The sequence below is a fragment of the Andrographis paniculata genome, unplaced genomic scaffold, assembly GCF_009805555.1.
Source record: "Andrographis paniculata isolate CXL003 unplaced genomic scaffold, ASM980555v1 Contig22END, whole genome shotgun sequence".
NCBI lineage: Eukaryota > Viridiplantae > Streptophyta > Magnoliopsida > Lamiales > Acanthaceae > Andrographis > Andrographis paniculata.
Genome location: NW_026137513.1, coordinates 3,610,211 through 3,680,334, shown reverse-complemented (window position 1 = coordinate 3,680,334; position 70,124 = coordinate 3,610,211). Strand labels below are relative to the sequence as shown.

Genomic DNA, 70,124 nt, shown 5'->3' with positions numbered 1-70,124 from the left:
AGCCATTGAAATTCATGGTCGTCATCATCATCATCCTCCATAGTTCTCTATGAATCAGTCACACGGCCATCTCTTCAGTCCAAATCACTGAATATAAAGCAAATTTTTTGCTTCCCCAAAACGCACACTGCTTTTCCGCATTCAATTCTGCTTTTCATTTTCATTTTTATTTTTATTTTTAGAAAAAAGGAATTTGGGGAAATCTGCATTAAATTACTGTTCATTAATGTGTAGCCTATAAAGCTTGAAGAATTTGGGGGCTTCCATGTTTGGTTGTCCTCATCTGAGCCTGAGGCCTGTGTTTGTGTTGGCCATTTCTATCATGTTTGTATCCATTCTGGCAAAATACCTTATGGATATCCATGGATTGTAGCTCAGATATGCTGTTAGTTTTTGCTTCCTATTCCCTTTCCCTTTCCCTTTCCCTTTTTCTTAATCCTAATCTTATTGAGAGCAACAGGACTTTGAGTGGATGTCCAGATCTCTAGAACAGATTCAGATTTCAGATTAATCTGTAAATTCGAGCAGTTGGGGATTTTAGGTTTATGGAGGTTTTATGTTGAGGAGATATGGATGGAGGTGCGTATCTTCTTCTTCTGTGGGAATTAGTTGGATTGCTGGTGTTGGCAGCCATGGATGTTTCTTATTCAACTCTGTCTCCTACTGGTGTGAATGATGAAGGTGAATTTAGCTTTCTTCTTCTTCGTCTTCGTCTTCCTCTTCTACTGGTTTGATTTATTTATTACATTTTTTTGCTTCAGTTATTGCTTTGTTTGCTATCAAAAAAGCCTTGAATGATCCTCAGAACGTGATGGAGAATTGGGATGTCACTTCTGTGGATCCTTGCAGTTGGAGAATGGTCACTTGTTCTCCCGACGGTCATGTCTCTACTCTGTAAGTTCTCCATTTTTACCTGCAACTTTGATTCATTCATATATATATATATGAGTGTATGTATATGTGTTTTTTGCTTCTTACCAGAGGGCTACCCAGTCTGAGCTTGTCTGGAACTTTATCACCAGGAATAGGGAATCTCACAAACCTGCAATCTGTGTAACAATTCTTGCCCTAATTCCATCCCTGCTGCTTTAGTTACATGAAAATTATGTGTTCTTCGCAAAATCTCTGCAGGATGCTACAGAACAATGAGATTTCCGGTATGATTCCGGACACCATTGGGAAATTAACAAAGCTCGAGACACTCGATCTGTCTCACAACAAACTCACCGGCGAGATTCCGAGTTCCGTCGGCGATTTGAAGAGCTTGAATTATCTGTAAGTCCGATTAGGTTTAGAACATCGTCGCATCGACATTTATGCGTCTCGACGACGGACTGTAACTCAACGCGGCCGTGTTGTTTTTTCTTTTTGTTGAATCTTTGAACACAGCCTTCTGAACAACAACAGCCTCGTCGGACAGATTCCCAATTCGCTGACGAAAGTCGAAAGCCTCAAACTTCTGTACGTTGTCTTGATCGGATTGGTACAACGCTGGAAATATTCTGTAATTCAAATCCATTTTTTCTCCAAATCGCCTTGTTCCTCATTGCTTGTCATTACTTGCAGAGACGTTTCGTTCAATAATCTCAGCGGCTCTGTTCCTAAAATTTTTGCCAAAACGTTCAAGTAAGTTCATCGTGTTCTTCAGATCAATGTCGAATCGATCCGATCTTGTTTCGATTATTACAAAATTCGACTGATCAATCGATTTTCCTAATGCAGGATAGTCGGGAACCTTCTGATCTGCGGCGCAAATCAGAACAATTGTTCGACCGATTTGCCCGAGCCAATGTTCCCGCAGAACGGCAGCAAAGGTCTCTTTCCACAGCTGTTTTCGTTGTCTACGGCAATTTTCGATGCAAAACATTGAATTGAATTCTCGTTGGGTTTCGATTTGCAGGTCATTCGGAAGGGAAGCATCGCCCGGCGATTGTTGTTGGGGTCAGCATTGGATCAGTCTTTCTAGTCATCTTCGGCGTCGGATTGCTTCTTTGGTGGCAATACCGGCACAATCGCCTCATCTTCTTCGACATTAACGGTCAGGATTTTCATTGAATCAAATCGCATATTTTCGATGGTTGTGGCGATCACAACGATCTAACGAATTTGTTTTCGACAGAGCAATACGATCCCGAGGTACGACTAGGCCATTTGAGGAGATACACATTCAAAGAGCTACGAGCTGCGACCGGTCATTTCAACCCGAAGAACGTGTTAGGTAAAGGCGGATTCAGCGTCGTCTACAAGGGGCGATTGAACGATGGCACCGTTATCGCCGTTAAACGTTTAAAAGACTACAACGCCGTCGGCAGCGAGATTCAGTTCCAAACCGAGGTCGAGCTGATCAGCTTAGCCGTCCACAAGAACCTCCTCCGGCTTTGGGGCTTCTGCTCGACGCAAGATGAGAGACTCCTCGTCTACCCGTACATGCCTAACGGCAGCGTCGCCTCTCGACTCAAAGGTCGTTCGATTTTACAACCACCCGGATCGTATTCGAAATTGATCGTCTTAATTAATTACCGTTTATGCGATGCAGATTGCGTGCACGGAAGACCGGTGCTGGACTGGTCGAGACGGAAGAATATTGCCCTGGGGACAGCGAGGGGACTCGTCTACTTGCACGAGCAATGTGACCCGAAGATAATTCACCGCGACGTGAAGGCGGCGAACATTTTGCTAGACGAGGAATTCGAAGCTGTCGTCGGGGATTTCGGGTTGGCGAAGCTGCTCGATCCGCAAGTCTCGCACGTCACGACGGCGATCCGCGGCACCGTCGGCCACATCGCCCCCGAGTACCTATCGACGGGCCAATCGTCGGAGAAGACCGACGTGTTCGGGTTCGGGATTTTGCTCCTCGAGCTGATCACAGGGCAGAAAGCTGTCGACTTCGGACGAGGCGCGAGCCAGAAGGGAGTGATACTTGATTGGGTAAGTGTACAGCGCTCGTCTTCGATTCAACGACATTTTTTGTAAAATCTGATGTTTGCGATGATGCTGGAGATTTTTCAGGTGAAGAAGCTGCATTCGGAGGGGAAGTTGGGGCAGATGGTCGACAGGGATTTGCGTGGCGATTTCGATCGAGTCGAGCTGGAGGAGATGGTGAAGGTGGCGCTGCTGTGCACGAACTTTAGCGCGGCGCACCGGCCGAAGATGTCGGAGGTTTTGAGGATGCTCGAGGGCGACGGATTGGCGGAGAAATGGGAGCAGCTGCAGAAGATCGAGCCGCAGAGGCATAAGGGGGTCGAGTATCCGTTCCAGAGGTACTCGGACTTTATCGAGGATTCGATTGTGGTGGTCGAGGCCATGGAGCTCTCCGGCCCGCGGTAGCACGCTATTCCGGCGGCGGTGCGCCGCGGGTGTTGGGCGGAGGTGGGAATTGAATGGTTCTTCTAAGTGTGTCCATAGTTTTGTGTAAAGAAAAGGGAAGGGATGAGTGTAAAAGCTGTTCGTTCTTATTGTTTGGAAATTGCATTAGAGAGAGGGGTTATCCACAGTGTCTGCACCTTAGTCAGATTATTTTATTTATATTTATAGTAATTCATTACATGATAATAGTTTTGTTACTTTTGTCGTTTTTAACTTTTTACGACTTAGATTTTGCGTTTAAATAAAAAATATACATGTTTTCCCATCTTTTCTAAAGCGCTTTCAATTTTTTAATACATTAAAAAATAATAATATTTTAATTTTTATCTTTTTATTTTTTTATAAAATAATTATACGTATAATTCATATTTGTAAAAGTTTAATAGTATTTTAGTATATATTTATATTATTTATTCTAAAATAAAAAATAAATATTTTAAAGTAAAATAAATGAAAAGGATAAAATGAGTAATTTGAATTAGAACGTTGATATTAAATTTAAATCAAATTGTTTTCAAATCCAAATAAACATAAGTTTGTTTATTGTTTTATTTATTTATTATTATTTTTCTTTTATGTAATTTTTATTATGTTTTAAAAATGAATTAGATTGAAGTTGGATTATTAATATATAACCCGTCTATAGGACCATTATAGATAGGCCCATTAATACATAAAGTCCATATAAAGTCATCTCTAATTCTTTTACGAGTATGTTGTATAATAGTCCTTATAGCTTAATATGAATATATAAATTATTTAGTATTTTATTTATTGTGTAAATTTTTTTTTTTATTTGTAAATACTAAAAAATATCTAAATTAAATTAAATATAGTGTATTTTGGAAGAAAATAAAATTTCAATAAAATAAATATATGATATTTAATTATGCACATTTGTTACTTTTTGTATAATAAATATCAACCATTAATGTAAAAATCTGTTTAAATTGAAAAATATCGTACAAATATTACGTGTATAAATAGAGCCATAATAAATTTGGCAACCATAAATTAATCTTGTCAATAAAGGAATATCGTCCAAAAAGGCAATGATATAAAGATCTTGGCGAGAAAAGAAGATGCACAATCAAATCCGTAAATAATGGAAAACATCTGACTGAAAAGGAAAGATTATAAAGTCTTCTTGTTGGCCAATCAGGACGTGCCACGTGGCATCATTAAAAAAGGAAGCCGATGTCACCCCTCTCCTATAAATATGAGTCATGGCCAGTTCATTTGACACATCAAAGTTACATCGAGGATTCAAGCAAATGGGTAAGTCTCTAGACTCTTTCTGTATTATTCTTTATGTTCTTTGTGTCCTTCGAAGCGTTTTTTGTCGAAAGTCACCGATTTGGATAAATGATCCAATATTGGTTGACGAATCGATGGAGTTAACGTTCTTCGTCGTATGTCCAAGCCGGAGGAAGGATCAAAGCTCCAAAGCCGTTGAGGAGTTCGTCAAAGCCAAGGGAAGGTCCTAAAGTTCCTCTCAAAGCTTCAAGATGTTCATCGCGTTCTTCAACAAAGCAATCAACTAGGCTCTCTTCGATCCAAAAATTAAAGGAACATGCCGCAAAAAGTGTTATGGAGCACTAAATCCACATCTTCAAGGATCAAAGTTCCAAAAGTCGTTGAAGAATCCATCAAAATCAAGGAAGAACATCCAAAGTTCATCCCAAAGCTTCAAGATGTTCATCGCGTTCTTCGCCAAAGCATCAACTAGGGTCTCTTCGATACAAAAGTCAAAAGGACACGCCACCAAAAGTGTTATGGAATACCAAATTGATCTCCTCAATGATCAAAGCCGTAGATTGTCTAAAGAAGACAACAAATCAAAAGCCGATAATCAAATCGTCCACACGGAGACCAAAACTCTCCAAAAGCGGCAAAGACAAAGCAAAGACAAAGCCGCATATCTTCCAAAGAAGATATCAAATCCAAAGCCGACGATCAAATTGCCCCACACGGAGACCGAAGCTCTCTAAAAGGCAGAAAAGGCAAACCAAAGATCAAAGTCACGGATCGTCTAAAGAATATATCAAATCCAAAGTTGATGATCAAATCGCCCGCACGGAGACCGAAGCTCTCGAAAAGGCGGAAAAGGCAAACCAAAGATCAAAGCTGCGGATCGTCCAAAGAAGACATCAAATCCAAAGTCGATGATCAAATCGCCCACACGGAGACCAAAGTCCTCCAAAAGGCGGCAAAACCAAATCAAAGATCAAAGCCTCGGATCCTCAAAAGAGGACATCAAATCCAAAGCCGACGATCAAATCGCCTGCCCGGAGACCAAAGTCCTGGCAAAATCAAACCGAAGACTAAATTTCTTCGGATCAAAGAAGCCATCGAAAACCAAGTTGGAAAACAAATCGATCTGAAAGGAGAATCAAACTTTAAATCCAAATCAAATATAATTTGTACAAATTTTATGTCTATTAAAAATAACATAATTTTCTATCCACGATATTAATAAAAATATGTATAATATATCTTTTCGTCTAAAATTTAAAAATAATTACTCAAATTTTCATTTTATAATTTTTTTATTTTTATTTTTACTTTTAAAAATTAAGGTAAAAGTTTGTCATAAAATTTATTAAATGAATAATTAAAAATTATTTCTTTTTTTTTTTTAAAAAAAATACTTTAAGATATTCTATTATTTTTACTTGTATACAATTTGCATAACTAGGTATATATGTTTACAATTAAACATCAATTTTAAACGAATACGATATTTTATGTTTATTTTAATTTAACATAAAAAAATAAAAAATAGTATATTTTGTACATTTTACTAAAAAAATAAAAATGTATCATACAATAAAAAATAGAAAATTATATCCTTGTTATGAGATCGATAAAGTATTATTATAATTTAACTATTCCCTCCGTCCCATTGAAATGTTACCATTTTCCTTTTTCGTCCGTTCCAAAACAAGGTAACCATTTCCTAATTTAGTAATTGTACTACTTACTTCACATAATATATACCATTTCAACTTACAATATATTACACAAATATCATTACTTTTATATTACACCATACTAATAAGGGTATTTTTGTCTTTTATACTACAATTCAATATAATACTTGGAAAATGTCTTGCCATATACCGAGAAATTATCCATAAAAACTTCAATACATGAGTCCAAGAGATCACTGAAGATATGGTACATACATCGCTGGAAGGTGGCCGGAGCGTTGCAAAGCCCAAGCGGCATCCTCCTATAGACGAAGGTCCCATATGGACAAGTAAATGTTGTCTTCTCACAGTCCTCCGATTTGATGGGAATTTGATGGTAGCCTGAGTAGCCATCGAGGAAACAGTAGTATTCGTGACCTGCGAGCTTCTCAAGGCATTGATCAAGAAATGGAAGCGGGAAATGATCATTCTTTGTGGCTGAATTCAATTATCTGTAGTCGATACAGACCCTCCATCCAGTGACAGGTCTTGTCATGAAGACCTCCCCGTCGTCGCTTGTCTGTTCGACGAATCCTCCTTTTTTGGGAACCACCTGGGTTGGGCTAACCCACTAGCTATTACTGATAGGGTATATGATTCCTGCATCGAACAATTTGATCACCTCCTTCTTGACTACTTCTTGCATATTCTCGTTCAAACGCCGCTGAGGCTGTCTACATGGCTTTGCATCAGCTTCCAGCCTTATATGGTGCATACACACCGCTGGACTGATTCCCTTGATGTCTGAGATTTTCCATGCAAACGCCGCTTGTTTCCTTTTGAGAAGTGAGATGAGCTGAGCCTCTTGGTCCGGAAATAGTAAGGCGGAGATTATCAGCGGGTAACTCTCCTCTGAGCCAAGGAATATATATTTGAGGTGCTCAGGTAATTTCTTCAGCTCATCCTTATTGTTGGCCTCGCTCGCTAGTTCCCTCGTCGCTTGTTCAATGGATTCAGTAGGCGCTTGAGTCTCGTCGCTTGCCTCAACTGAATCCTTTTTATCCTCCATTTCGAGCGATCCATTATCTGCAATTCCTTCCAGATTTTTAAGTGTAATATGGTTCTCAAAAGTTATTATTTCATTTAACTCATTAATAAAATCACAATTTTCTTCCTGAGGTTGGCGCAGTGCTGAGTTCATGGAAAATGTGACTTTATCGCCTCCAAAACTCAATGAGATTTTTCCTTCCGCAACATTTATTGTAGGTTGAGCGGTGGCTAGGAAAGGTCTCCCTAATATGATTGGAATGTCGCGGTCTTCGCTCATTTTCATAATAATGAAATCTGCAGGGAAAATAAATTTTTTCACTTGCACGAGTACATCACTAATGATTCCTTTAGGCAATCTTATTGATTTATCGGCAAGCTGAATTACAGTTCTGCATGCTTCTAACTCATAAAACCCTAATTTAGAGAAAAGCGAAAAGGGCATAAGATTGATACTTGCACCTAAATCACATAATGCCCTAATCGGCTCTAAATTTCCTATTGTACAAATAATGATAAAACTCCCAGGATCGTTGAGTTTCTTCGGGAGGTCCTCCTTAAATACGGCGTTGCATACACTTTCCAGCTGCACCGCTGCCGCTTCATCAGGAAATGCCCGCTTGCGATTGATTATATCTTTGATAAAGTTAGCGTAATGTGGCATCTGAGACAAAGCATCAGCAAACGGTATAGTAATTTGAAGACTAAGGAAAGTATGTACAAACTTATCAAACTCCTTGGAGTTGTCCTTTTTCCCAAATCGTGTGGGAAAGGGGGCTCGAGCCAAAGGCTGAGCGGAACCCCTCTCCTTTGGTTCAGACTCCTGAACGGCTGGTATCGCTCGAGGTTGGGATGGACCTTGCTCCTTAGATGGAATCTGTTTTATTTCATCCTGCACAGGCACATTAGCAACAATAGAGGAAGGAGATTGATCAATACCTCTGTCTGGCAGCGGTGGCGATTGCATCCGTTTTCCTCCTCTGGTCTCGATGGCCTTCGCTTGGTTCGGGACAATCTCGACTGTCCCAGGCAATGTTCCTTTCTGCTTCAGCTTCAGAGCTTCAGCAATCTGCACGACTTGAACTTCCAGCATTTTGATCGAAGCAGATGTGTTTCTTTGGAACTCCTGCTTCGCTCACTCTGTTTTCCTCCAGACTCAGCGGTGTTTGTGCCGCTGTGGGAGGTTGAACGAATGCAGGTGCCTGCTGCGGGAAATGGGGGGGTTTGATAGTATTGTTGTTGATATGGATAATATCCCCTTTGATGATATTGTTGCGCAGCGAACTGTTGTGGCTTCTGAAATTGTTGCTGAGGACGCGGTCCAGCGGGGCCTTGAACCTGCCCCTTTTGGAATTGCTGGAATTGAGAGGTATTTCTGCCAGCCATATAAAAGACCTCCGCCGGGTTCTGAGCTTCATCATTTGAGCACTCAGCAACCTGCGGACCTTGTTGGTCTTCATAAGCTCTTTCCTCACATTCCGCGGCCTCATGCAGCGCCTGTTTTCCTTTATTACGCAGGTCCTGCTTCATGAGCTTAGACAGCTCCTTAACTTGGATCGACAGACTGTCGATCCTTGCGTCGTGGGATACGGAAGCAGGGACTTGGTATAGACCCCTCGATGGCTCGGGCCTGTTGGACTCTGGCCAACTTGACTGATTGGCCGCCATTTTCTCTATCAAAGCCCTCGCTTCAGAGGCACAGCGCCCCATCAGCGAGCTTCCTGCCGCTGCATCTAAGGACATTCTAAGTTCAGGAGTAATTCCTGAGTAGAAAATTTGAAGCTCCATGAAGTCCGGAATTTCATGATGAGGGCAGTTGCGGAGCAATTGTTTGAATCGGTTCCAGGCTTTAGGAAGAGTCTCATCACTCGCCATCTTGAAAGTAAGTATTTCATTCCTCTGGCGAATGATCTTTGAAACAGGATGATATTTGCTCACGAAGGCCTGCGTTGCTTTCTTGAATGAGCCAGGAATGGGATAAAGGTTATCAAACCATTTCCTGGCCTCTCCTGTTAAAGAAAAAGGAAACAGAATAAGTTTGGCAGCATCTTCCGTGATGCCGTGCGATTTGGAGGTGGCAGTGATCCTATTGAAGTTTTGTAGATGCTCGTAAGGGCTTTCATTGAGCAGCCCATGAAATTGACTCTGGCTCGCCAGGCTAACGAGCGCTGGTTTCACCTCATAATGGCCAGAGCCTCTAGGCGCAGATCTTGTAATTAAAGTGTGATCCAGAAGGGACTGGTAGTGAACGTCCATGAGGACTTCAACAAGCGGGCGATCAGTAGCCCTGTGTCCCTCAGCTCTCTGGTAAGGCTCAACAGTAGGTGGTGGGGGAGTGATGGTTGCGGGCATCGCAGCGGTGTTGGCAGCTTGTGCCGTTTGGGAAGCGATAAATGCTCCCTGCGCAGCTTGAGCTTGTTCCACCTGAGCGAGGTGCGCTTGCAGCCCCGCCATTCCCTGTTGGATGCTACTGAGGGCTCTCAATAGTTGCTCCTCAGTCTGTGAAAGTGCAGGGGGAATGACAGCAGGGACCACAGTGGGGACGTGGAGCGGCACCTCCTGCGAAGATGCAGATGTGGCGGAGTTTGAAGATGTCCCAGCGGCAGTCTGGAAAGCTGGGACGACAGTAGAAGGAGCGGTGGCATTTCCCTGATTCGCCATGAGTTGTTCTCGCACTTGCTCTCTGAACAGACGTCTCTGTGATCGAGCGGAAGGAGTAGGACTTGTGGGACGCTGAAAACGCTTCGGACCCCTACAAAATGGCAGCCACACCAAACTAAAAGTTAGAAAAATCAAGTAAACACAAAATTCACGATTACAACGAATTAAAAGTAAATTATGGCGCTTCAAAAGATTTCCAACAGATACTTTTCATGAGTTTAAAATCCCCGGCAACGGCGCCAAATTATGATGACTAATTTTTGGTTATTGTAATTTGTATACAAATTCACAGGGAATTTTATTCGAAAATTAATGAGTAGGATTTTATAGGAAACGATCAGATATAGCAATTGTTTGGTTGTAGACCCTGAGTAGTTATCACAATTATTTATACTCTTTTTACTGGTGAGTTTCCAGGTCGAACACAAGGATTTTAAGTCATGAATTTCAAAGGTGCAAATCTTGAAGAAAACGACAAAAAAAAAAAAATGCAAGAAAGGATCCGCTGCAAGCGGATCCGAAATTTAACTACTGAAACCGGTAAATAAAGCAATAAAGATGAGGTGAGCGGAAACGAGCGAAGCGAAAGCGAGGGGTGGAGTACTAGTGGTAACCAAATGATCGGGACATCAGCGGAAGTGGGGACCAGATGATCGGGGCATGGATGAATCGCGGTTACCAGATGATCGGGGCATGAGCGAACGGCACATTATATATATATGAGCGAATTAGAGTGAATGAGAGGTGCTATGTCTGATCTGTGCGTTACTAAATGGATAGATTTTCCTGGATGTAGTGAGCGAATGATGTAAGTATGTTATCGGAAGAGTATATGTATATTATGGAAATGATGGGAGAAATGTGTTGTAATTATATAAACTAAATTGTAAAGAACTCATCACACTGGAATTTTGGCCTGGGGGATTTACAACAAGACTTCAATGACACCCAGAATTAAGAAATTATAAGAAAGAAACCCTACTGTCACTAAGAATCTCTGCGACCTAATAGACCCCCGTCTATGTCCCGTTAATTTTCCCAATTTCTGCCTCATTAGTGGCTTTACCCCATGATGTTACTACTATTTAATCAAAATCGAATTTAGCACAGCAGTTAAGCAGGTCGACAAGGCTCCCGCGTACTTAACTACATTGAACTACATTGAGACCGCTTTTGGCGCATAATAAGGCTTAGATAATCAATTTTTCTCTCGCTCTATACCAGTGAAATGAAATTCTCTAAACTTGATTTATATAAGTGTGAAAAGTGTGAAAGAATTTAGTTTGAAGAAGTGGATGATATTTCTTTATATACTACGAAAGTGTGAAAGATTAGAACTACAAAGCTGTAAACAAATACAGTAATCTAATCTAAGAAAACAGTAAAGACGTGACCAAGGGAGAGGGAAAACCCCTACTCCCTTGGCCATTCCTATGGAGAACTCCCTTACAGGGTTGGAGCTCTCTGAAACAGGAAGACCACGAATGCTAAAGTATGCAGAGATCACCAAAAATTCGATCTCTTTACATAAAGATATCTAGCCTTATTTATAGCAGGTGTAAAGAGACGGTTGCAAATAGTTGTTAGGCAGTTCCAACCGCTGGGCAGTTAGGCGGTTGCTGGTAGTTATTCTGTTGAAGCAGTTGCTGACCATAACTCCCAGGGTGCCCGTTTCGCTTGCGTTAAAGGTTAAGGGCACAGATCTTCCTCGCTTGGTGGAGAGCTGGAGGGCATCAGCGCAGCTCGGCTTGCTTGTGCTAGCTGGAATTGGCATGGTTGTACCGCTGCAGTTGAAGTACTTAGTTGAAATCTGGTGATAGTCTGCAACGGCGGGTATCTGGACTGTCGCTTGCAAGCGGGAGAGGCTATCACTTGCGGGCTGTGAAGGTGGCCGCTTGCCTCTCATGCCTTAGTATTTTCAAAGTGTGTCCTGGGCACTTGCGAGCGAAGGCGGCTGTCGCTTGTGGCGTCTGCCTTAGCTTTTTTGGTTCCAGATTACCGCTTAAGAGGGCAAAAATCATTAATAATCTCAACAACGAACTCTGGATCATGCCTAGTGATATAAATCAATATTGTATGCCGATTACGAATTATTTTGATAGTTCTTATGCAGAAATTCGAGTAATACACATTTTTGTCAAGCTAAGAATATGCTCATATTTGGAGTCATCAATACTACTCCCTCCGTCCCAGATACCATGTCCACGTTGCCGTTTCTGTCCGTCCCACATACTATGTTACTTTCCTTTTCTGAAAAATGATTACACACTTTAATCTTATTTTAAATTTTTAAATTTTATTTTTTTTTAATTTTAATTAAACTAATTAGTTATCTTAATCTTAATTTATAATTATTTATATCATAGGATAATTATTTTCACTAATACATTTTTAATTATCTACTAATTACACTCCTCCTAAAATACCGTATCTACAATATAGCAGACACGGCATCTGGAACGGAGAGAGTAATATTTAAAAATCTACGTGCAAAAAGCAAACGCCATCCTTGTTGCGGAATGGAGGGAATATTAAATTACTCCACCTAGAATATTAATATTGGTTCCTTAAGAAAAATGGTTATTTGACCAAAAGTATCATTGTTTCTGTATTTAATTGTCATTCATAAATATATCTATTTTTATTTTATAAATAGTACTATTACAATTTAATATTTTTACAACAATACTATTATAATTTATTTGTTAAAAAAGACATTATTAAAACAATACATAAATTACTATTATCTTTTATTTGTAAAAAATAAATACCCAGCAAATGGATTATATTATTAATTAAATTTTAAATATTATAATAAATTAAGGGGGGTTTGGTGCATAGAAATGAGAGCAGAGAATAGAGTCGGAGAGAAAGGAAATTGAGGAGAGAATGTGAAATGTAAAATAAAATGAATGGATCGGACAAGAATAAATGATTAATTTAATAAAAGAGAGTTTTAGCAAGTGAAAATCATGAAAAAATATTTATGATAGACTTTTTTTAAAACAAAAAATTATAAATTATATACAAACTTTTGTAAGATCATATTTTAGTATAAATTTATGTAAAAAATTAAATACTTGAATGATAAATTAAAAATAATTTTTGTAAAACTGAAATAATATAATATAAATAATTATAAAAATTAAATATTAAAAAAAGAATTAAAAAAATAAAAAAAATATATATATGGTGTGTTTGGTACAGAGAATTGGCAGCAGAGAAATGGAAATGTTTCCATTTTTCCTGTTTGTTTGAGTCAGAGAAATGGAAGTTGACAAATAAATATTTTCATGTCTCTGTTTTCATTTCTCATATTCAGAGAAATGGAGAGAAATGATGTTGCAGTATATATATTTTTTTTTAATTTTTAAAATTTTTTTTGTACTATTTAATTTTTAATTTTTTTAAAAATTATATTATTTTAATTTTACAAAAAACAAATTTAATTTATTTTTAAAGTATTTAATTTTTACGATATTTTAAGAAATTGTACTAAAATATAATCTTAAAAAACATCGTACATAATTTACAATTTTAAAAAAAAAATTTATCAATTTTTTTTTTCATGAATTCTCATTCGTTAAACCTCTTTTTTTTATCGAGTTAATCATTTATTTTTGTTTGCTCATTCATATATCTGCATTTTTTTTTAATTTTTCAAATGAATTATTTGTTTTATCAAACAAGAGAATTAATTCTCATTCTCTATTTAATTTCATTTCTCTCCAATTTTATTCTCTACTATCACAATTCCATTCTCTACACCAAAGACCCTAAGTATCTATTTATATTACATAAAAAAAAAAAAATAAATAAATAAAAAAATTAATCCATTTTTTACAATTTCAAAATATGTGAATGTTTAGGCCCAATCTCACTCGAATCGACAGATCCAATCCCTCCCCTCTTTTTTCCCTTTTTTTCATGCTTTCTTGTTCTGAGCTCTTCCCTCATCGTAATATTTTGTACTTACCATAATAGATTATTTATTTTTTATAACAAAGAATAAAATATTCAATTTTTTTAATAACTATACTGTTTTTTCAGTCATTTTTACTTTAATCTAACTATATTTCAATATAATACTAATATTTTTAAAATTATGTGTATAAAATAAATGAATACTTAATTATAAGACGGAAGAAATAGTCTACATAATTGTTGAGCGCACGCTCTAAGATAATTTAAAATTTTTATAATTATAAAATCAAGTTTATAAAAAAATGCAAATTTTAAACTATTAGGGTTTTGCTCGAGATTTATGTCGACTTCATTTGTTTTGCTCATGTCGATTCAGGATTTGTTTATTTCACACACAAAATTCAAGTTTTTATTGAACTCTGCGTTTTTTTTGAGAAAAAATATACAATTTTTTTCTTTCACAAAATATAAATAATGTATTATTTTAACATCGAACCTAATTTAAATTTTTTCCAAACACACGAAGAGAAACCTACCTTCGATGTCTCTTAAAATTAATTAATTAATTAATTTAGTTTGAGAATAAATAATTACTATTGAAACTTAAGGCAGTAAAAATGTAAAATGAATATGGCTGGCTGGGATTGGAAGTCCGGGACCTCCTGAGGCAACTGCACTCAACCGCCTTCAATTACATTTTCTCCATTCTCGTTTGTTCCCCAAAATTAAACACATACACCACCGCTCACCGGAACCACCGCCGCCGCCGCCGCTTCAGCTTCCTTTACAGCCAGATTATGCTCTCGACTTCCGGTGATGCTTTTACTTTCACCTCGCAGATTGAATAATTTTGGATTCGTGGAAGTTTTTGGGATTACTGAGTATGGACGGAATATATGGACTTGATTCGCCGGTGGGAGAGGAGTACGGCGGCAAGGTCTTAGTGATGTCTCCGGATAATCTGATGGTTGCTGCTGGGGATTATAATCAGTATCATTGCCATTCCATGATCATTCCTTCGGAGGATTTTCATCGCCGGATGCCGGCGTTTGGAGCGGAGGAGGTGGGCTTTCAGTGCACCGCAGCGTCACAATCGGCGGCTTCGGTTCATGTCCAGAATCAAGGAGAGGGAGATGATCGAGACGAGGAGGCTTCCACTGTTATCAAGGCCAAAATTGCTTCTCATCCTTCATATCCGAGATTACTTGAAGCCTATATAGATTGCCAAAAGGTTAATCGAACGTCTGAAAAATAATTGGGGATTTAATCTAGTTGCTCGCCTTCGATTTTCTGGATTTTGAAAGCTTATATATGAACCAATTTTTTGGCCTTTTGCAAACCAAAACCTAGCGATTTAGGCGTTTATTTCTGCAAGTAAGAATGATTGGAGTTGCTCTAGTTGCCTAATCGTCTTCATGTATTTGATTGTTGGATTTTGGGGTTTTAGCTTCTCTCAGTACGTGTTTGAGGATGATTAAACAATTTCGCGTTTGGCGATGTAGGATTGCAGAAGTGAAATTATCTGGGCAGGAGGGGATATATATATGTATATGTGTGATTTAGTATGAGCAGTGAGTTTCGAACGAAAACTTTTGTTTATCCGCAGGTAGGAGCACCTCCCGAGATTGCGTGTTTGTTGGAAGAAATCAAGCGAGAAAAGGACTTGTGCAATCAAGATTCAGTTTCAGCTATGTGCTTGGGAGTCGATCCAGAACTTGACCAATTCATGGTCTCTCTCTCTCTCTCTCTCTCTCTTTATTTCTGTTCTCTCTCTCTAAAACACACAGCAGTGCTGTTCTATGCTTATTTGTGTGTGTGTATATATATATATAATATGGATAGATAATATTGTTCTTGGACAGTGTTTTAGTTTTAGTTTCAGTTTCTTTGGGTTGAAAGATGATGTGTTCTCTGAAGATGTTCTTTGTGTTCTTTCAATTCTATGTAAAGGAAACTTACTGCGACATATTGGTGAAGTACAAGTCGGATCTGTCGAGGCCTTTTGACGAAGCAACTTCCTTCCTCAACAAGATTGAAGCTCAGCTCAGCAATCTTTGCAACGGTATGAGATCGATCATTTTTCTGAAATCTTCTTGGCATGGCTAATGGCTTCCCCCCACCCCTCGTCTCTCTCTCTAACCATACACACACACACACGGGACACAAAATAACACTTTCTTGGCAGTGTTTTTATTTCATGATTGTGGTCCTTGTCCGAGGTGAGGTGATTTATGCAGAATCCCAACCCAATTTATTGCTCTAATTTCCTGCTACAGCAGAAACCCTAAAATTGTAAGGATGTCTGGGTAGAGTTTTGGAGACGTGGGCTAAGTTAGCTCTTCTTACATTTCTGGCTCTTGCTCGTGTGTATTTAGGTTTTGTTTCAGGATGTCTTTAGGCATGGCATGTGTGATGACTCTCCTGTTTGTGTAGGAAAGAGTAAAAACCTTAAGCTCGAGAGTCGATGATGGATGAATGGGTCGTCTTTGAGTATCTTCTGCAAGTGAAAGAGAAATAGAAGACGTTAAACAGTGTTGTCACTTTACCCTTTTACAAGTTTCCTTCTGCGGTTTTTGTTTTAGTTTCAGTCCTCCATTTACTCTTGTCCCGAGTCTGGTTGTTGTTCCATCTATTCTTCTTTTTCTCTTTTCCACCTTGATCTTTGCTTGGGGGTGTCAGAGGAAATTAAAGCTTTGAAATTTAACCATTCGTAGCAAGAGATTCTGATTTTGACACATCGATGTGTAGGTGACATGCTTCACAGTATTTCCTTTTTGGTAACAGTAACATTTTCTTCTGTTTTAATCTGCTTCATTCAATCTCAATCTTAGGTGGGTGGGTGGGGAGGGTGGGTTCATTCTTTGACTGTCTTTTTACAACTTATTAATCCATATAAACTCCAGTTCTTCATGTGGAATCCTTAAATGGGATAAACACTCTTGTTTTTCATTTCATTGATTTTATTTCATTTGCCCTCCTGATTTCAGAAGTTGTGGTTTAGGGTTCATCTTTCCATTTTACATGTCAGTATGTCATGTGGAGATTGTGATTATAGGTTAGTATTGACACATTTTTATCACCCTGCAAAGTTAGATAATGCTTCAAATACATATTTCATTTGTGACATGTCTTTTAGTATGACTTCTAACATCACATATATATGTTGTTTGGAATTTGGATCCTCTATTTCAGTTTATATTTCATTTTTTATTTCAGTATGAACTAACAAGCATTTAATATCAGTCTAATTTTGTCATTTTCATGTTGTTCTGCATAAAATTAATGCATTCATCTCCTATCAGAAAACTAGCTGAGTTTTTGTCGTATCAGTTCTTGTGCAGGAATGCTTGTTCATGGTTTTGCTAGTGCAAAATTTACCAACAATTTATCCTAAGTTTTCAATACAAGAATAGAACTTGAAATTCACCTTATCTATTTCTTTTAAAAACACAAATTTATTGAGTTGCATGTGCTTCTGATTTCTGAAGATGTCTTGCTGGTTCAATAAGCTTCAAGTTCCCATAAACCATAAATGGCTGAAACTTAGCGAAATAATATTAAGAAATATACATTGGAATGCGTTGAACTGCTTATTGGTTGGCAGTTATAATTAAAGCAATGTATGTCTTCTTGTGCATATCAATGATCTCAATAGAAATATAAAATGCACAAAACAATAGTGATCAGTGATCAAGCATGTACTTATATATTTCTTTATGCCAAGAACTTAGCTTTCTTTATTTGTAGATGATGATGATACTTACAACAAGATAACCTAGATGTGAAATCATGCTGTCTCACATGATCTTTTCCTCCATTTCTTTAAAGGGGTGTTTGGTGTTAAACCATATTGTTTTTTTAGGTTCTTTTGCATCTAAAAATTCTCCTTTTTGTTCACTAATTAATTCTGCAAGCTGTACTTGGAAGTGTGGGCTAAGTGTGATTGGGATCTGTTACTAACATATGTCTCTGCACATTTCTAAACTTGGGGGCTTAATTCTTCATTCTTTCTTTCTATACTTAGCTGCACTATTATATATATATATATGCTTCATTACCCGAGTAGATTAAAGATCGTGGAGGCCACGTGTTTCTTACAGCCTTACAAGGTTAGTTCTCGAATTTTGATTATTGAACTGAACTATAGCATAGAAGATATTAAACTATGTCGTGGCGAGCTAGTTTATATGATCGATGTCTGATTAACTAAGTTCCAATTTAGCTTTTCTCAGATGTTTCGATTTCTTGGCTCTAGCTGGCCTTGTGTGGAATTTGTTTCTCATACAACTTAATTGCTTATGATAGGTAGGTTTCTTTGAACACTTTATTTGTTCATAACCATCACTGGAATTGTGTCGGCACATGTCTCATGTGCCAATCAATACAAAGAATATGGTGTCGAGGTACAAAGTGTGAAAGATGCTGTCTCCACTGGACACAGTGTGGATTGATTAACTTTGATCTGTTTGAGGTCTTCTTTCCCTTTTCTTGATGATGCCTAACATTTATAAAATGGATTTAATCTGAGTTTATTATTATTATTAAGGATTTCAACACAGTACTTGTTGATTTGGTTGCAGTCCGTCCCTTCCCAGATATTTTCTTGATCTTTTTATGGTACCTGAAAAACTATTATATTATATTAGTATATTATTAGATCCTCAGCTTAATCTCTTGTGCATGCGTGCCTTATTTTATGTTTGATGGGTAATGTGAGGATTGGTTTAAATTAAATGGAAAAGACTATTCTTTGGGTTGAAGTCAAGAGAAGTTTCTTCTTCTTCTATGATAGTATATAATTTGTGGGCTTAGGTTTTTCAGTGTAGTGTCAGAGGACTGGAGTGGGACAGTGCATGATCGTGTGGTGTGGATGAGGTGAACAGTGTAGGGATGGACGGTCAGGATTGATTGTTCGAGAACCTTGTAATTCTTGATTGGTTGTGGTGGTGGATGAACAATTGATAGAATTTTGTAGAGATGGGCAGGGCAGGCCAATGAAGTAAAAGGGTTTTGTTTCTTGGAAGAACAAGGGCCCATGGCTATAAATTGATTGGAGAAGGAAGTCCGCAGATTAAACTGTGGAAATTAAATAATATTTTTGAATAATATTTATTTTATTTTTAGGTAATAATGATAGTAGGAGTCCGGGTAGGGTGGACTGGTGGGGTAGAGGGCAATACTCACATGGACGCCCGGGGTTTGCGCTGAGTCCCGGCCCACCTGGTCCGGGTCTTTGGCTGACCCGCACATGCACTTCTGTTTCCATTAATGCCCCTCCTATATTACTAACTTTATTTTATTTATAGGCCCTGAATTATTGAACTCATGGTTATATATATATATATATATATCTATATGCTTTTATTTAACATAATATTGTTTTCAATAAAAACATATGGATGTGTGTGCTATATTGATATATTATTTATGTGGAAATTATTTGTATTATGTTAACATAAATCTTATGTGTCACTTCATCTGTATATCATGTATTGTCAGTCGTATCTTATATTTGTATTATATTAATATAATTTATATATTATTTGTTCTTATTAAATGGTTTGTTTGTCTCTATATTCTAATGTTAATATATGTGTTACTATTTGTATTATATTGAAATAATTAATGCAATGTGTATTTTATATCAATGCAAGGTTAATCATGTGCAAACTTTCAACCAATACATATACCAATTAATAGAGACGGTTGCATCACCAACTTCAATAAATTGATCTAATTTTTATATCAATTAGTCTTTTTACATTGTGTGTAACTCCTTATTGTGTGTTGTTAGCACTGTACTGATTTATATTTCTCCGCCATCTAAATTAATTCACTATTTTTATGCTATCTATTTGTTTTTTTTTGGCATTTTTTAGCTATGTTTTTAGTGTTTCAATTTTATTTATTTTTATATCGAAATAGTAATCGAATGTAATGTTCTTTAAATTTGCTCTGGCTATTATTAGATGCGGCGGGATTGTCGTCAGACGACGAACTCTGCAAAGACGACAAGACAGCAATTCTGGACGAAGGCGACAACAACAACAACAACGCGGCGATGAAGAGTGAAGATCGGCAGCTGAAGGAGCAGCTGATGCGAAGATACGGAAGCCACATTGGGAGCCTCAAGCTGGAATTCTGCAAGAAGAAGAAGAGAGGGAAGCTTCCGAAGGAGGCGAGGCAATCGTTGTTCCAATGGTGGAACAAACACTCCAAATGGCCTTATCCAACCGTAAGTAGGGCGCAGATTGCAGATTGCAGATTGAATTGTTGATTTTATGTGAATTAGGAACATTTTTACGGTAAATGTGAATGAACGAACGAATGTATGAATGTGTGCAGGAAAGCGATAAGATTGCGCTGGCGGAGTCAACGGGGCTGGATCAGAAGCAAATAAACAACTGGTTTATTAACCAGAGGAAGCGGCACTGGAAGTCGCCGGAGAATGTGCATTTGGCGGTGATCGATAGTCTCTCTGCCGCCGGCGGACTGGAATGAATGAAGGTTTCAGGTATTCAAGTTATAAATTTGATGCAGATGATCTGCGGTGTTGCTCTGTTAATGTATGTGTGTGTATGTAAATACATAATATATATATATATATATACTGCAAAATTTTAATTTATCTTTGGAATAAATTTCATTTCAATTGATGATTAATCTTGGATTTTATATGTGAGTGTTTTATTTATAAGTTTGTGTACTAATATTATGTATTGGTAGTTTGTTTTATTCCAAAGTGTTTTTATTGCTTCATCATATGTAGCTTTATAATACTCTCTACACTATAAAAGTGAGTACATTTATCGTTTTAGTTTGTCTATATTAAATGTGTTTATACACTATTATTCTATCAAGGGAAAAAAATCATTTTTAGTCCAATATGTTAAAATTCATTAATTTTGGTTCAAATATAAATTTTTTTATCAATTTTGGTCTTAATATAATCAAAATTCATCATTATTGGTCTCAATATAATTAAAATTCATCATTCTTGGTACCAATATAACCAAAACTCATCATTCTTGGCCTCAATATAAATTTTTTTTTTATCAATTTTAGTTTCAATATAACCAAAATTTATCATTTTTTGTCCCAATATAATCAAACTTTATTTTTTTTGGTCCCACCGTCAACAAACCGACGGAAAATGCTGACGTGGACTTGCAAGATTGTGCAATTTCTTCGAATATAAATATAAGGTTTGATTTTTTTTCACGCCAACATTTTCCATCGGTTTGTTGACGGTAGGACAAAAAAAATAAGGTTTGATTATATTGGGACAAAAAATGATCGAGTTTTGGTTATATTGGGACTAAAATTGATAAACATTTTATATTATGACCAAAAATGATGTATTTTTGTTATATTGTGACCAAAATTAATAAGATTTTTATATTATGACCAAATTGATGAATTTTGGTTATATTGAAACTAATTTTTTTTTTTCCTTCTTTAAATTTATACTCTTTTTTCTATTTATTTACACAAATATTAGTGATGGATCTCACATGTTTTTTTACCCTTAATTCTATTTTAATTTAAAATATATTTTTACTAATTTTATAAAATTCTATTTTCATCTTTACAAAAAGTACACAAATAATTTTAACATATATATATATAATTTGTGTAAAAAAAAAAAAAAAAAAAAGAAGTTGAGTATAATTTAGTAAGACTAATGAAATATATTATATATATATGATTAACATAGTTTTAAATAAATTATATATTCCAATTATTTAAAAAAGATATTCACATATCTTATATATATATATATATATATCATGCAAATCATGCCCGCAAATTACACGTGCATGCATGCAACTATCATGCAAAGACAATATATTATGGTGTTATTGATTTATATACATAAGACATGTTTGTGTCAGTGCACCTGTTAATATCATCTTCCTTACAGTAAACTGGAATTTCGGTTCGCTTGTTTGGGTTTCATACATATGTTTTTTAGAAAAATTATATTTATTTACACTCATTTAATAGGTTTGCTTATATATTACTACTATATCATTAGCAAAAATAATTTATAAATAAATAAAAATAAAATCATTTCATTCAGGTATGAGCGTACATTTTAATCAAATAATGAAATCTTTATTATAAATATAAATAAATAAAATGTATATTTTAGAATCTTTATACCGGATGTGTTGATTTGATCCCGTCAGTTTTATAAAAAAGAGTAACACATTCAACATATCACATTATACAATTTTATATAACACAATATACTGTGACCTCAATCGGTTATGACATAATACAATAAGTAATGTGATATGTTGTCGCATGCATTTTTATTTTTTATTTTTTTTATATGTGTTGATTTGATCCGGTTAGTATATGTTTATAAAAAAAACAACACATATGACAACATATCACATTATATAATTTTATATAGCACAATATATTATAATTTCAACCGATCATATGACATAACACAATATATAACTTGTCATTACACAATATATAACTCATACAACACATTTTTATATAAAACAATTTATGTTAAAATGCTAATTATATAACTCACGAAACAAATAAAAATAAAAATTTATTCAACCATGTACCTAAAATACTATATATACACTGAATTACCTATATATATATATTTAGCCTTGAATTTAGATCAATCAAAGTTTGTCCTTAATAGTTCCATTTCCATGTACGAAAAGCTAATGTCATCTTGGTATGAGAAAGCTCTCTGTAATTTCATTACCTGATGATCCCGTGTTCGAATTTCCTATCACCGGAGCTCCGTTCGCCTCCAAAAACGGGCTGCTGACCGCTGCCGGCGTCGCCGCAATACTCGAGCTGAGAAATGGCGGCTTCGTCGGTTCCGGGATTTGTTCGTTACCAATCAGCATCGTCGCCACAGCTGACATGGATGGCCGTAGCTCGGCGGAAGCTTGCACGCATAATAAGCCGATACGAAGTACCCGACTCGCCAATTCTTCGGGACACTTTCCGTTCATCGAGGGGTCGATCGCTTCGGTTAGTTTCCCCAATCTGTTAAGGTTCCATACCTACAAAAAGACGCCAGAAATAGACAACCTCAATCGTCGCGTCGTCGATTTAATTTTGTCGCAATGCAAGAAAGAAAAAAAACAAAACCTTATGGAGGATCGAATTCGAGTTCCGCAAAAACGTGCTGTTCGTCACGCCCGTCATGACTTCGACGATGACAACTCCGTAGCTATACACGTCTGCTTTCTCCGTAAGTTTTCCACGGATGATGTATTCCGGCGCCATGTAGCCACTGATTGTCGATAACACAAGGATTTAACATCGCACGCGATTTATTTTAGTTATTATTTAAATTTGCGCAACGAAGAAATGATGATCGAGAAAAATACGAACTCACAGTGTGCCGGCGACAGCGGTGGTTATATGACTCTGGTCCTCTGGGAACATTCTCGCGAGGCCGAAATCGGCGATCTTCGGTGTGAAGTCGTCGTCGAGAAGAATGTTGCTCAATTTCACGTCTCGGTGGATGATCCGCAAGTTCGATTTTTCGTGGAGGAAAGCGAGACCCTCGGCTGCGCCTAATATGATTTTGAGCCGTTCTTCCCATCCCAGCTTTGGGACATCTTTTCTAACTGCGAAAGAAATCGAGGACGAAGTGAACTAATTAGTCGAGAGGAATGAGTATCGGAGGCGGCGAGTCGGTATGAAAACGTGAATTAAAATCAACCACCGAAGAAATAGTCGTGAAGGCTTTGATTCGGGACATATTCATACACGAGGAGGCTTTCTGGCCCCGTCACGCTGCAACCCAAGAGCTTCACTAAGTTAGTATGCTCGACACCGCTAATCAAATTAACCTCATTGAAAAAATGATCCACCCATTGTTTGGTGCTGAAGAAGAGTCTCTTTACGGCGACTATCTGTCCTCCGGGCAATATCCCCTGTTGTTCTTGTCATAAAAATGGTTAGAGCATTGTCGAATGCCAAGATCCATGGCTTTCTAAATTCATCGAAATCAAGTTACCTTGTAAACAGATCCGGATCCGCCTTGCCCCAGTTTGTTAGAATCATGGAAGTAATTCGTGGCCCTCTCGAGACTTTCGTACGAATAATTGATTCTTGATTTGTTTACTACGGCGAGTAAGGGACCGAGCTGCTTCTTTGCTGCCATTTCACCGGTGAATGTTACAATGTAATCCAAGAAATAATAAAATGAGTGATCTGATCGATCGTTCAAGTACCTGTTTTTTCTCGCAGAATCTTCCTCCTCACGAATAATGATATCATAGCTATAAATAGCAGACAAGCGACGGCAACACAAGTTGAGGCAATGATGATTGCTCGGCGATGAGATTCTCCTAACATGTCAACACATAAATCATTCAACAACAATATCTTGTTCGACACTAAACAAAGCAAAGATAACCCTCAAACGTAAAGTACAAGAACGTATACACGACGCAAGATCATGTATCAACACAGATAACAGATCTACCATAAATTTTCCAAGATAAATCCATCGAAGAATCATGGAAGATATGTAAAAAAATTTCGAATCGTGGAAGATAAACACTAACAGCTAGAGGCATATATTATGAACGAAACTTTCGACGAGAGCAGAGAAAATCGAACCATGAACATCCACAAAATATTTCGTATGCACAGGAACATCAACTATCACTATATCAGCAAGAAAACTATAAGCAATCAATCACCTCCTTCACCAAGAGCATCATCAATGCCTGAATTGTTATAGAATTTCGTTGTTGAATATCTCAAATAACACCCTGTATTCAAAGCCCTCCCCTCCACCTTTGATGAGCAAGAAACAAGTCTAGATGCTGCATTCTCCAGACAATCCATACAGTCACTTCCATTAACAAACTCCCAACACTGACCTAAACCATAAACTGTTAAATTTCCATGGCTCACTAACCCTGTGAAAAATCCATCGTTCTTAGGCCCTTCCACTCTCGCATTCCTCACCAATTCCAAAACATTGGCCCTAAACAATGTCTGGTTACCAGAGAATTCATCATCCCCACAAACTGTTGTATCCACAGACCCCAAACTCTCATTGAAGAACATGTAATCATCGTACCTCAAATAGCATCCATCGAAGATGAGTCTACCTCCTTTTATCAGTCGCTGGAATGGAAGGCACCTCAGAACCTGCGTTTTGCACTGTGCGAAGCAGAGATCGCAATCGCGCCGGGATAAATCCTTCATACACTCTCCGAAGGCGTAGACTGTGTTGTTCTCCGTTCCGTTGATCGCTACTCCGTACCCTTGCCTGCTGACCTGCGGAGTTAGGGATTCCATCGCCGACAAGAAATTCGCGACGTACACTTGCCGATCGGAAGGTACCGCCGTTCTATTGCCGCAAATTAGGGCTACTTCAGTTGCTCTCGGCTCGCCGAATGACTGATGCACTGTGAAATTGAGGATTATCAGACTCCATAAACCTAAAATTGAAATGGATAGCGAATTCATCTCTGTTCCAGTAAACGAAAAGGATGATCATCAAAGAGGAAAAAAAAAACAACGTAAAACCACTGATAAATATACAAACAAATTCGACTGGAGTTTTCAACGCCAAAACCGCGTTTTCCAATGGTAGGGTCCGCGCGGGGCAGATACAATTCTCCTGAGTGGAATCGCCATGGATGACCCTCTCGATTCAATTCGCTGACCAACTCTGCAGATATTCAACGAGATGATGATGATCGCCATAGTTGCGGCGGGTGAAGGTCGCAGCACCTGATGACACGTGCGTATTCAACCGTCATATGTTTGACCTGCTTTACTTGTTGAAGATTGGGCCTGAAATATATAATATGAGGCCCAAATAGTTAAGACCCAATATTCAAAAGTGCTCTCGGCCCATAAATAGGCCCACGGATGAAAATAACTTCAACCGTTAAAACTGTTTTACTCTTAATTATATTTAAACTTAAATAGTTTAATTATACATATTAGGAGTTTGTTTATTATGAGAATAGCACTACGCTTAATAGCCAACATCTTGTTAGAAAATAGCACACGGTAATATTAATGACAACTAATTATTTATATTAATATATTACAAACACAACGTATGAACTAATAGTGCATGATATCATACAGTCTCACACAACACATGTACATATTATGTTATAATTATAAACAAACAACATGTATTGTTTCTAATAAATACTCGTGTTTTTTTTTGTATTTTATGGGTGCTGTTCTCGTGTTCTTTTAACAAAAAATAAATACTTATATACTTCCTACTTAATTTCTCATATACTTCGTATAAAAAAAATACTCATTTAAATTATCTTACAAAACAAACATATTCCGTTAGTTTTATTATTCAATTAACCAACAATGGTATTTTATAATGTAAAATATGAAGTATTGTAACTTGAACATCAATGATTTTTTAGTTATAAGAATTTGTTTAATTTTAGTTTGAATCTAAATTTGAATTTTTGTTTAATAATTTTAATGCCATGTTTCATAAATAAATAAATAAATAATAATAATATGTTTTCTATTGATAACTGGTTGATTAAATAGTGTTAATTTGAATTTGAATCCAATCAAACATGCTACATTTATTTATTTATCATTTTAATTTATGTTAATTTTTTTAATCATAAAAATTTGCTGTTTTTTTTAATAAAAAATATTATTTTATTATTATTATTATTTTTTATGACATGGAAACCCGTCTCTATCCGTAAAAAAAATTTCATAGGGGCATCCTCTCTCGTGAAGAGGTGATTTTTTTTAGTTTTTTCAGCTTAATATATTATATTTAAAATTTATTATATTTATTCAATTATTCAAATCCAGAGCATTTTATTTTATCAATTATTTTTAGTATATAATAAATTATATTCTCTCCGTCCGAGATACCGTGTCTGCTACACCGTAGACATCGTATTTTAGGGAGGATATAATTAGTAGATAATTAAAAATGTATTAGTGAAAATAATTATCCTATAATATAAATAATTATAAATTAAAATTAAGATAACTAATTAGTTTAATTAAAATTAAAAAAAATAAAATTAAAAATTTTTAAAATGAGATTAAAGTGTGTAATCAGTTTCCAAAAAAGAAAATTATGGTATATGGGACGGACAGAAACGGCAACGTGGACATGGTATCTGAAACGGAAGGAGTATTTTTTTATTTTCTATTATAAAAGTAAAAAGTAATTATTATTACATATTTTTATCAAATATGTGCTCAAATATTTAAGCATAAATGGATTACAAAAGAAGTATAAAATATATGAATATATTATTAAACTTTATTTAAATTTAATTTTTTTACTATTATAAAAGTATAATTGAGCAAACTGAATTTCTACTATAAAATAAAATAAAATACCAAATTAAATAAACTTTTTGTTTGCATCTAATTAATATTCCAAAAGTGCAAAGAATTGCTTCTATTTGAAGGCAAATTAAAGCATGCAATTCTTTCCCAATAAAAAATAATAAAGTGTGAATATATATTATTTTTTAAAAATTAAAGTGTTGAAATATAAATTCTAAAATTAATTTTGCTTTTTCGTTGAGTGCTCTATTGGCCTCAAACTTTGCCATTTCTAGTTTATGTTTGTTAGATGATAATAATGCATAGAGTTGTTAACAATTCGAGTCGAGTCGAACTGAACCAAATTTTAAGCATTCGTTAACGTTTACGAACAAGGCTCGTGTTCGTTCGTTAAGCTTCGAGCCCAGCTCGTTAAGAATTTTTGTTGTTTGAGCTTGTGTTCGTGTTCGATTCGATTAAATTCGTTCGAGTTCGTTCGAGCTCGTTTGTCTTATTTTTTTAAATTTATATATAAATTATAAAGAAAATTTAAAATTATTTTATTTATATATTTTAAATTAATATTTTTTTATCTATAAATTATAATTTTATTAGTATATATAATATTTATAATAAATATATTATTTAAATGAACGCTCGTGAACGTTCGCGAACAAAGCTCGGGCTCATTCGTTAACTAAACGAGTCTGTTTATATTGTTAGGCTCGGCTCATTAACATTCACGAACGAACTTTAACCGAGCCGAATCAAGCTGAGTTCACGAACGACTCGATTCGTTTAACAGCGCTAAATAATGCATAACAAAAAGATATGTTTCTTCTTGCTTGGAAAATTATCTAATAAACTTTATTTGAAATTCCTAAAATTTATTATAAATAAATAATATTTTAAATAAAAGGGTAAAATCTTGATAATTAAAAAATACAAACAAAAATAACAAGGTTGGAACCACTCAACTTGAACTTGCTGGAAATATCATCCCAAAAAAATCAACTTAGATTTATTAATGAAAACAAAAATGTCAATTTTATTACCTAATTATATGTATTTGGACCTACAGTTTCCACATAATATTGCATTTTTAATTAGTACTTAATTTATTCATTCTCATTTTATGTAAATTTAATTTTATTTTGCATAAAATGATTTAATTTAATACTCCATCCGTCAAACTAGAAAGTATACATATTTCTATTTTGGGATGTCAAATTACAAAGTAACCATTTAATTAAATACTCCATTTTTTTCACAAATACCCCTACTTTACATCACATCATTACTTTTATACCAAAAAAAGTAAGGGCATCATTTTATTACTTTTACCTGCCAACTGTAATTAAAATACTATTATTCCTTAATCTCCGCGCCAAAAGTAATTGTATACTTTTAGCTTAGACGGAGGGAGTATTGATTAAATCAGTTATTATGGTTGAATAGTATACATTTATATACAATCTCCGTAATATGGGCGTATTACTATAAATATGATAATTTAGTTAAAGTATAATTAATAACTAATTAAGAAGTGTATTAATAAAAAAATTATTGTATAATAAAAATAATTATAAATTAAAATTAAAATAATTTAATAATTTAATTAAAATTAAAATTTTTATAAATTTAAAATATGATTAAAATATATAATTATTTTTTTTTTAAAAAAAAAGACAAATTACATATAATAAAACAATATATAAAATAGAAATAGGTAAGAGGGGGTATAAAATTATACACGTAATTAAATTAACTTTTTTTTTTTAAGGGTGAAAATATCTAAATAGAAACCAAGGGGGGTCACGGACCCCACGCCCCATGCCTTAAGCACGTGACTAATTCCGAAGTTGCGCGTCTTTATTTTTGTGGCCCTCTGAAAAGCGGCCACGTGTCCCATTTCGTTGTGATAATATGATTAGGAGTAACGTATCATCACCGTCCCCTTCTTCTCTGGCACATTTCCCACTCACAGCTTTCCGAGTTCCAATCACTCGTCGATATTCCCTCGGATTCCGTCTCTGATTTGAATATTATTCTCTTCGTCTGCATTCGACGGAGGTGAGTATTGGATTTGCATTTATTTGGGGATGAAATGCTCGCGCATTTTTTGTTGAATTGTTTAATTGAGACTGGGTTAAAGCGTTGGATGAATTATTATTTTGCGGAGTGGTTGGGAGCTGGTTTGGTCGCTTGTTGATTGTGTAATGAAATGATTGATTAGCGTTGCAACGTTTTGCTGGAATTTTTTTTTGTGATCTTTGTAGATACGGAAGAACATTTGCTATTTCACTCACTGGTGGAGTTAATGTGCAATTGTCTGTGTGTGTATATATATTTATATTCTCGCGGTGAGAATTGTCGGTGCCTATATATGTATACATGTGGATAAGTGCTACTCTTTCTAATATGACAATGTGATTCAGGGTTCTTATAATGGTATTTTGGCGAGTATGCTGTAGTGGTTGCTTTATACTGCTGAATTTAACTGCGGTGGTGTTTATTTTTTGATCTGAATTCCTTTGGTTTATTTCTTTGAAGTAGAAATATTGACTCAAAGTTGTGATGTTTAGTGGTTAGATTTGAGAAAAACATGAGCAACGGCATAAGGAATAGCTTGCTGCACCAGAATTTACTTTCTCCAACAGTTTTGAAGCATAGAGATCGAAGCAATTCTTTGGCTTCTATTGGGGGAAATACCTTTCTCCAGCCTCAAGCAAATTCACTAGTACACAAATCCTCTATATCAACTAAGTTTCTTGGTAAGAAACTCAGTGTGCGGCAAAATAAATTACAGATGGGAAGGCAGACCACAGTTTCTAGATCAATTCGTGCAGTTTTGGCTGCTGATCGATCTCCAGTGGTAATAGAGTTTTTTAATTTTTAATCTGTTATTCCTAATAGAGTTTTTTTTTTAATAGTTTAATTTATTCCTAATATGAAGTGCTGTAACTGGAAAAGTTACTTGTATGTCATACATGCCGTCTAATCAATCAAGATGATGAATTAGCCCAGTGTGTGTGTGCATTCTAAAGTGAAGGTCGTTTAGGTGATCCAAGTTTTAGGCATTCAATCATCAGAAGCAGCTAAGATACTTTGCTAATGAGGAGAAGATGCAAATTTGAGAAGTTGATGCAATGAGCAAACACTTATTAGTGAAAAGGTTTGTCATTACAGAGACAAATGAATAGCTGGAGAGTAAACCATAAATGAAATTCAAAAGTATAGCAATAAAATACTAAAACTAGTTAAAAATATATGGAAGCGTTTGAAAGTAGTCATAATGTTATATAAAGTATTGACACGGGTTGTCTGAGATTCCAAGTTTTGTGATTGTTGTTATTTCCAGTCATGATAATCCATTGTTTTGGTTTTGTATCAGCTTTCGAAGAAGTTCAACCTGGATGAAAATATTGAATTACAGGTACTCAATGAATAGATTTTCGAGATTGTAGATGCAAAGAATATATCTGCAGCTACGCACACACACCAACACACGTTAATGTTGGGTGGATGAAAACAAAATGTAATCATTAGTATTAACATTGAATGTGCATCTTCAGGTAGATATTGGAGCTCCTACTGCGAATTCTACTTTTGAGGTAACTATTCAGGTTACAAGTAGTAGTGATTCCATACTTCTACACTGGGGAGCAATAAAAAGTCAAAAAGAGTAAGTTTAATTTGAAACAAGTTATCTAGTTAGTGTCATGGTACTCAAATTGCATCCTTATTATTTTATTTTGTTACTCTTATCAGAAAATGGATACTTCCACATCGTCGTCCAGTTGGGACTATGGTGCATAAGAACAGAGCACTAAGGAGTCCATTTATAAAAGTAAGTTTCATAGCACACCCACAGTTTGGCTGATTAAATATATTATCTTAGCGAAATGCATGCATTAATTGTGTTGTCAGAAATCTGTTAGATAACATGTCACTTTCTGTATGGTGACCTTGTCTTAGTCCGGTGCAAACGCTGTACTGAGAATAGAGATTGATGATCCTGAAATACAAGCTCTAGAGTTTCTTGTTTTTGATGAAGGCCAGAATATATGGTAAGCAATATATTGTTTGATAAAATAATCAAGCTTTGAGCTGTGCAATTAACAACAGTAATTGTAATATTCTCAGGTATAAGTACAATGGAGGTAATTTTCATGTCCAATTGCCCAAGGCAGAATCGAGGACTCCAACAAATGTTTCTATTCCCGAGGATCTTGTACAAATTCAAGCCTATTTGAGGTGGGAGAGGAATGGAAAACAGATTTATAGCCCAGAGAAAGAGAAGGTAGTAAATTGCTGCAGATTAATCTTCTGTTTAGGATATGGATTAATGTTCCTAGTACTATTAGTAATTAAGTTAAAAGGAACATTAACACCAAGATGTATGATGCATAAAAATTAGGACTGTCATATTACTCAATAAAGTTAATTATATTGAACTTACAATTACCACCAATTTGTGCTGGTGAATTCTCATGAAGAATAAGAAAAGAAAGCCTTTGCTAAAGTCCCTCTTTTTGCAAGTCATAGCTGTTTTTGTTCACAGTAATGAGGGTATGTGGATATATGATGTCTTATGTGCTTTAGGTCTAATGAATCACATTATATGCCAATTTGGTCTTTTAAAGACATGGTTGCATAGAAGAATTCAAGGTTTTTGTCTAGTTGATGCTGATTTTTCTATGTAAATACATCTTGAGCTTTTTATGATTTGACTAAGAAATTAAACAGGAGGAGTATGAAGCTGCTCGAATGGAGCTGTTGGAAGAGTTAGAAAATGGTAAAACTGTGGAGGACATCCGAACAAAGTTAACAAGCAAGGGTGATACCAGTGAGAGTAAGGAACAAGTTACTTCCGACACAAAGAGCAGTATACCCGATGATCTTGTTCAAATACAATCATATATACGATGGGAGAAAGCTGGAAAGCCAAACTATTCTCCAGAGAAGCAACTTGTAAGTATTGACCCTTGAATAGCTTTCTGAAGCTTGGTAATTGTTGGGAATTATGAGTAATTTACCTGCACATAATACAAGTACATCTTTCAATATACAGTGGAGAATAAGGACTGTTCCTAGCTTTTGCACTTTTGTTGCTTTTGAACCAAGTGTCATCACATTAACAGGATGAATTTGAAGCAGCAAGAAAGGATCTGCAAGATGAACTTGATAAGGGTACTTCCCTTGATGAAATACGGAAAAAAATAACCAAAGGAAAGATACAAAGTAAGGTATCAAAGCAATTGGAAAAAAAAAGTTATTTCAGTGTAGAAAGAATCCAGCGCAAGGCAAGGGACGTAATGTCGATTCTCACAAAGTTTGATTCTGTGTCCAAAGAAATAACAATCTCATCAGAACCACCAGTTCTTTCAGTAGTAGAGCAGTTCTCTAAAGAAATAGAAGATCACATTGATGGATCTATAATGAACAAAAAATTATTTAAGCTTGGGGATAAGGAACTCCTGGTAAGTATGTAAAGTCTTATAAGCTGGAAATTTTTAATATGAAGTGCCTTTGTATGAGCTTTTGTATGTCTTCATCAGGTACTTGTAGAAGAGCAGCCCTCTGGAAAGACCAAAGTTCATATGGCTACAGATTTTCCAGAACCAGTTGTACTACATTGGGCTTTGTCCAAAAGACCCGGAGAGTGGGAAGTACGCATTAAAGCTCTTTATTATATTTTAGCTCTAGCAAGCTTGCAATTGAATGGAAAAATAAATATGCTTTTTATTTATTGTTGCTTATAATTTTTTATTGTTAAGAGATTGTGCAATATTTCCACAGGCACCTCCTTCAACTGTTTTGCCCCATGGCTCAGAGTCTCTTGATAAAGCTGCTGAAACAAAATTCAGCACTAGTCCACCTGACAGAAAGTTTCACGAGGTCTAAAAATGATGATTATATTGATGCCTACATGCTGCAAGGCTATAAGCCAACTTCATAAGAACGGGGAACATAATTTTCTTAAACTGTACTCAGGTCCAACAATTGGAAATCACAATTGAGGATGACAATTTTGTTGGAATGCCATTTGTTCTTGTTGCTGGTGGAAATTGGATAAAGAACCAAGGGTCTGACTTCTATATTGAGTTTAAAACTGGTTCTAGAGATGTCCATCAGGTTTTTAACATGATCTAAATATTACTTCTTAACTTTGTGCATATCTATTTTATTCGAAGTAATCTTTTCATGTTTTTGCTCAGAAGGATACTGGGGATGGGACAGGAACAGCCAAGTCTTTGTTAGATAAAATATCTGAATTGGAAAGTGAAGCTCAGAAGTCCTTTATGCATAGGTGAGAAATCCCTCTTAAAATTTGCATTGATCACATATTTCAGCTTTTAAGCAGAAAAGTGAATTACCTATATTGAGGGAACATGTTCATTCTGCAGATTCAACATTGCGGCAGACTTGATGGAACAAGCAATAAATAATGGTGATCTGGGTCTTGCTGCAATACTTGTCTGGATGAGATACATGGCCACAAGACAGCTGATCTGGAACAAAAATTACAATGTGAAACCAAGGTAGGATACCTGTATCTTTAACTATTCTTAATTTCTTTAAATCACCGAGTGTGCCCATAGACTCCTGAAAGTATGGTAGCGATCCATACAATTTTTAAGTCACTTGTATATGAGCGTTTAAGGGTCTTTGTCCTTTCGTTGTTGTTGTCAGATTAGAAGAATGTTTTTCAATGCGTTTGTACTCTCTCTCTCTCTCACCAATGAGTTGTTTGTTTCTATTTTAATTTTGATGTTTGTTTGTACAGAGAAATAAGCAAAGCTCAGGACAGGCTGACGGATTTGTTACAGGATGCCTACAAGAAAATTCCACAATATCGTGAAATTTTACGTATGATCATGTCTACTGTGGGTCGTGGAGGTGAAGGAGATGTTGGGCAACGAATAAGGGATGAAATATTGGTCATCCAGGTCTTTTTCTTCACTTCTTCTCTTTCTATCTCAACATTTTGATTATGATTACATAGTATATTATTCAATGACAGAGAAACAACAATTGCAAGGGTGGAATGATGGAGGAATGGCATCAAAAGCTGCATAATAACACTAGTCCTGATGATGTTGTAATATGCCAGGTAAGCAGAATATTAGTTAACATGCATTTTTGTATTGTGCTACAGTTATATTTGACTCTAGACAATATTCTTGTCTCATTGCATCTGTTGTAGGCACTACTTGACTATATCAAAAGTGACTTTGACATCAGTGTTTATTGGAAAACCTTGGAGGATAATGGAATAACAAAAGAGAGGCTTCTTAGTTATGACCGAGCAATCCATTCTGAACCAAATTTTACTAGGGATCAGAAGGATGGTCTTTTACGTGATCTGGGAAACTATATGCGGACACTGAAGGTTAAAGCTCTAATGACTTGCATTCCTTTTTATAATTTCTGTATTTAGAATTTGAAGGTTAAAGCTATAATGACTTGCTTCAAGATGTGCTTTATTGCATGCCCAAGAATCTTTGAAATTAAATGCCTACATAATTGGATGATCAACGTTGTGACAGTTTCCCTTTAAGAACTTCCTCAAAAGTACTAGTAAGAGAAGGTCAACACTCCGAAAGTTTCTTTGTAAAGATCAGGGTAGATGAGAATAGTTTATGAATGTCATTCTTCCCAAATACTTATTTTAAATATACTTTCTTCTTCCTCCAAACTTGTATCACTTACGTGTTTGCAGGCAGTTCATTCTGGAGCAGATCTTGAATCAGCAATCGCAAATTGCATGGGCTACAAATCTGAGGTAGTTCCATTTAGTGCACCTTTAGATTCTTTGAAACTTGGTTTTATGTGTTTTCAAACGTTCATTTGGTTCTATTACTTATCATCAGGGACAAGGTTTTATGGTTGGAGTCAATATAAATCCTGTGCCTGGCTTACCTTCAGGATTTCCGGTAGCTTATTTCTCCTATACTAACCTGTTAATAAATGACCTGGACTGCTTTCCTAGTAATTTTTTTAAAACATTTGTGGGAACAGGAACTACTTCAATTTATTATGGAACATGTTGAAGATAAAAATGTGGAAGCACTCCTTGAGGTATATCAAATCTTTTATAGGGCTTATTCTTCATTCTTCTCAACCATACTTTACGAAGAAAGCTTGATGGCATTCTAAAATTGTCTTCCCCCCCCCCCCCATCAATGGTCTTATATTTAGGGATTGCTAGAGGCTCGTCAGGAGCTCAGGCCAATGCTTTTCCACTCAAATGACCGTCTTAAGGATCTGATATTCCTAGACATTGCACTTGACTCTACTGTTAGAACTGCTATAGAGCGTGGATATGAAGAACTAAGTAACGCTAGTCCTGAGGTATGCTATGTTTTCAATTGTTTATCACACTTCCTTTTTTCTTCGCCCCCCTTGCAATTATATTAGACATTATATGTTTTCCAACACCCGCTCCATCATATATGCAGAAAATCATGTATTTCATCTCACTAGTTGTTGAAAACCTTGCACTTTCAGTGGACAACAATGAAGATCTTATTTATTGCTTGAAGGTGAGGTTCAATTAAATAAGAGAACTCCTCAAATTCATTTATATTTCTGCTTTACATCTGCTTTGAACAATTAGGTGTCATGTTATAAATCTCTCTTATATCAATACATATGTCCATTGATTGTCCTTCGAAGTTTTGGCAACTTGGGTGATGAGATTGTTTCCTTTTTTTTTTTCTTTCACGTATTTGAAGGGGACCAAGGTAATTATATTGAACCTAAAATAACTAAGTACTAAACAATTACAACCAAAATTCAAAACTAGCCGTCCTTGAAGAAATAGCATGAACTGTATTGATTTACATATTAAAACTAGCCGTGTAGCATTATGGCATTCTGTTTCGCCTGCAAGATTCACCCATATGGTATTTCATAATTATAATACCAAGTAACAAACAAGAATCAGAAATGATATTGCTTTCATAGCACTTATAGTTAGGAACCATTTGCTCTCTATGGCCATTTTGCATAGATATCCATGATCTTGTCTAGTTAATTTGAGTCCTTTTACTTGCTGATAGTGATTTTCTTTCCTTTTTAACCAAGGGATGGAACCGAGCTCTTACCATGTTTAAGAACAAAGATGATCACTGGGCATTGTTTGCCAAATCAGTTCTTGATCGAAGTCGGCTTTCACTTGCTAGCAAGGCTGAGTCATACCATCATCTATTGCAACCCTCGGCAGAGTATCTTGGTGGTCGACTTGGGGTGGATCAGTGGGCAGTATGTTATCAGATAAATTTTATTAGTCCTTTTAACATCTTATGCTACAACTTTCCCAAACATAGGAATTGTGTGTTCTCGATTTCTGCAGGTCAGTATATTTACTGAAGAAATTATCCGGGCTGGATCAGCTGCTTCATTATCTGCACTTCTTAATCGATTAGATCCAGTTCTCCGAGAAACAGCTAATTTAGGAAGGTTGTTATAAATGCATACTCTGCAACTCTCTATTTTTTATGACAACACCTAAAACCACATTCTTTAACTCAAGCATGGCATTTTGTATCCCAGACGACATTTGAGGATACAAATATAACACTTTTTTCAATGGTTAATATGAACTTGTGCCCCAATAATCCAAGGAAATGTTCTGAAACAGTTGGCAGGTCATCAGTCCAGTTGAAGCTGTGGGATATGTGGTGGTTGTCGATCAGTTGCTTTCTGTTCAGGATAAATCATACTCAAAACCAACTATTTTAGTTGCTAATTCTGTTAAAGGAGAAGAAGAAATTCCTGATGGTGTTGTAGCAGTGCTTACCCCTGACATGCCTGATGTTTTATCACATGTTTCTGTTCGAGCAAGGAATAGTAAGGTTGCAGTCTGTTTCCTTTTCAGTTCTTCGGTTTGACTGTTGACAACAAAAGAGTACACTGCTACATCTAAATTTTTCCTCACCTTTTTATAGGTTTGCTTTGCCACATGCTTTGATTCAAACATATTGGCCAATATCCAGGCCAGTGAAGGAAAGTTATTGCGCTTACAACCTACATCTTCAGATGTGAGATACAGGTCAGCAATTTGATCCTTTGTTTATAATACCAAAGAGTACAATGATACTTTACTTTTCCATGCTTATTTTTTATTCACCTTCAAAGAACATGGTAAACCCAAAGAAACAGCCCTTGATTATGTGGAGGTAAGCCAACACTTTCCTTTTGCAGTGAAGTGAAAGAAGATGAGCTTGTGAATTCAACTAGCTCAGAAGAAGATTCATCTGTTCCATCTGTGACTTTAGAAAAGAAGTTATTTGCTGGAAGATATGCAATCTCATCTGAGGAGTTTACAAGTGAAATGGTCTGCCTCTTACATTCATCTTTTATTTGAGAATTTTTTTCTATAATGTTCGATTGGTATTTCCTTATGGTATATTTTCATAAGAAACAACTTCTTTACTGCACATTCTAGTATAAGCTTGTTATGCTTACATGCAGTGCATGATTGAACTTTCTCCAGGTTGGAGCAAAATCCCGCAATATTGCACACCTTAAAGGGAAACTTCCATCTTGGGTTAATATACCAACTTCTGTTGCGTTGCCCTTTGGTGTTTTCGAAACTGTCCTTTCAGACAATTTAAACCAGGTAACTAATTTACATCACATGCATTTCATTCGCCTCCACTTCTATTTGCATATCATATCATCCTTTGCGATCAAATTAAATTTACTTGTGTGATTTGTCCAGAGATTTTTGGTAGTAGTGTCTGCTGTTCTCTGTCTTGTGTGATCGTTATGCAGTATCTGCTTCCTAGGACTATACTCTCTCCTTTGTCAAACTTTGCAACAACTCCTTTTCTTGGGCTATATTACATGATCTCCTGAAAGGGTGGATTTTAGAAAATTCTTTGAAATACATGAAACTATTGCGTGTGGGATTTTAAATGTTTTCGAGGGATGAATATGTGGCATCTACATGCAGACTTAATCGAACTGTTTGGGGTAATGAGCCTGTTTTGCATTATTTATAAACATATTTGCAGGCTGTGGCCAATAAGTTGCAAGCATTGAAAAGCAAATTAGGTGAAGAGAACTTCGATGCCCTTGGTGAAATCCGAAATAATGTTTTAGAACTTTCAGCTCCTCCACAGCTGGTATGTTCGCTTTTCAATTTCCATTTGTTTTCATGCTGATTAATTTGGATGTATGAGATCAAGAGACACATTAATTGACTTCTTCATTTCCCCTTTTTCGGATGTTTACTTATATAACTATGTTCCAGGTCAACGAGCTTAAAGAGAAGATGCAAGGTTCTGGCATGCCTTGGCCTGGCGATGAAGGTGAACAGAGATGGGAACAAGCATGGATGGCTATAAAAAAGGTAAGCTGTCTATATGCTACCGACCATGTTGCAACTATTACTTATTCTTCGAGATTTTATAATTTTTACAACTCTAAAATCGTATACTACTGCACTGCTAAGGTCTGGGCTTCAAAATGGAATGAAAGAGCATACTTCAGCACAAGGAAAGTGAAACTTGATCACGACTATCTTTGCATGGCTGTTCTTGTCCAAGAAATAATAAATGCCGATTATGCTTTTGTTATCCACACTACAAACCCATCTTCTGGGGATTCAACAGAAATATATGCAGAGGTAACATTGTTTCGCATCTTCATCTAACTTCATTCTTGACCCTTTAAAGTTTTGGCAAACTTACGAGGAACATAATATTAATTAACCGGCTCAGAATGACTAATTGCACAAATATATATGGTTCATTTGTTAAGAAATGCAATCAATTTAATCAGCCTCCCACCATACTTGCTAGCTATTGCGTGGCTTGAAACTACTCTTGCAGAAAAGCTGGACACATACTCATATGTGCTCTTTTATTAGGTTGTCAAAGGACTTGGTGAGACATTGGTGGGAGCTTATCCAGGTCGTGCTTTGAGCTTTATTTGCAAGAAAAATGACCTCAGCTCTCCTCAGGTAAGAGCAATCTCCTTTCCAGAAAAAACTTAAAATATTCAGTTATGCAGACTATAGTGTGCCTGCATATTTCTGCCAACATCGGTTGTTTCGACATTATTCAAGTATGCATATAGTCCTAAATGATATATATATATATTTTTTATAACATGGGAACCCGTAGCCGCTACTTGTCCAGATATATTGATTATGTTGTACCTTGTTCAAGATATAAACTTTTTCTCCCATCGCAACAATACAATGCTTTTGTGTGTTTATGTGTAAACTCTTGTAATTATTGGCAGCAGCTAAAACTCGACTCCGGTGCATTCTTGAACCATTTCAGGTTTTGGGTTATCCCAGCAAACCTATTGGCCTTTTCATACAAAGGTCTATAATATTCCGATCAGATTCAAATGGCGAAGATCTAGAAGGCTACGCTGGCGCTGGACTTTACGACAGGTGTGTTTTGGATTAAGATATTCAACTCGATAATCTTTATTCTTTCCTTACTTGAAAAGTTTGATTATTGAATAAACAAATTATGTTCCTGATTGAAATTCATTGCAGTGTCCCAATGGATGAAGAGGAGAAAGTTGTCCTCGACTACTCCACGGATCCATTGATCGTTGATGGAAGCTTCCGGCATTCGATACTCTCCAGCATAGCTGGCGCAGGAAACGCAATCGAGGATCTTTACGGCTCGGCGCAAGACATTGAAGGTGTTGTGAAGGATGGGAAAATCTACGTGGTCCAAACACGACCCCAAATGTGATCTCAGAGATATACATACAGAAAACAAAAATAAGGTGACACCATCTCAGCCACCCTTCTTCTACATGCTGTTATATATATATATATATATATACACACATATTATAGTCACTGCCTTTTCAAGAATATTTAAAAAAGAACCAAGTTGGAATTATGAATATTGAATCTGCAGGAATCATTGTAATTGTACTAAGTATTACAAGATGTAACATTACGATTTATTACCATAATAATATTTGATTATTGAGGAAGAGGAGTGACATGATTATTTGATAAATATAGGATATAAACTATTAGTCTATATATATATATATATTGATTAGGATAGGATTGATTAATATACTAGTAGTAGTAGATTAAGCATTTAGATTATGATGATGATGATTGATTGGTAGGGAGGAATTAAGGGACAGTATGATTGATTGGATTGGCAATGGCTCACATACCATAATTGATGATGATGATGAATTACACTTGTTGTCGTTTGTATTGTGGGGAGAGAAAATGAAAAATACACACCTTTTAAGTTTTTTCATTATGTCTTCTATTGCACTCCAAATTTCTCTTTAATTATATAATATGTCGGTCTCTAAGAGTTTCATTTGCATGTTAATTTTTTAATATTAACTATTTATCAAAATTTAATAAAAATTAAAAAAAATTATAAAAATACTCTCATTAGTGTCTTATAATACTAACATAAGAATATTTGTATAAAAAATTATGCAAATAGCAAAAGGTAAATTTGACTGTTAGAGCAGGACGGATGGAGTATTTTTTTTTTCCGATTTTATCTTTTCATTTAATGAAATGTTATACTCCTTCCGTTCCATAACAAAATATCCATTTAGTAACTGTACTTTTTTACAAATACCCTTACAACTTACAATATATTACACAAATATCATTACCTTTATATCACACGTACTAATAATAAGGTTATTTTGGTTATTTCTACTTTATTTCTATTATATCCCAATATAATACTAATATACCTAAAACTAAGCGTAAAAAGTAATTGGATACTTATCAATGAGACGGAAGGAGTACTACTATTTTTATATACAAAAAAGCATAAAATATGTGGTATAATTTTTTGAAAAATAAAATAAAATTGGAAGAGAACTATAAGGTTCATTTTCACATTATTATTATTATTATTATTATTATTATTATTAAAATGGGCAAGAGTGAAAGGGGTTTGTTCTGGTCAAACAGATAAACAGAGGGTGGAGCCAAGCCATAATTCAAATTCTGCTGCCAATATATATAAAAAATATAGTAATAAATTCATTTTCCATACTTGCATGCATTATTATATCTTCACATAAATGTAGGTGTCTTTGGATGTGCTTTTAACTTTCTGTTTATTAGAAATAAAATTTGAATTATATATACAATAAAATAATTTTAATGTGAATGGAGATTAAAAAACATTTGGTATATTTATATATATTTCTTTATTAATTAAGTAAGTAGTTGAAAATATTAATGGCACATTAAATCCGATCTGCCCGCCACACCTATATATAATAATGATTTTAAGTATTATTATTTTTCTTGTGCTTTCACATTATTATTAACTCTTTGAAGTTGAATTATACTCTGTTTCATATCTATATATTCATTTATTTTTTTTTTGCATGAAATTTTAGAAATATTAATATTATATTGAGATAAAGTATAAATAAAGGTAAAAAAACTAAAGTATTGTATGATATAAATGTAATGACATTTGTGTAATATATTGTAAATTAGAAGGGAATTTATAATGTTAGGTAGATAGTACAATTACTAAAAAAGAAATAGATACTTTGTGATGAGACGAACCAAAATGAAAAAATGGATAAATTGTTGAGGGACGAAGAAAATATATAAGCTGGATTTGTTTACTTGTGTTTTTCCTTCTCACTCTTAATTAATTAATTTATTTATTTAAATATCACAAATAAATGAATTAATGAAAATCTAGTATGTGTTATAATATGAGTTTATATTTGTATTTTGTACTTAAATAATAATTTTACGTACATAAGACATGACGATGAATGTATACATGAATTAAATCATGAGAATTATATAATATTTTTTTTACAAAAAAAAAATTAAGATAAATACAACCCTAATATAGTACTTCATCTATCCCATGTAATTTGTCTCCTTTAGTTTAGGCATGTAATTAGTAAGTAATTAATAAGTATAACAGTGAAAATAATTATAATTTAATAAAAATAATTACAAGATTAAGATAACTAAATAGTTTAATTAAAATTAAAAAAAATTATAAATTATGAATTTTAAAATATAATTAAAGTATATAATTATATTTCCAAAAAAAAAAATGACAAATTATATGTCACAGACTAAAATAGAAAGATGAAAAAAATTAAGTAAGATGGACAATAATAGAATAGATTATATATTTATGAATGATTTTGAACTACATAATATAGTACCATCAAATAATATATTCCCCCTCCCTCTCCCATAAGAAACATATTATTTTTCATTTTTGTCGGTTCCAAAACAATGATACTATTTCTTAATTTAGTAATTGTAATAACTACCTAACATAATTAATACACTTACAAATTTCAATATATTACACAATGTCATTACTTTTATATCACACAATTTAATAAGGGCATTTTTGTCATTTTCACTATAAACCAATATAATAGTAATATTAAAAAATTTACATGCAAAAAAAAATATTACCGATTTCATAGGACAGAGGTACTATATTGTTGTTTGAATTAATATACTTCATATGTTCCTTAACAATCTATCTATTTTTTCATTTTGGTCCGTCCCATAACAAAATATCAATTTTTTTCCGGTAATTGTACTATTTACTTAACATTACAAATATCATTCCAATTTATAATATATTACACAAATATCATTACTTTTATGTTATATATTTCAGATTAATCTTTTTAGCTTTATTTCTATTACATCTTAATATATACTAATATTTTTTTAAAAAAAAAAATTTAAAAAGAACAAACGGATAGCTAGATATAGGATAGTATATTCTTTCAAATGCATGGCAAGTATATATATAAATAAAGGAGTAGTTAGGGTATTAATTTAATATTTTATAAAATATATATATATATATAGTATATGTTTATTCAAAATTATACTAATAGAATAATAGTAATTTTATTTCAAATAACACCCATATATAAAAGTACATAAATGAATTTAAATGCAATTTATTACTAATAATTGATGACAGTTTAAAAATAGGTAGCATAGTATGAAAAACAAAAGTTTAATCCCATTTGGAAGTAATAAAATTGTTTGAGGGCACTCATCTAGTAATTTTTTTTTGGTTCTTATTTGATCCAATTCAGTAACTATTACTCTCTCCGTCTCAATACAATAGTTTTGTTTATCATTTTTGTCCGTTCCAAAACAACAGTCTTATTTTCATAAATAACCATGTCACCATAAAACTACCTCTACTTTTTCATTTTTATTACACAATTGCCACTATTTTTTACACTAATACACTCACAAGGGCAAAAAAGGTCTTTTATCCAAACTTTTTACCAACTACCGGTATAATCTCAACCCAATTAAGACTATATTTATGGGAAGGAGAGAATATTTTTTTATTTTCTTTCATTTATTTTACTTTTCAAATATCATTATTAATTTTAATTAATATTTATTTTTTTAAAAGAAATTAAATTAATAACTTATCAAGTCACTATTGAACATTTTGTTACTATGTGCCATATTTCTCGACCAACTTTCTTACGACAACTTACTTTGCAATAAAAACAAAAGGTAATTTCACATGCATGTCAACCAGTGACGTATCTAAGGAGGGGCTTGAGAGGATAAGCCTTGGCCCCCAAATTTTATTTACTTTTTTAAGTGTAAAAATAATTATGTTAATTTTCTTTTCAAAATGCTAAATTATCATTTTATATATATATATATATATATATTCGTTTGTTACTACTGTGACAGATAATCGAAAAATACAATATCAAATCACAATATTTAACTCATTTGAACTCAGCACAAGGTCTAAGAAAAATATATTTTAATAATTAAAAAATATATAATAAAATTTGTGGTATTTATTGTAATAAAATATTAAATAAAAAGTTAAATATTGATTTTTTTTACTTTTTCAAATGTAATAATTGATAAATTTAACGGACAAATGAAAAAAATAATAATAATAAGAGACAAATGAAGTAGTATTTAGTTTTCATACAAAAATACTTTGTTCAACTATTTTTTATTTTTTATTTTTAATTACAAAATAAAAATAAAAACAAACCCAAAGGGGTATTATTACCTCGGTTTCAAAATATTTGACGTGTTTGATTAGTTATATTGTATTCAAAGTAATTGAATTTAATAAATTAATGATAATAAATCATGATATTATTTTACTCAATTCGTGATTTATAAAAATTATTTTATTCATTTTTTGCGTATCGATCTTGAACATTAATTATTAGTACTATATTAATATGCGGTATTATTTCTGACTAGCTTTAAGGATTACAATTTATATATATATATATTGATATTTGAATATTAATTATTATATACAACTACAAATCAGTGAAAAAAAAAATATAAAAATTTTTATATTAGTGTTTTATAATACTAATTTAATGATATTTGTAAACATAATTTAATAAAATGACACAAAAAATAAATGACAATTTTTTACGGGACAAAAATAATATTATTGATATTTTAAAATAAAAATTACTATATAACATGATACATTATACTCTCTCCGTTCCATAACTAAATATCTATTTTTTTCACGTAGTTTTAGAAATATTATTATTATATTTGGACGTAGTAGAAATGACTAAAATAACCCTATTAGTATGTATGATATAAATGTAATGACATTTGCGTAATATATTATAAATTATAAAGATATTTGTAATGTTAAGTAGACAGTACAGTTACTAAAAAAATCAAATAGATACTTTGTTATGTGACGGATTAAAATGAAAAAATAAATACTTTGTTATGGGACGGAGGAAGTATAATTTTATGTAATACTGTATAATATATTGTTATTTCAACACAATAAATGGATTATACAAGATAGCACAATATACAATTTCTACAATACATATTTCTACATAAAACAATATATATTATATTTTTTGTGATAAAATAATAATTACTTTAAATTAAATTAAATTAGTATATTAATTTGATGAAATAGTATGATGTTGACTTTATCCTAACTTCTGGCGTGGTTAATGATAACAAAGTGCATTATTAGGACAACTTATTTATAGTTTATAGCATGGTGTTTTTTTCTTTTCTTTTCTTTTTTTCGTTTAATAAAAATATAATCTCCTCATGTGGTCTAATAATTATGAGAATATACTTTATTTTGTTTTATTTTATTCCTAAAAAAAAAAAAAAAAAACAAAAAACATGATGTCTCCTATTCATAAAGCAGGCTAATAAGCCTTTTGCAGCTTTACAATATGCACTAACATGTATATATATATATATACTTACTCCGTTCAAATACAATAGTCTTATTTATCATTTTTGTTCGTTTCAAAACAATAGTCTTATTTCCATAAATAATTATATCACTATAAAATTACCATTACTTTTTTCATTATTATTATACAATTGCCCGTACTTTTTATCCATGTTAATATAATATCAATATTTTTTAAATCTCGTGTCAAGCACAAATCAGACTATAGTTCTGGAACGAGGGAGTATTATATACATATGAAAAAAAAAAAAAAAACTATAATCGAAATATATTTTCAAAATTTATACATTAGGTAATAAATGAATATTATCAATTTTGATAGGGAAAAGAAAGGGTGGTTAGAATTTCATTAAATTAAAATTTCAAATAATGAGCTACAACACAATAATAATAATAATAATTAAAATAAAATTATAAGAACGCATGCTCATTGCGCGTGTCTCCATTGCACTAATTATTTGGAAAAATGAAAACCCATTATTATTAGAAATTTTCTATAATAATTACAAGGCCCATAGAATTATCATTTTATTTACAATTATTCCCAAGGACAAAATTAATCTCCCTTTTAAATAAATTCATAAATAAAAGTTAAATATATATATATATGTATGGTGGCATCTACACTGTTACGAAAAGCATTGTACTCATATATGTTAATATAATATAAATATAACATATAAACTAATATTTCCTTCGGTAATACGGAAAAATTTAAATTAATACTAAAATAATTAAATAGTTTAATTAAGATTAAAGAAATTATAAAATATAAATTTAAAATATAATTAAAGTGTATAATCATAATTCCAAAAAATAAAATGACAAATTATGTAGTATAAGACGAAAATAAAAAATAGAGACAAATTACGTGGGAATGAGGGAGTAACGCATAGTATAACGAATGCACAACACTTAATTTTAATTAGCACATTGCAAACTCTTATACTCCCTTCATCCTAAAACTATAGTTTGTGTTGTGTTTGGCACGATATTTAAAGAATATTAATATTATATTAGTAGTTAGAGAAAATTACGGATAAAAGACTTTTTTGCTCTTATCAGTGTATTAATGTAAAAAGTAGGGACAATTGTGTAATAATAATGAAAAAAAGTAAAAGATAGTTTTATAGTGATATAATTATTTATGAAAATAAGACTATTATTTTGAGGACGACAAAAATGGTAAACAAAACTATTATAATGGGACGGAGGGAATATAATACATATGTAATCATGAACAACCAACTCATCTTTTTATTATACTTTGTGTAATAAAAATATGTGTCGTTTATATTATATATATATATATATTATGAGTATTAATTTACAAAATTTGCGATATGTTAAAATTTTCAAATCAGAATGGTAACATTCCCATGTATATATATATATAGAAGAAGATTTTGAAAAAAATCTACAGAATTCCCTGAATATGATTAATATTTCCAACACTAAAGGTTAAAGCTTCAGTCTTTGTACCGCAGACTGGAAACACATCCCCACCCCACCCCACCCCCGCCCCATATATGTATATTATATATATATGTATAGATACCTTCGGAAACCTCTGAAAATTCCACAGTCCACACAGTAATTCCATATTTGTCAGGAAAATCGTCAACATTCTAACAGCAGCAGCAGCAGCAGCAGCAGCTTAGGGATCTGCAGAAAAATTTAAGTGGATGGATTTGGATTTGGAATGTAGTAGAGAGTAGTGAATTAAGAATCTGCACCTGTTTCGATGTCTCCTCCAGGAAGACGAAGACGAAGACGACGATGCAGCTCCAAGAATATGGCTTCTTCTTCTTCTTCAGATCATATTATGATTAATAATAGTAATGTTGATGTTCTTATTCTGGTCGTCTTCTTCGTCTTCGTTTCTGCTACTGTTGAATCGACGTCAGAATTCAATCTTCTCAAAAACAACAGCAACAATTCTGAATTCATAGCTCTCATGACCACCATTAATAAGCCTTCTTTGAAGACAATTGAGAGCCCCGATGGAGATTTGATCGACTGTGTATTATCCCACGAACAGCCTGCCTTCGATCATCCCAATTTGAAAGGCCAATCTCCATTGGTACCTATACATACATACAGATTCATATCATATAATATCAATCCCTAATTATTAATTATCTACTACATATGATCATCAGGATCCACCCGACACCCCAAAACGACGCCGTTCAGGGACGACCACGTTGGAATTAGAAGAACCAGAAATCAATTTCCAAGTATGGAGAATGTCCGGCGAGTCCTGCCCGGAGGGCACCATCCCAATCCGGCGAACCTCCGCCGGAGATCTCCTCCGAGCATCTTCCCTCCGCCGCTTCGGCAAAAAGCTCCGCCGCCGACCCATTCGCCGAGACTCCACCTCCACCGCCCACGAGGTAATTAATTAGTTAATTAATTAAATTAAGAGCAAAAAGTTATTTTTGTCCCATTCAAAATTTTTTAGTTCCAATCAAATAAAAATTTATCAATTTTAATCCCAAAACAATTGACTGGAACCGAACACGGCCGTGTTAAATAACTCGGAAGGTGACTGGGCGTCCCAGACAGCCAACACGGACCGTGTTGATTACCCTGAACTTCTGAACACAACCATGTTTCTGCCCGTGTTCCCATGTTCTCAACACAACCATGTTCAAACTATGGTTGTAAACATGACTAGAAAATATGATTGTGTTGAGAACATAGTCATGAATATAGGCAGAAACATAGTTGTGTTCAGAATACGGAGATGAACACGGGCAGGAACACGGCATGTTCAGAAGTGTAAGGTAATCAATACGGCTATGTTGAGCCCAACACGGCCGTGTTGGCTGCCTGTGATACCCGTCACCATTCTCAGTCATCCAACACGGCAATTATCCTGTGATTAAAATTGATAAATTTTCATTTGAATAAGACCAAAATTGATAATTATGATATTGAACAGGACCAAAAAATAATTTTTGCTCTTAAATTAATTGATTTAGGATTTAGGGTTAGGGTTAGGGTTTACTACTTAATTAAATTTGAGTACATATGTAGACGATGAAGATTACTATCAATGGCAGCATGCAGTTGGATATGTGAGTGGAGAGAAATACTATGGAGCAAAAGCAAGCATAAATGTGTGGTCTCCAAAAGTAGGAAATCAGTACGAATTCAGCCTATCCCAAATCTGGGTTATTGCTGGCTCCTTCTCCAACGATCTCAACACCATTGAAGCTGGTTGGCAGGTCTGCATTCATCATCATATTCATAAAAATGATCAATTCATTTAATTTGGTTCATCAATTAGTTAAGTTAGAAGTTAGATGTTAGAACCAACTACCACCCCACCTAGCTTCAATAATTATATACAAAATTAATTAATTGTTCATATCTACTACTACTACTTACAGGTGAGCCCAGAACTTTATGGGGACAGCTCTCCTAGGTTCTTCACCTACTGGACAGTAAGTTTCATTTATTTTATTTTATTTTATTTTATTTTCCATATATATATATATATATATTTTATTTTTCATATATATACTATTTATCTCTCACTCATATAAAAATAATAATAATAAAAAATTGTGTTTGTAGAGTGATGCATATCAGGCAACAGGATGTTACAATTTGCTGTGCTCAGGGTTTGTTCAGACCAACAACAAGATTGCAATTGGGGCTGCTATTTCACCTATTTCATCCTACAATGCTGGCCAATTTGACATTACCTTGTTAATTTGGAAGGTCATTTATTTAATTTAATTAATCACTTTCTTTAATTTTTTTTATTTTATTTTTTATGACTCGCTATCCGAAAGTGCGCAATGAGTTTAATGAATCAAGAAGTTGCTTATAGATATAAGTATATATATCAAAGGCCATGATTATATATCCTCTGTCTATTACTTCCTCCGTTCGTCAAATTTACTCTCACTTTTCTTTTAGCAAAATCAACAAATCCACGTTTAACTATTATCTTCCGTTTAACAATTATTTACAACAAATGCCACTACTTTTATTACATTCTCTCTTCGTTTTCTTTAATTTCTAACTAAAATTTTAAAAATATCTTCAATTACTTTTTTACTTCTATCGTTTTTCCAATAAAATATTTATTTTTTTTAATTTCTGTGTTGGGTTCAAATGTTCTAATTTTAGTGGACGAAGGGGTATTTCTCATCAAGATTCATTTTTTAAGGGACCATTTTGTTTAATGTAATTTAATTTCTCTAATTTCATTAAATTGAATATTAATTTTTGTTTGTTTGGTTAAATATTATAGGATCCAAAACATGGGAATTGGTGGCTGGAGTTTGGGAATGGGGTATTAGTGGGGTATTGGCCATCTGTATTATTTACACATCTGAGGGAGCATGCAAGCATGGTCCAATTTGGGGGTGAAATTGTAAATACTCAAAGTTCGAGCCCTCATCACACGTCAACCCAGATGGGCAGTGGCTATTTTGCAGGAGAAGGGTTCAGAAAAGCTTCTTATTTCAGAAACCTCCAAGTTGTGGATTGGGATAACAATTTAGTCCCTCTCTCAAATCTTAGGGTTTTGGCTGATCACCCAAATTGCTATGATATACAAGGAGGGATTAATAGGGTCTGGGGGAACTATTTTTACTATGGAGGCCCCGGGAAGAATCCCAAATGCCCATAATTTTAGTTTTATTTTTATTTTATTTACTTTTTTTTTTTTTTTTTTTTTTCATTTTATAAAAGTTGTGAGTTATAATTTAATTGATTTTAGAGTCTGGAATTTGGATGTGATTTTAGATTTTTTGTTTTTTTTTGTTTTGGGGTACTTTTTTTGTATTGTTGGATTATTGAATGAGTGATCCATCATTTATACCATTTTGTAGGGGCTGTATTGTAACCTTTCTGAAATTGTTAGTACATATCTTAAATGGATTGTGCTGTTTTAATTTAATATTTTAAATGTAAAATAAATTTTTAATATAATATAAAAAATAATAATAATAATAATAATAAATTTTTACATCGTAAAACTCTTTGATAAAAGAAAAAAAAAACACACAACTTTCAATAGTCAATACCCTAGTCCTAATTTAACAATTTTTTTCCCCTTTCTATTAAAAATTAAATATAATTAAATATACACAGCATATATAATTTCAACAACTTCGTATATTGTGTTTGTGTATATCATCATTACAGCCCATATAGAAAATGAAAGATTTTAGGTCACAATCTACAAAATATTAAATCAAAAATATATTGTCCAAAACCTTTATATTTCATTTAGAAAAAAAGAAAACAACTACAAATAAATGCCAAACATCCAAACACTCTAAGCACAGACAAAAACACATCCAAAAATTTCTGGGCAGAAAAAAGTGTGTTAGCTTTCATACAAGCATCAATCCATCTCATTTAAAAAATCTCACTTATATATATATATATATATAATAAACAAAACAAATGATAAAAATACTAACAAGCAAATGAAATTCTGCACCAAAACAACTACGACAAGTTTCGATAATAGACGACGTAGCAGACACAGCAAATTATATCAGATGAAAATAACTTTTCGTACAGTTTACATCGATCCCAAGCCAGGATAGGGTTACCTTCTTGCACAAATGGAACAACGAACAGCTTCATGTAAAAGTCGAACAAAGAGGCATAGTTGACTGCCGGACATTGAGCAATCAAATAAGCCTCAGCTCATATTCACCGGCAGTTGTTATGTATCTCACCCATGGAAGAGCCTGATACCCACTCTTTTCAATGATTTTCAAGTATCGAACCTACAAATCCAGTTTTGAATCAGTAAGGTTACATACTTTTTATCCATACAAAAAGCTGCTGGAGAACCAATTAAGAATCTAAAGGGTAGGCATTGCATCTTCTCACAAAAGTAGTAAGTAGAATTAAAGTTGCAGAGAACAAAGACATATTTGGCCATTTGTAAAAATTTGTTTACATGCTATGCAGCTTATCTTCATATTGAATTTGGGTCAACTATTTTTTTAATCCGTAAGTGGACTCATTTATCATTTTAGTCTAGTAATTGGAGCATATTGTAAATTAGTCTTTGTAAATGAAAAATTTTGACAATTTAAATCCTCTGGCGTCGGAAATGCCTACGTGGGCACCCATGTGGCTCGCCGGAGGACACGTGTCCGCTAAGTCAGTGACACCTGACGGACACATAGATTTTTAATTTTAATTTTTATAAAAAAGACCAATTAAATAATTTTTTTAATAAATAAATAAATCCACGTGTCCGAGTGTTCTTCGGCGAGCCACGTAGGCATTTCCGACGAAATCGGAGGACTAAAAATGCGAAATTTTCCAACTTACGAGACCGACAGACTCCAATTATGGGACTAAAATGATAAAGATCCACTTTCGAAATTTATATATCAGTTTACCCTATTGAATTATTGCACAACTTTATCGGAAAAATAAAAATATTAAATGGAGGATTAGAAAATACCTCCCAATAATAAGCTCTTCAAGATATGCTATATAGAATACAAATTTTTTTCAACAATAAAAGTTTCACACTATTTGCTTGTGCTGTCAATTCTATTTAGTTTCTTCTTATGTTCTTTAGGCTACTTATGTGCTAGCTTTAAGAAAATCAAAATCAGACTCGAGAGAAATGACGAACCATTTTTCAAAAAGCGTCAAGTGTTAAATGATTGGTGTCTCACCTGTATTCCAGAAACAGTAAAATAGGGAATTTCAAATTTCACTCGAATAGGAGCTTTCCTCTCCGGGGTTGAATCCTCGGATGTTATACTGGGAAGCCTAAACTCCGCTCGTAACATATACTCCTGAGAAGAAAGGCAAAATGAATGACCTGCTAACATGACAAATATAGTTTTTCTGTCTACATACCGCAACATACAGGTAATGGAACAAACATCAGGCCAGCCAACTCATACCTTACCACCTGGGAATGATTTAATTTTCCAAACTAATGCATCATTTTCAGGTGCATAAGAAGCAGATCCCATTGACGTACGGACGTTTGGATTTGTAGCATCAGGTGGTACAGGCAACTCAATTTCAACATTAGTTGCAGTGCTGAAATTCAAGCCGGAAATCAAGTTAACAATCCAAAACATTGTCCACCCCGAAAAGAAGCATTGCAGAAGCCAAATTATGCGAAGTAAACCAATAAGTAAAATACCTCCGCTCCTTGAACTGGCTCCTAGCTTTAACCATAATCTCTATGCGGCTCCTGGAATGTCTCTCGACTTGAGCCTCTACCCATATCAGAGGCTTTACCTGAAAGAATGCATAATAAAGATTATCTCAGTCATCATCCCTTTCGAACAGTCAAGTTTCAGTTGTCAGTTTTCAATATGTTAGCTACTTCAAAACACCATAAATTTCTTCAAAACTATCCTCACTTATATATATGGATACACAAAATTCAAATTTCAACAATCAAATCCATATTTTAGTTCAAACATTAAATATCTGGTAAGTTTAAGTTGCAGCCTAAGTTGCAAACAAACAAATTTCTAGTATTTTAATGTTTTGAGAATTTTGCACCAACATTAATTTTGTCCATTTAGTGACATTACTAGTTTTACCAAACTTCTAAAAAAAGCTTCAATTATTTACAAAAGTTGTCGCAAGATTTTGTTTCCTTACACTTTTAGGGTTTGTTTGGGGGATTGGATTTTAAATACACTATTCATCCCATTTCCTCCCCCCCAAAAAAAAACATCAAATCAAACCACCTATTTTTCATTTTTTATATTATACTAAAAATCAATTTTACATTCAAAACATCCCATCAACACCTATTTATATCACATCGGACAACTATTCAAATTCAAAAATTTTATTATTCAAATCCCAACTCAAAATCCAAACCCCCAAACAAACACACCCTTACAGCCAAATGTGCAAACAAACAAATTTCAAGCAACTTAATATCTTCCAAAAATTGTAGCAAAACAAATTTTGGGATTATTTGTGAAATACCAAATTATATTTCAAAAAAGTTTCAAGAAACTTATAATACACATCCATATTGCATTTAAAGATATACATTTATATACCATGAAAACCAATCAGTAGTTCAGTATGTGTATATCAAATCACATTATCGAATTATTATATGCGCTTTAATATATTTGAAAAATAAAGGGAATTTTTTTTAAGACATACACTGCATTTTCATTAGTCATTTTATTTAACTTTGGGAAGACAATACCCACACAATCAAAATAAGATCCAAGCAAACTCATCTTATTGGACAAATTTAATATCTTTGGATTTCTAAATATTCCCATAAAATCCTTGTTTACTTGAATATTTCTTACATGAAGATAGCCATATTTGCAAGCTTTCACTGTAAAAGGGAAATTTTAAGTTAAAAACAACAAAGTTGTGATTTGTGAAAACAACTAAGAAATAGGGACACATTTTTTAAATCCAAATTTCCGCACCAACCTGAGTGCTGAGCCTGTAAGTCATGAGATCAAAAGATCCATCGGGGGGTATGAAGGATATTGTACGGTCATTTTCAAATCGAGCCAGACGTACACACCTGAATCAATAACAAGTCAGGATAAATATAATGTCTTAAAGCCTATGCTAAATATGTATTTGAGTATACACTCACATATTAATGCACAAAAATGCACAAATAGAGTGGATGCATGCATGCAATATTATCATTCTCTCAAGCATCTTCTACAAATTTTTAAATGTAACCGATAGGTAAGGATATTGAACACATTATTCATGGCATGAAATATAGTTCCAACATCAATATAGATAATGGTTGATATCATTAAGATCAATGGCATACTGATGAAACTTGATGTCATCCAGATCAATAGCTTTTCCCTTAGTAGCCCGGCCTTGTGCCTCCAGCAAAACTCTATCGTTTAGGCCAAGCTTACACTCAGGCATACCACTGTAACAGCAAGGATTAGTATCAGTACCATAAGAAAACCAACCTATATTTGCAAAAACTAGCTTCCATTAGTAACCTATTTAATTTTGACAATTTGGAACAAAAATTTCTCTAACAAAGCCAAACAAGGAAAATCAAACTGTCAACAAGCTGAAAGCATTATTAAAAACTCGTGTTAAACAAATAAAAAATGGAAAGTTGTGAGTGTTTGGATTGAACTAGAATCACTTAATACCATGATCACGAAAATAAAAAAATCCTATCACATGACACTTGCATATAACCTGCAACTAATCACTTCAACTTCTTCTAAGCAAGATCGCCAAAAAAACATAGCATGATGAACCTAGAAACTAGCAAGGCACCAAGTAGGAAATAACTAATGCACAACTCCAAATGCACCCGTATCATACATGAAAACAAAACAAAAAATAATACTGTTGTAGCAACATTCCTACTGCTTTTTTTGGATAAACTGGAGTAATGTAAAATTTGTAAACAGCATGAAAACAAACCTTAAGTATGTCCGCATCTTTAATGCACCAACAACATCGGACCTGATTATTTGACCATTGCTATTTACCAGGATATTGACACTTTCCACAACATCAAGAAAGACCTGGATGATCAATGTTCACATTAATAACACTAACGAGTCAAGACTAATCAAACTTAACATCAGTCAAGAAAAGCCTACTTCATTTTTCTTATATTGTATCCCTTCACTGCGCCATGATACTGCATTTGTAACTGCCATTGGTGGCCTCTGTGCAACTTCCATTCTGTAAGCATCGGTCTTTATGAACTCACTAAGAATCTTGGCTTCAGTATATTGTGGGTAGCCGAAGTCCATAATTTCATCAAGCAACTCGTACTGAATTGGTGAAGTAAAAGTTAACAGCCATTGAGTCCATTAAAAGCATGATTCTCTTAACATTCATAAAAAATAAGCCCAAACAACACCCATACCACTACAACAAAATTGTCTCTAAGTGATTCCTCTTCTAATTCTTCAAAGTAGTGCTTGAAGACCTGTCATAGCTCATAATGTTTCCATGAAACAGTAGTCAAAATATTCAGATGGTTCAGAAAGAAACCCCTTGGAACAAATTTTATATATATATCAGTAAATAGGTATTTGATTACCAAATAATGCTTACATCAACTACACGGTGTAGGAATAGAAGAAGACTGGCAGCATTGCAGTTCTGGCGCGATGCAGTCATCAAATACACATTATTATGTTGTATAAACATATATGTGACTCCATTATCATATACAACAGGATCCTGAGAATTCGGATCGCCCTAAATCGTCATAAAAACATAAGGATCGTCAGTCATTCAGTTCAGCTCAAAACAAGATTGCCAAGAACATGTCTATGATTTAAATGACAAATATGCATATATATATATACACACATACACACATGATGCCCTGGACATAATTCGTACAAGTTTGATAACTACAATTTGTTGTTTCTTAGCAGCATACATTTCTTACATAAGTTCTTGCAGAAAAACCATGTTCGAATTCAAAGCAAAATAAATAACTTCTTACTTAAAACACACAGGTTGAACAAGTTGGTGATCCAGATCAGGAAGTACAGCATCATTGTCCATAACCTTAAACTCTTTATTCCCATTATTTCCAATACAAATGAATAACGAAAGAACAACATGAAATATTCCCCTTGGATCTAACCATATTAGATAAGCTTTCAATCACTGACTACAAATTCATACAGGTTCCAAAATTCGGAGCACAATTCTTATCAAACGAACGTTCAAGGAAACAAGTTAACTCAAACCAAAACCGAAAAATTAGATCGAGCTCAAACTTCACACACAAGCCTCCTGTCCAACAGTTGCTCGAAAACAAAAAAAAATAAAATGAGTCGAACCTCAGCTTTCAAAGAAGCTCAATGCAACCATAAAATTCATCCAAACAATTAAAATCAGTACGCATTAAACCGTATGAAGAAATTCAACCTCCTTCTCAATAAGTTTGGCAAAGAAGCGCTCAGCTTGAGCGGCGGAGACATCTCCACGGTAGTCGCGCCACACCAAAACCTTGCCCTTTATATCCAATAGGAACAGCGCCGACGCTGCTCCCGCCATACCTTTGTCTCCGAATCAATTGATCCGAAATCCCAATCGGATGTGGCGATCGCAGATCCAAAGCCAACACAGTACACAGAGGGTGAGATCCACAGGTCAATTTGCGAGAAAGCTGAAATTTCAGTTGCATAGGGGCCAATCTTCCACCATTCTGCTCTGCCACCATAAACTTCTTGCCGATCGATCGATTTGTGAATTTCAGCTCTCCCTCTTTCTTCTTCCCCTTATTTCCTAATAATCGAAAAAATAATAATTAAAATTATAAAATTATTGTTGCTGAAATTAATTATTAATTTTTTATTGAATCATATTAAAAACTAGTTGGGCCTTCATCCAGCCCATTAGGCCCAAATAAAATCAGATACTTTATTTTTAGTTTTAGGCCCAAACTTTTAATTGTATAGTGCACGGCCTTGTTTCGATACAAATATATGATCCATATATACTTTTTTGTGCATCCAAGGGTTTGACTTTTGTCTGACAGATTTATTCGTAGTTTTCATCTTAATTGGTTGACTAAATTTATTTTATTATTAATTTTTTATAAAATTAAAAAATTTAACATTTAATCATTATTTTTATTTAATATTTATTTATAATATATAATATTATTTTTATTATATTTTTTTTCTAATTAAATTTATTACTATACTTTCAACTATTTTATTATTATTATTATTATTCTAATAAAATATTTTTTAAATTCAGGGTTGAACCCAAGTGTAATAATTTTACAGAAGAGATTCAGTCATAAGAATTTTCAATAAAAATATAATATTTTTATCAAAATATCATTTAAATCAAAATTTTTAATACATTCGATCTAAAGATTTGTTTCTGTTTGATTTAAAAATTAATTTAAATAATATTTTAATATAAAATTTCATGAGAAAAAATAATAATTTTTTTTATTAAAAACTCATGAATTACTATTATGTTTTTTATTAAATAAATATATATTGAAATATATAGCAATTGTTCTTTTAGTGAAATTTGAACATACATTTTTTTTAAAAAAATAATATTATATTTAACATATTTCTATTATTTTTACATAATCTATATATTGAAAGGTATACTTTTAATTGAGAACAAAAAAAAATAATAATAGTAATAAGCTCTTGATTTTATTCCCTTTGAATTATTTTTTAAAATTATTAAACAATATGACAAATTTTGTATACAATATATATTTTTATTTTATGAAATGATATGACTGTATATGCTTTTAATTTTTGTATTATGCATATTTATCAATAACAACAAGCTTCTACAAATTCTCTAAATTTTTTTTTAAAAAAAAACATTATAACAATATTTGTTTTCAATTTCCAATAAATTACAACAAAAACAATTAAAAAAATATAATCTATAGTAATTATTTAAATAAAAAAAAAAATCAAACAATCCAAAAAGAAGATACCCTTATTTTATTCAATATATCTTTTTATAATTATTTATTTTATTGTAAATTGACAATACATTAAAATTTGTAAGGATCAAAATCAATTGTGCCCCATGGATATTAATATCCTCAATAGCTATTTTATGAATATTAATTTATTTCCAAAATAAATATATGTCCATGCCAATATGCCATGGGCCACCACCTTTAGCAATGGACAACTAAAGTATTATTTATATCAAAAATAAAAAAATAAAAAATAAATAATTGATTATAAATTAATATCTAATTCTAGTGAAAGACTTTACCAAATAAATATAATTTTTTCTTTATGCAATAACTAAAATATAATTGTACTCAAATATTTTTTACCAAATAAAATAGTGTACTATACATTTAGAAAATAGATATTGTTAATTATTTTGCTTGGTTTATCTGTATATTATATATATATATATATATATTATATTATAGATATTGTTAATATTTTGTTAATATAAACCTAAAACAAATACAAGAAAATACACTAGAACCATAATAAATCAAGTGGTGCTCCATGCAACTGCTAAATATATATTTCCATTAAATAATAAAATGATTTAAATTGGATAGTGATAATTATATATATAAATTGTTGCTATTATTATTATTATTATTATTATTATTATTAGATGAAATGGTAATTAAGGGTCATGTATTTACTCGTAAGATTTTGGTTTTGAATAGTAAAATTTTGAATTGAAATAGTTATTTGATGTTATAGAAATATGTATTGATGCGATATTTTAAATCTAAAATTTAATTTTTATGTAATATAATAAATAAAGAAAAAATATTTAATTTAATATTTTTAGGGAAAAAAAATTTTAAAATAGTAAAATCGAAAATTAAATATTACAAATAAATACAAGTTAGAAGATGTGAATAACAAAATAAACGATGAATGAAATATATATATATATAAGAGATATTAAACAATAAAAATTAGGAGAAAAAAAACCTGAAAAAACAAATCATACTATTAAACATTAATAAATTCACTTTGTTTTAAGATTTTTTTACTTGAATTTTAATATAAATAATATTATGATCCGATATTTTATAAAAGAAAATAATATATTTTGATTAAATGTATGTCAAAAAAAATGACGTACTTTTAGGGTGTGTTTGTCAGAGGGTTTAGATTTTGAGTTGAGATTTGAATAGTAAAAATTTTGAATTTGAATAGTTGTATGATGTGATGTTTTGAATGTAAAATTGATTTTTAGTATAATATAAAAAATAAAAAATAGGTGTTCTATTTGATATTTTTGGAGAAAAAAAATGAGATGAATAATATAAATCCAATCCAATCTCTCAAACAAACACACCCTGAATAATAATATTTTATTTTATTTTTTTTAATAAAAAAAAACACCTATATATACTGTAAATAATGTATATGTTTTTTAAAATGATGGACTACATGGTGTATGGTAAATTATTAACTTGATAGTTGTAAATATTACTTCTTTGGTTTCAGTTAATTTGTTCACTTCATTTTAGGCTTCGAGTTTTAAATATTATGTAATCAGAAAGTAATTAAGAAATATATTAGAAAAAATAATTATAATTTAATAAAAATAATTATAAATTAAGATTAAAATATCCTTATATTTAATACATTTTTGTACAAATATCATTATATTAATATTATAAGATATTAATAAAAAGTAATTTTATTATTTTTTCTTAATTATATTATGTTTTGATATAATAATTAATATTTAAAGATCAACACAAAAATAAATAAATAAATAAATGTAACTTTTGTATAGGACAAAAGTAATACTCCCTCCATTTGCTTTTTGTACGTAATTTTAGAAATATTAGTATTCCCTCCGTCCCACATACCTTGTCTGCTATACTGTAGACACGGTATTAGTGAAAATAATTATTATATAATATAAATAATTATAAATTAAGATTAAAATAACTAATTAGTTTAACTAAAATTAAAAAAATAAAAAATTTAAAATGAGATTAAAGTGTATAATCATTTTCCGAAAAAAAGAAAGTGATATAGTATATGGGACGGACATAAAAGGCAACGTGAACATGATATGTGGGACGGAGGGAGTATTATATTGGGATGTAGTAAGAATAAAATAGAAATGACTAAAATAACCATATTAGTATGTGTGATATAAAGGTAATGACATTTGTGTAATATATTGTAAATTGTAAGGGCATTTGTAAGATTAGGTAGATAGTACCGTTACTAAAAAAAATAAATACTTTATTATAGGACAGATTAAAATAAAAAAAAATAGATACTTTGTTATGAGACGAAGGGAGTATGATATTGATTTTTTTCATTTAACACATTTAAAACATATAAGCATCATAAGTTTGTGTGTTAAGATATTTCTGTTCTAACACATTCAAAGCATAAAAGTAACAAATTTTTTTACTTTGTTAAATAGAAACATATAGTAATTGTATTATATGAATATATTATTTGTATTGAATTGAAATATAAATTGTACTATCTTTCATTTATGACTGCACTGTTAACATAAAAAGTTTTGTTTCTCCAATAATTTTTTTTCGACATAATTTTCAATATATATATTTTATTTTTTTTACAAAAATCAGTATTCAATTTAAAATATATTTTTTTTTAATATTATTGATATAATTTTCTATACTTTATATTAAAAATAATTTTTAAATCAAAATATTCCATTCACCTCAGTTATTGTGTCATATTACCGTGGATATACGTGAATTTATGAATAATATACTTAATAAATAATTAAAAATGTATTAATAAAAATAATTATGGTATAATAAAAATAATTATAAATTATTATTAAAACAACTAATTATTTTAATTAAAATTTAAAAAATATTAAAATTTTAAAATGAAATTAAAATTTATAATTTAAAAAAAAAACAAATGACAAAATAAATGGATAGACGGACATACCACAGTTAAAAAAGCAATACAATCTATACTACAAAATAACATGTACTAAGGGTGTGTTTGTATAGAGGATTTTGAGGATTCATAGTGTTCACATGTAATTTTTTCTTTTTAAAATATTAAATTAAATATTTATTTTTTATTTTTTTAATATTATAGTAAAAATAAATTTTACATTCAAAACATCACATTAATTATTTATATGATGTACAACTGTTCAATCCAAAATCTAAACCCCCAAATAAACACACCCTAACACTTCATTTCATATATTGTTTGTGTGTCCTGTAAATTTGATATTACAAAACAAAAAAAAAAAAAAGAATAGAGGAAAGAAAAGAAAGCAAAATTGATTCCAAAGACTGGACCAGATAAGGAAAATCGATACCACAAAATAAGAAAAATTGCTACGAGAAGGAAAGAAAAAGTCGAAAATTATTATTCCTTGTTCGCAATCGCACCAGAGCCACTCTTCTTCCAATCCCATTATCCCAAACTCCAAATATGGCCCAAAATCTCCTACAAACCAATCCATCCAATCATCCATCCATCCACTGCTTCCACAGTTTCAGTGGCTGTAATGAATTCCTTGATTCCTCAAAAACCCATCCTTCTATTCCGCCACATAAATACAAGCGATAATTCGTAGGGAATATACCCCTACGTTTGTTATTTTACCGAGTTTCGTATGCGAAGAAAAGTGCCTTTTTTTCCTGTTTTTGACTGGTAAGCCACGCCGCTGTGGTACTGCTGAAGGAGAGCCCCACTTCGCATCCGGGGAAGGGGAGACCGCCACACTCCTCTAAGGTTTTCATTTTTAATTGTTAATTTTGTATGTATTTTCACAATCAGTGTGTTTTTATTTTTGTTTTTCTTCGTTTCCATCGAATTTGATTTTTATCGGTTTGCGTTTAAATGGGGATTCGTTCGCTCAATTATTTGACGGTTGTTTGCGATCTGCTGCTTCTGTGAAAAAATTGGAGACAGTTTACTGTAGGTCAGATTGTGTATATATATGTATTGTATGTATATACACACGCACACACGCAACGCCATGTTTAGGTTTATTCTGTGATTGAAGAGGGGAAAGAACAGTTCATGTTTAGATTCGAAGTGATTAAGTGAAGTGAGCTCACTACTCTGCTGCAAACAATGTTCAACCCTAATTTTTAAATGTAGGTTTAGATTTGGGGGAATTGTTAGGAATTGCATCATTCATGGAAGGTGGAGAGTTTTTTTGGATCTGGGGATGCTTGTTTCGACGATGCTTTTTAGGAATTTTTTGAAAAATTTACGAGTGATTGAATGCAGAAGTGTTCTTGGCGTTAGGTTTGTTAAATTACTCAAGCTTAGGATTCTATATTAGTATTTGTTGGTTTGTATGTAGTGTGTTGAGCTGTTTTTGGCTGCTTGGAATTGAATTTTTTTGGAGTGACAAACAGTTGTTAGTTTGGATATTTTGTATAGAGTTTACGCCTTTCGATTTGATGTTTTTGGACGAAAAAAGAAAAAAAAAAACTTTTACAGTAGAGTGCAGAGTGATGTTGAAAGCACAAGTGAACAAAGCCATAGATTCCTGATAGATTATTTGTCTGTTAGCATAACATCGGTGTATTGATAGTTATCACTCAATGTTTTGGCCCGGAATTAGCTTTGGTTTTGCTATTATTTGTTCTATGGCTACTTCCTAATCAAAAATCTCGAACTGAATATTCATTTGTGTTTTTTTTTTTTTGTGTATGATTCTTGGGCAGGGAGTTAGTTTGTATAATCTTGGTATTGATATTTGAGTCGTTTCTGGGGTTCGGATATTGAGTGGTACATCATGACTTCGAAGCCGTTGGACTATGAAAACTTGAACGAGAACATCAAGAAATGCCAGTATGCTGTCCGGGGTGAGCTGTATCTCCGAGCCTCTGAGCTTCAGAAAGAGGGAAAGAAGGTATATATTGAATCGTGGTAATAAAAATAGACATGAAAGGGCCTCCTGTTTTGCTTAAAAACCATTCTCGTCTCTGTTTTCTGCAGATTATCTTCACTAATGTCGGTAACCCTCATGCTCTTGGGCAGAAGCCTCTGACGTTTCCTCGCCAGGTTTTCAATTATCCTCTTTTATGCACGATTTTGTGGCTTTTCTTGTGGTTACTTAATGGAAGAATACGAAAAAAACAGGTGATTGCGCTCTGTCAAGCGCCGTTTCTGTTGGATGACCCGAACGTAGGCCTCATATTTCCTGCTGATGCCATTGCAAGAGCTAAACATTATCTTGGACTCACTTCAGGGGGTTTAGGTGCGAAAATTTCATATAATACGATCTTTATATACGCATGAATGCTATATTTACCTCAATAATGAATTGCTTTTGTAATCGATCAGGTGCCTACAGCGATTCGCGCGGCCTTCCTGGAATAAGAAAAGAAGTGGCAGAGTTCATCGAGAGACGCGACGGATATCCGACGTAAGAATGAGATAAAAGTATCTAGTGTTGTAATTGAAAACATTTAACTAACTTATTCCGACGCTTGTTCTTCGGCAGCGATCCCGAACTCATATTTCTAACCGATGGCGCTAGCAAAGGAGTGATGCAGATCCTGAATACGACCATTCGTGGCGCAAGCGACGGGGTAACGCTTTTCGGCGACTCGATTATTGTATCAAACTGTTAGCTCGATTGCGCTTGACAATGTTTTGTTCTCAGATATTGGTTCCCGTCCCGCAATACCCACTTTACTCTGCGACGATAGCTTTATTGGGCGGCTCTCTTGTTCCGTACTATCTCGAGGAGACTGCAAATTGGGGTCTCGACGTCAACAATCTTCGTCAGTCGGTTGCTCAGGCTCGATCGGAGGGAATCACTGTAAGCACCGCTTGAATGTTCCTTCTTGATTTGGTTCTCGATTTTATCGTTTTGTTTTTTTTTTGTTAGGTTCGAGCCATGGTGATTATAAACCCCGGGAATCCTACCGGGCAGTGCCTTAGCGAATCGAACCTTAAAGAAGTGCTGAATTTCTGTTACGAGAACAACTTGGCGTTGCTTGCCGACGAAGTTTATCAGCAGAATATTTACCAAGACGAGCGCCCCTTCATAAGCGCGAGGAAGGTACAAATACATACATATATATATACATACATATACTATGGTAAGTATACTTTTCTTGCAATTTTCGGATCCTAATGTTGTTTCGGGGAAAGGTTTTGATGGGCATGGGGCTACCGGTCAGCCGGGAGCTGCAGCTCGTCTCCTTCCACACTGTTTCGAAAGGCTATTGGGGCGAATGCGGGCAGCGCGGCGGGTACTTCGAGATGACGAATCTCCCGCCGAAGGTTTGCGTAATATTATTACATCCCCGATGGTTTTTAATCTCTGTGTACTAAATAGTTTCGTCGATCTGTTGTTGCAGACAGTCGAGGAAATTTACAAAGTCGCATCCATTTCACTCAGCCCGAATGTTCCCGCCCAAATATTCGTAAGTCAATGCTATATTTTTGTTCTATTGCGACATTGAGTTACTTACGACGTGAACGATGATTTCGATTTGCAGATGGGTCTTATGGTTAACCCACCAAAACCTGGAGATATATCCTACGACAGATTTGTTAAAGAGAGGTATGATTGATTTCTTTGTTCGAATGTATCGAATTTGTTCGAATGAAGATCTTTTGCTCGTTTTCGATTCCACTGCAGCAACGGAATCCTCGAGTCTTTGAGGAGGAGGGCACAAATCATGACCGACGGATTCAATAGCTGTAGAAATGTCGTCTGCAACTTTACGGAAGGTATGTAGCGAAATCGTATTTCTCCGTTCGAGCAATTGTTACGATGAAAAACGTGTTTTTTATAGGTGCCATGTATTCGTTCCCTCAAATTCGGTTGCCCGCGAAGATAATAGAAGCGGCCAAAGCTGCCGGGAAAGAACCCGATGTTTTCTACTGCCTCAAGCTTCTCGAAGCCACCGGGATTTCCACCGTCCCCGGATCTGGGTTCGGTCAGAAGCCTGGGTACGTATCGCCGATCTATCGATTTTACGTTGTTAAATGTTTTCAATCGAACACTCGTTCCAATACCGATGAATTATTCACTTCGATTCGATTCAGGGTGTTCCATCTGAGAACCACGATCCTACCGGCGGAGGAAGACATGCCGGAAATCATGGCCAGTTTCAAGAAATTCAACGACGAGTTCATGGATCAGTACGACGAGTACGCCGGCTACTCGAGAATCTAGATGGGTCGAGCTCGCGAGCTCTTTGTCGCTCGTCGTCGTCGTTGTATTTCATATGTTGCTATAACTGTATTAATGTCTACTGCTTGCTATTAATCTGTGTAAACTACATTTTACCCTCGTCGCGATTGTCGTCGGCATCGGAACTCTCTGCTTCTTACTACATGTGAATATATCGAAACTTAATTGGGACTCACCCAAAACTTGCCTGCAGGTAAGTTTAATTTCTTCTTCATTAACGACACAAACAGTCTTACTCGTGAACCCTAATCGACATTGAAGATTCAGGCAAAGCTCATGAGCTATTCCTGCCATGGCGGAAGGGTAGAAATGGAATTTCATATGAGGAATATGACGGCGGATGTCCTGATAAGGAATTTTTCACGGGCCCAATTTTTTTCCCCTCACGTCTTCCTCGGGTTCTTTCTTTCTCTCTCTAATTTTTTTTTCACTCTTTCTCTCTCTACTGAAACAACATTCAAACTCACTCTTCTTCTCAAAACCCCTTTTTGAAAACTTCTCCTCAAGAATAAGAATATATTCGCAAAAAAGACTGTCCCTTTGGCGGTGTATTTAAACACGGCCGTGTCGGAGGAATTAACTTCACGATAATAATGGAAGGGAACACGGTGGCCGTCGCCGGAATTAGAGTGCTGGCGCCGCTGAAGCCGATTTTGACGGCGAAGCCGCCGGAGATGGAGAAGCGGGAGGCGGAGGAGGACGACGATGATTACTACTGCTCGTCGACGACGACGACGCCGACCTCGGCAGGGTCGAGAATCCCGAGCAGGATCCTGCAATGCCCGCCGGCGCCGAAGAAGCGGAAGTCGGCGCCGGCGCCGACGACGACGAGATGCCTCTACGGCGGATCGCCGGCGGCGGTCGTTAAGGAGTTCTTCAATCCGCCGGACTTGGAAACGATCTTCACACGCCGCGCCGCGCCGGGACTCATTTAATTAAAAAAACCATAGCTTCTGTACCATACTGTATTAATTAATTATTCCCCAATTAGATTAGCTGCTTCCCGCCCGCCATTGTCGTCGTCTTCATCTTCATCTTCATCTTCATCGTAGCTATATATATATATAATTAATTTTAGCTTGATTATAAAAAACCTCACTGCTTTAATTTGTTTGTAGTTTAATTTTCTTATATATATATATATGTAAAACTGAATCTTGATTATTGATGTATTATATTCTCATGTACATGGATTAATTAATCTTCGTGTTCTTGAATTTAGGGTTTGAATTTTGATTTCTTGAGCAGCAAAGCATAATTATGACATGAAAGGTGAGAAAAATGGAAAGATGAGTTGACATGAGGTAAGGGATGAGGTAATAAAAGCCCTAATTAGGCCAAAAGCTACACTTCCTTTTTCAAATTTCTTTTTCTTGTGGATATATGAGATAAAGGCAAAGCCATGTAAGTAAGCTAATCAATAAGCTTCTAGTATGTATATATATATATATATATATATAATATTTAGTGCGTGAAAAATGAGAGAGGATATGATATGATGTCCCACCATGAAAAGCAATGTATTATGAATATTATTGTATTAGATTAGATGACAAAATGCAGGTGGACAAGAAATGGAAGATAAGGGAGATTAGAGAATCCTATGCTCTCTCTCTCTATATCCAATGCTCTCTCTCTCTATATATATATATGTATGTATATGATGGGGTGAATCAAGAATTGCCAATATATTAGTAGTGGGATTCCACTATTTGGGATTGAACTGAGCCATGATGATAGATATTCTTGATCATTCAATTTGATTGAGCTTAATCTTGCATTGCTTTGGTGGGCTTTTTTTTTTTTTTTTTTGTCTTATTATGTAATAAGATTAACTAAATAACATCACCATGGGGAGTGGTGTTTTTTGTGTGAATGATGAATTCTTGAATGGGAAAGTGAAAGTGGTGACATGGGCAAAGCTCATTCAATCAAATTTTTGAATGCCATAATCGATTAAAATTTATTCCCTCCGTGTCCTAAGTACCAAGTCTTGCCGTTTATGTCTGTCCCACATACCATATCACTTTCATTTTTTGAAAAATAATTATACACTCTAATCTTATTTTAAATTTTTTATTTTTAGTTTTTCTAAATTTTAATTAAACTAATTAATTATTTTAATATTAATTTATAATTATTTATATTATAAAATAATTATTTACACTAATATATTTTTAATTATCTATTAATTATATTTCTTCTAAAATATCGTGTCTGCTACCTTTTATTTTTATTTTTATTATTAACATTATTATTGTTGGGATTGCAGCTCACAGTCACAGTGTCAGCAAATGTTTAAGTTGGCATTCAGCGAATGAGGTCAACAAAAGGGGCTTTTGCAGTTGCAGGTGACACCCACGTGCCAGCAGCTTCCCTAACATCAAAATTTTGAAATAATACTGCGTCCGTCCAAAAAATAAAAAATTTATTTATATTTATTTTTTATATAAATTTTTAAATATTAGTATTATATTAATTTATAATTAAAAAAATAAAATTATTCTTATTAAATTGTGTAATGAAAAAGTAATAATATTTATATAATATATTGAAAATTGTAAATATATTAATTATGTTAGGTAGGCAATAAAATTACTATAAATGATGTTCTTATTTTAGAACGGAAAAAAATAAAAAATGATATCCATTCTTATGAGATTGAGGGAGTAATATTCTTGTGTATGTTTACATTTTTTTATTATTCTAAGGGCGTGTTTGGGGTTGGAGAAATTTGAATTTGGATTTGATTTTTATTTGAATTTTAAAGTGAGTTTGAATTTTGATTTTTTTGTGTGTTAGGTTTGGTTGGAATTTAAAAAATTTTGATATCATATTGATATGATGGATAATGAATAAAATAATATAAATATATATTAAATTTAATTGATAAAATTTATATTGTATTATTTTATTATGAATTTATATTATACCCAATATATATTTAAATTTTTATTTATTTATATTATAAAAATTTTATTCTTTACAAAATAACATATATATTGTATGTATTTTTATCATATAATTATAATAAATATTAAATCAATATAATATTTGAAAAAATTATATTTTTTTAGAAAAATAATATTGCAGCTTTCGCTGCGAGCTGCAACAATTATCGCTGCTTGGGGAGCCGGCCCGGTTTGCACAGTTATTTTGCCGAAACCAGACTTGCAGAAACATACTCTAAATAATTACTTTTATTTACTCCATATTAATTTTTTATTGTAAAAAAATATAAGTTAAATTATTATTATTATTATACAAATTAATTAATTTTAAATAATTTTTATCTATACACATAAAATGTGTTTACTTAATACTATTATATGAAATATTCATGTATATATTATGGGTGTAATTTTTTAAAAATATTATAGGTGTGTTTGTTTTGTATTTTGATATTTTTTATATAAAATATAAAAAAAAGTGTAAATAATATTAAAATAAAAATTGTGTAGTATATTTTTTTGAAAAAATTATATTAAAAAAATTTGTCATAGAACAAAACTTATATATTTTAATAAAAGTCAACACCGTTGTTTTATCTTTATATGCAGATTTTTTATTTAAAATCAATTTTTTATTTAAATTATATTTTAATGTAATATTTAAAAATTACAATATATTTTTATTAGTAGCTATATAAACTAAATAATAATTTTTTTTTATATTTTTAAAACAAAAACAAAATACACCCAGCATAATAATTTCATATAGAGCATACTTTAAAATAAAATATTTTTAAAAAAATATTTTATTATTTTTTATATAAATAATATTATTAATATTTTTAAATATTTTTAATATTATATCAATGAATAAAATAAAAAATAAAAAGATTTTGAATAAGAGAATCAAATGGTCGAGGGCTTTGCCACTAACTATATCGTCATTCTTAATTTACCTTTATATAGTAGGGTGCGTTTGTTTTATATTTTAGGTTAAAAATATTTATTTGATGTGAACTATAAGAAATTATATAGATAATATAAAATAATAAACGTGCGTACTACATTAATTTTTTAAAATAAATTTATTGAGAATTTTCGGTTGAAAAAATAAATCTTTATTCTCTCTTTCATATTCATATATATTTTCTTCCAATAAAAATTATTTTACAAATTTAAAATAATTATTATGTACAATAAATATTAATAATATTTATATGTAGAATATTTAGTTTTTTAAAAAATATATGTTCATATTTTTAATAAAAATAATTATGTTAAAAATAACAAAAGTAAATTATCTAATAACATTTTCAATACTTATAACAAAAATTCTAAAAATCTTACCCACCAAAAGAATACAAATAAATATTTTTAAAATAAAATATAAAGAGTTCTTAATTGTCATTTTTCTTATATATTATTAAAAATAAATAACTATTATACTAAACAGTTTAGCAAAAATAATTAATATATTAATTAGTCAAATTCACTAATTTAATCAGCTAATATCTAGAAGATAAAAACTAATCATTAAATATCCAATAATTAAATTAATTTATATTTATTAAATATATTTAAGATAAATTTATTTAAAATATAAATATATCAATAGTTTATTATAATTTGTATTAAGTTATAAATTTATTATTATTATTATTTTATCAGAGAGTTATAATTTTATTATCAAAGTATTGTAATTAAGATATGATATTATTGAAGAATTGATTTTATCATTAAGTTGTAAAACAAAAAATGTTATTATGGATATAAATAATAATTTTATTTTCATATTACATTTAATTATAGAAAGAATTGAGTTTTTTTTTTCTTTGTTTTTATGAATATTTAATTTGTAGATATGTATTGTATTTTATTTTTAAATAAATATTATTAGTATTTACTATTCAAATAAAAATCAAACAAACTTATGTTACATAAGAATATTTTTAATTTAGAAATAAAAGTTTAGCTCATTTTATATATAAATAAATAGTTTACTATTTATCATAATTAATCAAGTTCTAAACACATCTAAAATATATGTATAATTTATATATATTTTTTTAATTGAT

General features: G+C 33.0%; 8 protein-coding genes across 16 annotated transcripts in view; 6 read left to right on the top strand and 2 right to left on the bottom strand.

Annotated features, from left to right (window-relative positions):
- Positions 1-3,493, top strand: part of LOC127245566 (protein NSP-INTERACTING KINASE 3) — a 3,499-nt gene extending 6 nt beyond the window's left edge. Inside the window, exons 1-11 of the mRNA XM_051266542.1 lie at positions 1-681; positions 762-894; positions 982-1,053; positions 1,132-1,275; positions 1,390-1,461; positions 1,567-1,626; positions 1,723-1,814; positions 1,901-2,038; positions 2,120-2,461; positions 2,537-2,928; positions 3,010-3,493. The exon at positions 1-681 is cut by the window's left edge and continues 6 nt beyond it. Of these exons, the coding sequence (XP_051122499.1) occupies positions 570-681; positions 762-894; positions 982-1,053; positions 1,132-1,275; positions 1,390-1,461; positions 1,567-1,626; positions 1,723-1,814; positions 1,901-2,038; positions 2,120-2,461; positions 2,537-2,928; positions 3,010-3,327 (1,875 nt within the window). The 5' untranslated portion in view covers positions 1-569 and the 3' untranslated portion in view covers positions 3,328-3,493. The remainder of the gene's footprint in view (positions 682-761; positions 895-981; positions 1,054-1,131; positions 1,276-1,389; positions 1,462-1,566; positions 1,627-1,722; positions 1,815-1,900; positions 2,039-2,119; positions 2,462-2,536; positions 2,929-3,009) is intronic.
- Positions 3,494-14,513: 11,020 nt separating this feature from the next.
- Positions 14,514-20,566, top strand: LOC127245642 (homeobox protein knotted-1-like 6). The gene is made up of 5 exons (XM_051266639.1): positions 14,514-15,141; positions 15,517-15,639; positions 15,861-15,972; positions 19,880-20,145; positions 20,256-20,566. The coding sequence occupies exons 1-5, from the start codon at positions 14,794-14,796 to the stop codon at positions 20,409-20,411; spliced, it is 1,005 nt and encodes a 334-aa protein (XP_051122596.1). The 5' UTR covers positions 14,514-14,793; the 3' UTR covers positions 20,412-20,566.
- Positions 20,567-22,362: 1,796 nt separating this feature from the next.
- LOC127245567 (cysteine-rich receptor-like protein kinase 3) lies at positions 22,363-25,656 on the bottom strand. Of its 4 annotated transcripts, none has more exons than XM_051266546.1 (8): positions 25,467-25,656; positions 24,614-25,363; positions 24,140-24,256; positions 23,923-24,062; positions 23,626-23,839; positions 23,296-23,530; positions 23,046-23,190; positions 22,363-22,957 (listed from the first exon to the last, which is right to left on the bottom strand). In XM_051266546.1, exons 2-8 carry the CDS (start codon positions 25,218-25,220, stop codon positions 22,613-22,615), a joined length of 1,803 nt encoding a protein of 600 aa, XP_051122503.1. In that variant the 5' UTR covers positions 25,221-25,363; positions 25,467-25,656; the 3' UTR covers positions 22,363-22,612. The 4 variants fall into 4 exon arrangements, with proteins under 4 accessions (XP_051122503.1, XP_051122504.1, XP_051122500.1 ...); XM_051266547.1 differs by having other exon boundaries at positions 24,614-25,330; positions 25,471-25,656; XM_051266543.1 differs by lacking the exon at positions 25,467-25,656 and having other exon boundaries at positions 24,614-25,454.
- A 3,499-nt stretch (positions 25,657-29,155) lies between these two features.
- LOC127245383 (alpha-glucan water dikinase, chloroplastic) lies at positions 29,156-40,190 on the top strand. Of its 3 annotated transcripts, none has more exons than XM_051266215.1 (34): positions 29,156-29,282; positions 29,795-30,084; positions 30,604-30,645; positions 30,785-30,894; positions 30,981-31,059; positions 31,188-31,279; positions 31,356-31,512; positions 31,959-32,183; positions 32,354-32,692; positions 32,771-32,881; positions 33,012-33,110; positions 33,207-33,347; positions 33,434-33,522; positions 33,620-33,754; positions 34,000-34,162; positions 34,237-34,326; positions 34,420-34,605; positions 34,936-34,998; positions 35,087-35,149; positions 35,235-35,294; positions 35,415-35,567; positions 35,675-35,758; positions 36,303-36,479; positions 36,571-36,677; positions 36,859-37,072; positions 37,166-37,269; positions 37,422-37,554; positions 37,714-37,839; positions 38,237-38,347; positions 38,476-38,574; positions 38,677-38,850; positions 39,094-39,186; positions 39,512-39,627; positions 39,736-40,190. In XM_051266215.1, exons 2-34 carry the CDS (start codon positions 29,815-29,817, stop codon positions 39,938-39,940), a joined length of 4,410 nt encoding a protein of 1,469 aa, XP_051122172.1. In that variant the 5' UTR covers positions 29,156-29,282; positions 29,795-29,814; the 3' UTR covers positions 39,941-40,190. The 3 variants fall into 3 exon arrangements, with proteins under 3 accessions (XP_051122172.1, XP_051122171.1, XP_051122173.1); XM_051266214.1 differs by having other exon boundaries at positions 33,431-33,522; XM_051266216.1 differs by lacking the exons at positions 29,156-29,282; positions 29,795-30,084 and adding an exon at positions 30,271-30,384 and having other exon boundaries at positions 33,431-33,522.
- A 6,821-nt stretch (positions 40,191-47,011) lies between these two features.
- On the top strand, positions 47,012-50,378 carry LOC127245263 (uncharacterized). Its single transcript, XM_051266028.1, has 6 exons — positions 47,012-47,540; positions 47,620-47,853; positions 48,526-48,690; positions 48,856-48,909; positions 49,043-49,189; positions 49,728-50,378. The coding sequence occupies exons 1-6, from the start codon at positions 47,202-47,204 to the stop codon at positions 50,106-50,108; spliced, it is 1,320 nt and encodes a 439-aa protein (XP_051121985.1). The 5' UTR covers positions 47,012-47,201; the 3' UTR covers positions 50,109-50,378.
- Positions 50,379-50,744: 366 nt separating this feature from the next.
- LOC127245561 (AP-1 complex subunit mu-2) lies at positions 50,745-56,718 on the bottom strand. Its single transcript, XM_051266535.1, has 11 exons — positions 56,354-56,718; positions 55,523-55,669; positions 55,332-55,394; positions 55,060-55,236; positions 54,878-54,981; positions 54,255-54,362; positions 53,894-53,990; positions 52,617-52,714; positions 52,369-52,510; positions 52,135-52,257; positions 50,745-51,222 (listed from the first exon to the last, which is right to left on the bottom strand). Exons 1-11 carry the CDS (start codon positions 56,480-56,482, stop codon positions 51,124-51,126), a joined length of 1,287 nt encoding a protein of 428 aa, XP_051122492.1. The 5' UTR covers positions 56,483-56,718; the 3' UTR covers positions 50,745-51,123.
- A 4,620-nt stretch (positions 56,719-61,338) lies between these two features.
- On the top strand, positions 61,339-65,197 carry LOC127245394 (glutamate--glyoxylate aminotransferase 2). Of its 4 annotated transcripts, none has more exons than XM_051266231.1 (14): positions 61,339-61,662; positions 62,610-62,797; positions 62,884-62,949; positions 63,028-63,145; positions 63,232-63,313; positions 63,392-63,479; positions 63,554-63,712; positions 63,782-63,955; positions 64,048-64,179; positions 64,257-64,322; positions 64,398-64,462; positions 64,541-64,632; positions 64,698-64,854; positions 64,951-65,197. In XM_051266231.1, exons 2-14 carry the CDS (start codon positions 62,681-62,683, stop codon positions 65,078-65,080), a joined length of 1,446 nt encoding a protein of 481 aa, XP_051122188.1. In that variant the 5' UTR covers positions 61,339-61,662; positions 62,610-62,680; the 3' UTR covers positions 65,081-65,197. The 4 variants fall into 4 exon arrangements, with proteins under 4 accessions (XP_051122188.1, XP_051122191.1, XP_051122189.1 ...); XM_051266234.1 differs by lacking the exon at positions 61,339-61,662 and adding an exon at positions 61,737-61,852; XM_051266232.1 differs by lacking the exon at positions 61,339-61,662 and adding an exon at positions 61,842-61,981.
- Positions 65,198-65,383: 186 nt separating this feature from the next.
- Positions 65,384-66,315, top strand: LOC127245395 (cyclin-dependent protein kinase inhibitor SMR6-like). The gene has a single exon (XM_051266235.1). The coding sequence runs from the start codon at positions 65,692-65,694 to the stop codon at positions 66,031-66,033; it is 342 nt and encodes a 113-aa protein (XP_051122192.1). The 5' UTR covers positions 65,384-65,691; the 3' UTR covers positions 66,034-66,315.
- Positions 66,316-70,124: the final 3,809 nt, after the last annotated feature.

Excerpts from the sequence above, each read along its gene's own strand:
- LOC127245642 (XM_051266639.1), top strand. The coding sequence starts at position 14,794 with ATGGACGGAATATATGGACTTGATTCGCCGGTGGGAGAGGAGTACGGC. Across the intron at positions 15,142-15,516 it reads CCTATATAGATTGCCAAAAG|GTAGGAGCACCTCCCGAGAT; the intron begins GTTAATCGAACG and ends GTTTATCCGCAG. Across the intron at positions 15,640-15,860 it reads CAGAACTTGACCAATTCATG|GAAACTTACTGCGACATATT; the intron begins GTCTCTCTCTCT and ends TTCTATGTAAAG.
- LOC127245567 (XM_051266543.1), bottom strand. The coding sequence starts at position 25,391 with ATGAATTCGCTATCCATTTCAATTTTAGGTTTATGGAGTCTGATAATC. Across the intron at positions 23,840-23,922 it reads GATCCGGATCTGTTTACAAG|GGGATATTGCCCGGAGGACA; the intron begins GTAACTTGATTT and ends CAAGAACAACAG. Across the intron at positions 23,191-23,295 it reads ACCGCTGTCGCCGGCACACT|TGGCTACATGGCGCCGGAAT; the intron begins GTGAGTTCGTAT and ends ATCGACAATCAG.
- LOC127245383 (XM_051266214.1), top strand. The coding sequence starts at position 29,815 with ATGAGCAACGGCATAAGGAATAGCTTGCTGCACCAGAATTTACTTTCT. Across the intron at positions 35,568-35,674 it reads TAAGTAACGCTAGTCCTGAG|AAAATCATGTATTTCATCTC; the intron begins GTATGCTATGTT and ends TCATATATGCAG. Across the intron at positions 39,187-39,511 it reads ATGACCTCAGCTCTCCTCAG|GTTTTGGGTTATCCCAGCAA; the intron begins GTAAGAGCAATC and ends GAACCATTTCAG.
- LOC127245263 (XM_051266028.1), top strand. The coding sequence starts at position 47,202 with ATGTCTCCTCCAGGAAGACGAAGACGAAGACGACGATGCAGCTCCAAG. Across the intron at positions 47,854-48,525 it reads CCACCTCCACCGCCCACGAG|CATGCAGTTGGATATGTGAG; the intron begins GTAATTAATTAG and ends TATCAATGGCAG. Across the intron at positions 48,910-49,042 it reads GGTTCTTCACCTACTGGACA|AGTGATGCATATCAGGCAAC; the intron begins GTAAGTTTCATT and ends TTGTGTTTGTAG.
- LOC127245561 (XM_051266535.1), bottom strand. The coding sequence starts at position 56,482 with ATGGCGGGAGCAGCGTCGGCGCTGTTCCTATTGGATATAAAGGGCAAG. Across the intron at positions 55,670-56,353 it reads CCAAACTTATTGAGAAGGAG|GGCGATCCGAATTCTCAGGA; the intron begins GTTGAATTTCTT and ends ATGACGATTTAG. Across the intron at positions 52,258-52,368 it reads AATCATTCCCAGGTGGTAAG|GAGTATATGTTACGAGCGGA; the intron begins GTATGAGTTGGC and ends CTTTCTTCTCAG.
- LOC127245394 (XM_051266231.1), top strand. The coding sequence starts at position 62,681 with ATGACTTCGAAGCCGTTGGACTATGAAAACTTGAACGAGAACATCAAG. Across the intron at positions 62,950-63,027 it reads CTCTGACGTTTCCTCGCCAG|GTGATTGCGCTCTGTCAAGC; the intron begins GTTTTCAATTAT and ends CGAAAAAAACAG. Across the intron at positions 63,146-63,231 it reads ACTCACTTCAGGGGGTTTAG|GTGCCTACAGCGATTCGCGC; the intron begins GTGCGAAAATTT and ends GTAATCGATCAG.
- LOC127245395 (XM_051266235.1), top strand. The coding sequence starts at position 65,692 with ATGGAAGGGAACACGGTGGCCGTCGCCGGAATTAGAGTGCTGGCGCCG.